Source organism: Oncorhynchus gorbuscha, linkage group LG13, assembly GCF_021184085.1.
Source record: "Oncorhynchus gorbuscha isolate QuinsamMale2020 ecotype Even-year linkage group LG13, OgorEven_v1.0, whole genome shotgun sequence".
In the NCBI taxonomy this organism is placed as follows: Eukaryota; Metazoa; Chordata; class Actinopteri; order Salmoniformes; family Salmonidae; genus Oncorhynchus; species Oncorhynchus gorbuscha.
Window position 1 is genome coordinate 71039416 of NC_060185.1, and position 72089 is coordinate 71111504.

Below are 72089 nucleotides of genomic sequence, written 5' to 3' on the forward strand. Positions count from 1 at the left end.
ATCCGACAGGGCAGGAACGGAAAACAAGGAGAGAAATAGGGACTCTAATCAGGGAAAAGGATCGGGAACAGGTGTGGGAAGACTAAATGATTGATTAGGGGAATAGGAACAGCTGGGAGCAGGAACGGAACGATAGAGAGAAGAGAGAGAGGAAGGGAGAGAGAAAAAGGGGAACGAACCTAAAAAGACCAGCAGGGGGAAAATGAACAGAGGGAAAAGCAAAATGACAAGACAATCTAAGACAAAACATGACAGTACCCCCCACTCACCGAGCGCCTCCTGGCGCACTCGAGGAGGAATCCTGGCGGCAACGGAGGAAATCATCAATGAGTGAACGGTCCAGCACGTCCCGAGACGGAACCCAACTCCTCTCCTCAGGACCGTAACCCTCCCAATCCACTAAGTATTGGTGACCCCGTCCCCGAGAACGCATGTCCATGATCCTACGTACCTTGTAAATAGGTGCGCTCTCGACAAGGACGGGAGGGGGAGGGAAGACGAACGGGAGTGCGAAGAAAGGGCTTGACACAGGAGACATGGAAGACAGGATGGACGCGACGAAGATGTCGCGGAAGAAGCAGTCGCACAGCGACAGGATTGACGACCTGGGAGACACGGAACGGACCAATGAACCGCGGAGTCAACTTACGAGAAGCTGTCGTAAGAGGAAGGTTGCGAGTGGAAAGCCACACTCTCTGGCCGCAACAATACCTAGGACTCTTAATCCTGCGTTTATTGGCGGCTCTCACAGTCTGTGCCCTGTAACGGTAAAGTGCAGACCTCACCCTCCTCCAGGTGCGCTCACAACGTTGGACAAACGCTTGAGCGGAGGGAACGCTGGACTCGGCAAGCTGGGAAGAGAACAGAGGAGGCTGGTAACCCAGACTACTCTGAAACGGAGATAACCCGGTAGCAGACGAAGGAAGCGAGTTGTGAGCGTATTCTGCCCAGGGGAGCTGTTCTGCCCAAGACGCAGGGTTTCTGAAAGAAAGGCTGCGTAGTATGCGACCAATCGTCTGATTGGCCCTCTCTGCTTGACCGTTAGACTGGGGATGAAACCCGGAAGAGAGACTGACGGACGCACCAATCAAACGACAGAACTCCCTCCAAAACTGTGACGTGAATTGCGGGCCTCTGTCTGAAACGGCGTCTAACGGGAGGCCATGAATTCTGAACACATTCTCGATGATGATTTGTGCCGTCTCCTTAGCGGAAGGAAGTTTAGCGAGGGGAATGAAATGTGCCGCCTTAGAGAACCTATCGACAACCGTAAGAATCACAGTCTTCCCCGCAGACAAAGGCAGACCGGTAATGAAGTCTAGGGCGATGTGAGACCATGGTCGAGAAGGAATGGGAGCGGTCTGAGACGACCGGCAGGAGGAGAGTTACCCGACTTAGTCTGCGCGCAGTCCGAACAAGCAGCCACGAAACGGCGCGTGTCACGCTCCTGAGTCGGCCACCAAAAGCGCTGGCGAATAGACGCAAGAGTGCCTCGAACACCGGGATGACCAGCTAACTTGGCAGAGTGAGCCCACTGAAGAACAGCCAGACGAGTGGAAACAGGAACGAAAAGGAGGTTACTAGGACAAGCGCGGGCGACGCAGTGTGCGTGAGTGCTTGCTTAACCTGTCTTTCAATTCCCCAGACTGTCAACCCGACAACACGCCCATAAGGAAGAATCCCCTCGGGATCAGTAGAAGCCACAGAAGAACTAAACAGACGGGATAAGGCATCAGGCTTGGTGTTTTTGCTACCCGGACGGTAAGAAATCACAAACTCGAAACGAGCGAAAAACAACGCCCAACGAGCTTGACGGGCATTAAGTCGTTTGGCAGAACGGATGTACTCAAGGTTCTTATGGTCTGTCCAAACGACAAAGGAACGGTCGCCCCCTCCAACCACTGTCGCCATTCGCCTAGGGCTAAGCGGATGGCGAGCAGTTCGCGGTTACCCACATCATAGTTGCGTTCAGATGGCGACAGGCGATGAGAAAAATAAGCGCAAGGATGAACCTTATCGTCAGACTGGAAGCGCTGGGATAGAATGGCTCCCACGCCTACCTCTGAAGCGTCAACCTCGACAATGAATTGTCTAGTGACGTCAGGAGTAACGAGGATAGGAGCGGACGTAAAACGTTCTTTTAGAAGATCAAAAGCTCCCTGGGCGGAACCGGACCACTTAAAACACGTCTTGACAGAAGTAAGAGCTGTGAGAGGGGCAGCAACTTGACCGAAATTACGAATGAAACGCCGATAGAAATTAGCGAAACCTAAAAAGCGCTGCAACTCGACACGTGACCTTGGAACGGGCCAATCACTGACAGCTTGGACCTTAGCGGAATCCATCTGAATGCCTTCAGCGGAAATAACGGAACCGAGAAAAGTAACGGAGGAGACATGAAAAGAGCACTTCTCAGCCTTCACGTAGAGACAATTCTCTAAAGGGCGCTGTAGAACACGTCGAACGTGCTGAACATGAATCTCTTCTTTGACCACTGCGTGGAGTCCCTCCAGAAAACGAGCGAGCAGCGCCGGCTCGTTCCAGTCACTAGAGGCAGCAAGAGTGCGAAACTCTATAGAATAATCCGTTATGGATCGATCACCTTGGCATAGGGAAGCCAGGGCCCTAGAAGCCTCCCTACCAAAAACTGAACGGTCAAAAACCCGAATCATCTCCTCTTTAAAGTTCTGGTAATTGTTTGAACAATCAGCCCTTGCCTCCCAGATAGCTGTGCCCCACTCTCGAGCCCGGCCAGTAAGGAGTGAAATGACGTAAGCAACCCGAGCTCTCTCGCTAGAGTATGTGTTGGGTTGGAGAGAGAACACAATATCACACTGGGTGAGAAAGAAGCGGCACTCCGTGGGCTGCCCGGAGTAGCAAGGTGGGTTATTAACCCTAGGTTCCGGAGGCTCGGCAGGCCAGGAAGTAACAGGTGGCACGAGACGAAGACTCTGGAACTGTCCAGAGAGGTCGGAAACCTGAGCGGCCAGGTTCTCCACGGCATGGCGAGCAGCAGACAATTCCTGCTCGTGTCTGCCGAGCATGGCTCCTTGGATCTCGACGGCAGTGTTACGAGCATCTGTAGTCGCTGGGTCCATTCTTAGGTCGGATCCTTCTGTTATGCAGGTGAATGAGGACCCAAAAGCGACTTGGCGAAAACAGAGTCTTTAATCCAGTAAAGTAACTTTACAATCAAAAGGCATAATTCTACTCGTAATGACGAGAACAGACTGGAGACTTGATCAAGAACTGCAGGTTGCCTCGGGAAGGCACTTGAACGTAGCGGACTCAGACACCTGCTCACCACGCAGCATCTGAGGGAAACACGACACGACAGGGCGATACATAGACACAGCACGGTGAACAATAGACAAGGATCCGACAGGGCAGGAACGGAAAACAAGGAGAGAAATAGGGACTCTAATCAGGGAAAAGGATCGGGAACAGGTGTGGGAAGACTAAATGATTGATTAGGGGAATAGGAACAGCTGGGAGCAGGAACGGAACGATAGAGAGAAGAGAGAGAGGAAGGGAGAGAGAAAAAGGGGAACGAACCTAAAAAGACCAGCAGGGGGAAAATGAACAGAGGGAAAAGCAAAATGACAAGACAATCTAAGACAAAACATGACATTCGCAAGGCACTGTATATTACAGATATTTTTCACCCCAGATTGCCATTTTGAAGGTCCCATTCTTTATCCTTAAGTTGCAAGGCAAGAAGGTGCAATATGAAGCAGTAACCCATTAACCTACATTCTCAGGCCCTTAAGAGCTGTGTTTTAGATACCTATATACCAACAACCTTTTTACAGGGCAGTAGAGCATCTGCCAACATTTCAGCAAGAGTACAGAATGGCAAAGACACGGACACTCTCTCTACACTATTTTCCCCTAATAAATAACATGCTGCCAACCTAATACACCAAATGTGTTAAACTGTTGATGTCAAATTGAGGCAGAATATATTGGACATATTTACAAACGAGAATTATTGTTACGGCACACAATGATCCCCCTAACCTGTGTCTTGTTCTGAAATTAACCAGTTGGTATTTAACTGGCACAGAGAGGGAAAATTACCCATATTCCGCAGATTGGCTTGAATGCATTGTTGGATACATCTACTGAGCAGTTTGCGCGTGGTATAAACAGCAACATGCAGCTTTACCACAGCTTAAGGGAATGAGCTCATAACACATCAACTCCAGTTGACATTAGAATCGGGTACAGTGCACATTAACAACCACTCCCTTCTCACAAGAGTGCCATGCAAATGTTGCCTGTATAAAGTGAGTAGTACGTTGGAGGTGATTGTGTTTTGTTATTTTCGTGTGAACAGCCAGATGAAACATAGATTCATACTTCTCTGTGGGTGGAGACCCTGCATGGCATACTGTATTAGTGAGAGGTAGGAGGAGACAGAGAGAGGAGATGAGTGTGTATGTGTGTGTGATTACAGGAGAAAGGCTGGGTTCAATATATAGATTTGCTTATCTCTCTCTGTCGTGTCCACTGGGGGCAGCTCTATAAGCATAACTTCCCCAGAGGTTTAAGGGTCAGACGACACTTTTACAAGAAGGGAAGGTGTTTACTTTGAAATTAAAACACTCATTTACTCGGTGTGAACTGCAGGCACAAGCAACACTGTTTTTAATTACAACGTGTTACAACTGCAACACCATTCTTGTCATTCTTTAATCAAATAATCCGTGATCTTAGGCAGTTAGCCTGGTAATTACTGTATTCTGTTCTGAAAACACCCAAATGATCAACCAGTTGGAATACAATGTTTTACACCATAGTGCCTTGAATGATTAATGGTACCTCAAAGGTCATCAGTGATTATAAATTGTCTGGAACATTTTTTACTGTCACTTTTTCCTCTATGCAACATTGTCGTAATAACATTAGGACTATATTAGCATTGTTATACATCTTATGTAAAGAAAGAAAACGGCTGGTTTTAACGCGAACACTTTTAAAAAAACGAATTATTGTTGTTCTTTAAAATGCAGAAAATGTGCGTTTATTTGGCCGTTATAATGGCGGCTTGGGGAGCCAAAACCCCAATTCCCATCAGACTTTGCGTCCATCCTGCGTGTGTGCTCTGTATGCAAGGAGGGATGGAATTTTGGAGAGCGTTTGGAGGAAGAGAATGGTTTGCTGGTTACAGTGCTGTGTTGGATAGCAGGAACCGCCGCTGCTGAAATATAGAATAATGCAAAGACGCGGATGGACGAAGTGGAAGATGGGGATTGGAAATCTATTAAGCAAATCAAATATTGCTTTTAAAGCATAGCATTTGGTTAGACGACAGATGGTTTTACCACGGACACAGAAACCAAAAGAAAAGGGAGATTCAGCAGGAGGTGAGAAGCCGCAGGCTATACGAGACATTTGAAACTGTAACATTGAAAAACGTTATACACATTTGCTTAAAGTTTAAAAAATAGTTGCATTGTATTTTACCAGATTACGGGCAGCATTCAGTTAATTGACGTATTTGCTCTTAATGGGCATGACATTATCTTTACATTGTGTATGTTTTTAGATTGACTAAAGGTGTTCGATTGTATTATATTTTAGAAATGGGTGAGGTTTTTTGTCATACAAAAGACGGTGTAGCCTAACCAGTCTTTGGTCCACGTTTCATCGACACCTATGACAGTTTACCCCTAATAGCGGTTGTGTCTACCTATTCGTAGGTTGTTTTTTTTTGCCGTTGCATTTCGGTAATGAGTTTTTTTTTAAACTACCTCTTGTCATTTCTTTCTAAACATGAAAGCGCTGTAGCAGGCTATAATGGTTACGCGATAAAATGTGTGCCTAGAAAACTGGAGAAAGGTGAATAATAACATTTACCGGACATAATACATGTGTTTTAAAGTGATATACCCATTACTGTTATGCAGAATAGCGCCCACCTGTATGACAGATCTGAATAGAATCCGACACTTTAAGGTTATTGCTTTTAGCCATTATAGGGGATAGGGATAGGGAACATCGATGTAGTAGGAAGAGAAAGGGGGTCCTCTCATTTGGAGTTTTCCCCCGTTCAGGACGGATGTGATTTGTTTGCGACACAGCCACATAGGAAGGAAGAAGGATCCGTGAGTAGGCTAGAGAAACTGAACGAAACCATGCCCAGAGTCCAAGTGTGAGGACCATCAGCAATGTCTTGTTAGTTACTGTGTTATAAACAAACTCCCCATTCAGCAAATGCTATGCATTTTCGAAATGGGAGTGAACTGTGTAGTTGTATTGCTAGATAGAAGTTGAACCTCTAATCTGATTTTTTATTTTTTTTACACCAAACTGTTTATTCCAGGAAAGTGACCAGGCGCTCAATGTTTATGGACAGACCAACGCATCTCTGGCAAATGTAATGGAAACAATATCTCTGCTCCAGTTTCTCTTTGAAATGTATCAAGAGAAACAGATAACTGACTCTCAGGGCTAATCAAGCTGTGGTTGAGTTTGAAAGTGGATGCACTCAAAGCACTGTGCCCTGTCATGCACAACACCATGTTAAAGCAACAAACCTGGAATAATACTGGGCATTCAGTCCAGCCAATGAGAAAGCCATGGAAAAAGTTAGTGGAAAATGTACAGTATAAGCCTCAATTGTGACTCTTTTCTTGCCCCATATATTAAGCGACGTCTCAAAAACTGGTTTTCTTGTCCACAACCATTCTGTGTTTTCTCAGAAGGGAGCCTCAGTTTCACTTTGGCTTTATGACAACGCTAAGGACAGCTGCAATCAACTTGGAAAAGCACATGTGGAGTCAACAAAATGGATATTCAAATTTACAGCTGGCCCACTCTGGGTTGAAAACGTGAGGGCAAGGAAAGCCCTATGAGGAATAGTCGGAATAGCAGTATCTCAAAATGGCCCAAACCAGTTTGCTGCAGGGGAAGCGTTTTTACTGCAGGGACTGGGTCTTCCACAAGATCCAGCACTGCATCCGGGAAAAAACGAATGGCCTGAGTGGTGTGATCACCACTCCAAGCAAGCAGTCCTCTGCCTCCGGTACTGGCGCACCCAACCCCAGCGGCAGTTCCACAGCAGGCTCTGCGAAGGCCACCACCTGGGGGGTGTTGCTGGTGGGGGGGCCTGGGAGTGGGAAGACGGCCCTATGCACAGAGCTTCTGTGGCCCACCTCAGCCCAGGGGGCTCATCGGGGGCTGCAGCAGCAGAATCTGGCCTTCCATTTTTGCCGTGCGGACGACTCGGACACACTCTGCCTTGGCGGCTTCATCCGAGGCCTGGTGGCCCAGATCTGCCAGAGCGGCCTGGTGCCGGATTACAAGGAGAAGGTGCATGAACCAGCGGTGCAGAGCGCCCTGCAGCCCGGGGAGTGTGAGAGAAACCCCACTGAGGCTTTCAAGAGGTAAGTGAAACCTGCTACCCCACCCCCTTCCCTCCTCTCCCTTCCTTGCCTTACCCCACCCCTCCCCTTTTCACTGCTCAAACACTTTCCTTAACCCCAACCTCCTCTCTCCCCCTACCCATTGATGAAGTGTTTGTGTTGTTGTTTTCCCCTTGTGTGGCATGCTGTGGGACTGTCCCAACTAGCCCTTGGTTGAGGAAAGGTCAGTTATTTTAAGTGGCACCAAAGCTCAGGTGGCCAAAGGGAAGAACATATATCTAATACAAGTACAATTGGACATACAGATAACAAAAACTGTTAGACTGGGGCTAACTGCTATGTGTGTATATCACTTGCATGACTTATCTACACGACGTGTTAGCCAGTCTATACTATTACACACATGGGATGGGTTAGCCAGTCTATACTATTACACACATGGGATGAATTAGCCAGTCTATACTATTACATACATGGGATGAATTAGCCAGTCTATACTATTACATACATGGGATGAATTAGCCAGTCTATACTATTACATACATGGGATGAATTAGCCAGTCTATACTATTACACACATGGGATGGGTTAGCCAGTCTATACTATTACACACATGGGATGAATTAGCCAGTCTATACTATTACATACATGGGATGAATTAGCCAGTCTATACTATTACATACATGGGATGAGTTAGCCAGTCTATACTATTACATACATGGGATGGGTCAGCCAGTCTATACTATTACATACATGGGATGAATTAGCCAGTCTATACTATTACATACATGGGATGAATTAGCCAGTCTATACTATTACATACATGGGATGAATTAGCCAGTCTATACTATTACATACATGGGATGAATTAGCCAGTATCTGCAATTCCACAAATGGGATGAATTAGCCAGTCTATACTATTACACACATGGGATGAATTAGCCAGTCTCTGCTATTCCACAAATGGGATGAATTAGCCAGTCTATACTATTACACACATGGGATGAATTAGCCAGTCTATACTATTACACACATGGGATGAATAAGCCAGTCTATACTATTACATACATGGGATGAGTTAGCCAGTCTATACTATTACATACATGGGATGAATTAGCCAGTCTATACTATTACATACATGGGATGAATTAGCCAGTCTATACTATTACATACATGGGATGGATTAGCCAGTCTATACTATTACATACATGGGATGAAATAGCCAGTCTATACTATTACACACATGGGATGAATTAGCCAGTCTCTGCTATTCCACACATGGGATGAATTAGCCAGTCTATACTATTACACACATGGGATGAATTAGCCAGTCTATACTATTTCATACATGGGATGAATTAGCCAGTCTGTACTATTACATACATGGGATGAATTAGCCAGTCTATACTATTACATAGATAGGAAGAATTCGCCAGTCTATACTATTACATAGATGGGATGAATTAGTCAGTCTATACTATTACACACATGGGATGGATTAGCCAGTCTATACTATTACATACATGGGATGAATTAGCCAGTCTATACTATTACACACATGGGATGAATTAGCCAGTCTATACTATGACATACATGGGATGGGTCAGCTAGTCTATACTATTACACACATGGGATGAATTAGCCAGCCTCTGCTATTCCACACATGGGATGAATTAGCCAGTCTATACTATTACACACATGGGATGAATTAGCCAGTCTATACTATTACATACATGGGATGAGTTAGCCAGTCTATACTATTACATACATGGGATGAATTAGCCAGTCTATACTATTACATTCATGGGATGAATTAGCCAGTCTATACTATTACATACATGGGATGGATTAGCCAGTCTATACTATTACATACATGGGATGAATTAGCCAGTCTATACTATTACACACATGGGATGAATTAGCCAGTCTATACTATTACATACATGGGATGAATTAGCCAGTCTATACTATTACACACATGGGATGAATTAGCCAGTCTCTGCTATTCCACACATGGGATGAATTAGCCAGTCTATACTATTACATACATGGGATGAATTAGCCAGTCTATACTATTACATACATGGGATGGATTAGCCAGTCTATACTATTACATACATGGGATGAAATAGCCAGTCTATACTATTACACACATGGGATGAATTAGCCAGTCTCTGCTATTCCACACATGGGATGAATTAGCCAGTCTATACTATTACACACATGGGATGAATTAGCCAGTCTATACTATTTCATACATGGGATGAATTAGCCAGTCTGTACTATTACATACATGGGATGAATTAGCCAGTCTATACTATTACATAGATAGGAAGAATTTGCCAGTCTATACTATTACATAGATGGGATGAATTAGTCAGTCTATACTATTACACACATGGGATGGATTAGCCAGTCTATACTATTACATACATGGGATGAATTAGCCAGTCTATACTATTACACACATGGGATGAATTAGCCAGTCTATACTATGACATACATGGGATGGGTCAGCTAGTCTATACTATTACACACATGGGATGAATTAGCCAGCCTCTGCTATTCCACACATGGGATGAATTAGCCAGTCTATACTATTACACACATGGGATGAATTAGCCAGTCTATACTATTACATACATGGGATGAGTTAGCCAGTCTATACTATTACATACATGGGATGAATTAGCCAGTCTATACTATTACATTCATGGGATGAATTAGCCAGTCTATACTATTACATACATGGGATGGATTAGCCAGTCTATACTATTACATACATGGGATGAATTAGCCAGTCTATACTATTACACACATGGGATGAATTAGCCAGTCTATACTATTACATACATGGGATGAATTAGCCAGTCTATACTATTACACACATGGGATGAATTAGCCAGTCTCTGCTATTCCACACATGGGATGAATTAGCCAGTCTATACTATTACACACATGGGATGAATTAGCCAGTCTATACTATTTCATACATGGGATGAATTAGCCAGTCTATACTATTACATAGATGGGATGAATTAGCCAGTCTATACTATTACACACATGGGATGGATTAGCCAGTCTATACTATTACATACATGGGATGAATTAGCCAGTCTATACTATTACATACATGGGATGCATTAGCCAGTCTATACTATTACATAGATGGGATGGGTTAGCCAGTCTATACTATTAGCCAGTCTGTACTATTACACACATGGGATGGAATGCAGTGTTGAACACACATGCCTCATGCCTGGCCATCTGGTGATGCTTATTGCACCATCTCTACATCACACACTGGGAAAGTAGGTCAAACGTTCAGTGAGGTAAATCATTTTTAAATAGTCAACAGACTCATTGATTTCCCTTGGGTTATACACCTTTCCCAACGGAAGTCAAGGAAGTAGCCCTGTGTCAGTTAGTATAGTAATAAGGCACTATTGATGCCTGGGACTTGACTGTGAACTTTGAGATTGAAGACAGGTTAACATGGGGACATGGACAACCTGTGGAAATACAGAGGTCCATTTCTGGTCAGAGTGCTTCTCACAGACCGCATCACCAACTAATCCTGGCCTAAACCAGGGTATTTCTTCACCGCTTGAGGTTTGGTTCAGACTCGGTGGACAACATACAGAATTCTTATCCAATGAAGATCACAGCCTTTTGTTTGGGGAGTAAATATGAACTCTGAAGAATTTCGTATCACCATCTCAGGTGTAAAAGTGTCGTGGATACTGTTGTACACAAATAATCTCACGGCCCCTTGGCAATCTACTAGATGTTGTCAGGTTGCAGAACGTTGGAATGTGGAAGATCTGTAGCCAAGCCAAGATCCTCCGCTTTATTTTTGGGGACTGGCATTTACAATAGGCAAAGCAAGTAATGGAGAAATATAGAAAAAGTGTATTATTCTTCCAAAATGATGGTTACCCTAATTGACTTTAGGGAGATCATTTCACAGTGGGTGGAAAACACACCTCAGGTGAACGTGTTCCAATAACTAGGCTATATTCTCGATCAATAAATGAAAAAGAGTGCGTTCATTTGTTACATTTTTGTCATTTAACTGATGCTCTTATCCAAATTGACTTACAGGAGCAATTAGGGTTAAGTGTCTTGCTCAAGGGCACGTCGACAGATTTTTCCACCAGTCTTGTTTAGCCTTTGGCCCCCACTCAGGTTTAAAACCTTACCAGCATGTGAATACCAGAGAGTTTAACCAAATTCCTCGTCAAAGCCAAACAGGCGTGTGTATATGTTGATCGTAATCATCGGTTGTGTGTCAATGCAATAAACCTGGTTCAGACGTTGGTTGACATCTCCATCCTATGCACTGCTATCCTCTCCATTCACCATTGTGTGCTTTTCTAGTCACCAGAGTAAGCTATATCTTGAATAGGATATCTTGGATAGGAACAACGGCAACATGAAACCTGTGAGGGAGGGGATCTAACTACAATATGCTTTCCCTCTATTAATGGCCTCTACCATGTTTTGACTAGAGCACTAGCAGTGTAATTAAATGTGGCCTTGTTTGAAACTATCCAACAACAGTCTCTCTCTCCCCAACATGTCTTTTTTCCCTCGGGACAAAAGAGCACATATAAATAGGTGGAATTAACTCAGTCATGTGGGCACTCTAAAAGCTGAAGGCACTGGGAAATGTGCTGAGAGGGGAGATTACTTTTTTGTTTAGGTGAGAGCTTTTGGGGTTTGTTTGTAAGTCTAATTTTCAAACGGGCGTGCAGTTGTTTGAATAACTGCCAGGCAAATCTGTGCGTGGTAGCAAAGGGAGCTTGTAGAGGGTTCATGGCTTGAATCTGAAAACCAGGTTTGAGTTTCTTGTCAGAATTCTGTCTGCGTTCTTGCCTTTATGACCCTTTTGCTTTGAAAGTTGATTGTGGTTTTTCCAAATGTTCTATATGTGCTCCAAATAAAAAACATTGTTAAATACATAGGCCTACAGATAGCATAACAAGCTAATGTTCTAAAGCTTTTTACATGCAAGGACTGAAGGCGATGACAAGTTTGTTGCTAGCCTTTACAAATCACATTGACAGCAATATGCTGCTTTTCGTCTACTGTAGTTGGAGCTTCGGGTGTTATTAACCTCTTGATTCTAGCCATCCTGGATCCGGGATCGTGAATACAGCCTCAAGCTCATTACCATAACGCAACGTTAACTATTCATGAAAATCGCAAATGAAATGAAATAAATATGCTAGCTCTCAAGCTTAGCCTTTTGTTAACAACACTGTCATCTCAGATTTTCAAAATATGCTTTTCAACCATAGCAAAACAAGCATTTGTGTAACAGTATTGATAGCTAGCATAGCATTTAGCGTTAGCATTCAGCGGGCAACATTTTCACAAAAACAAGAAAAGCATTCAAATATAATAATTTACCTTTGAAGAACTTCAGATGTTTTCAATGAGGAGACTCTCAGTTAGATAGCAAATGTTCAGTTTTTCCAAAAAGATGATTTGTTTTGGACAAATCGCTCCATTTTGTTCATCACGTTTAGCTACGAAAAAAACCTGTATCCAGGAGTGTAATTATCCCTGCAGCTCATTAGCATAACACAACATTAACTATTCATGAAAATCGCAAATGCAATGAAATAAATATATTAGCTCTCAAGCTTAGCCTTTTGTTAACAACACTGTCATCTCAGATTTTCAAAATATGCTTTTCAACCATAGCAAAACAAGCATTTGTGTAACAGTATTGATAGCTAGCGTAGCATTTAGCGTTAGCATTCAGCGGGCAACATTTTCACAAAAACAAGAAAAGCATTCAAATAAAATAATTTACCTTTGAAGAACTTCGGATGTTTTCAATGAGGAGACTCTCAGTTGATAGCAAATGTTCAGTTTTCCTGAAAGATTATTTGTGTAGGAGAAATCGCTCCGTTTGGTTCGTCACGTTTGGCTACCAAAAAAAAACTAAATTCAGTCATCAAAACACCAAACTTTATTTCCAAATTAACTCCATAATATCGACTGAAACATGGTAAACATTGTTTAGAATCCATCTTCAAGGTGTTTTTCACATATCTCTTCGATGATATATCGTTCGTGGAAGTCTCCTCTCTCCTCTGAATCACATGGCTGAATGCGTGCAGCTGAAGATTACGCACCAATTTCGACAAAGGACACCGGGCGGACACCTGGTAAATGTAGTCTCTTATGGCCAATCTTCCAATGGTATGCCTACAAACACGTCACAATGCTGCAGACACCTTGGGGAAATGGCAGAACGTGTAGGCTCGTTCAGGGCGCATTCACAGCCATATAAGGAGACAATGGAAAACATCGCATTTTGCTCATTTCCTGTTTGAAGTTTCATCTTGGTTTCGCCTGTAGCATCAGTTCTGTGGCACTCACAGATAATATCTTTGCAGTTTTGGAAACGTCAGAGTGTTTTCTTTCCAAAGCTGTCAATTATATGCATAGTCGAGCATCTTTTCATGACAAAATATCTTGTTTAAAATGGGAACGTTTTTTTATCCATAAATTAAAAGAGCGCCCCCTATATCCAAGAAGTTAATAACATCAACATTCATAAACTCCATAAATGATGGATAGCGATCTGGATGTATTGAAACTCTGCTGACACTTATTTTCATGGTATATGATTGTCCTAACTTCACAATCCTGTGTCATGATCATCTGATGCAATTCACCATAACATCGCTGGTATCCTGAAAATGCATCTCAACTCTGAGTTTATTTGCATGCCACAAACAGGTGCAACTATGTATCTGCCTACCATCGAAATACATCATTATGAAGGCACAGTTCTTGTAAAGTTGGATCAGTACCTGTACTCTGTTTTTGTACTTTGTAGTACTTATTGTACTTTGCAGTACTTATTGTACTGTTGCCTAGAAGGTTGGGGACTGCAGAGGGGCAGTCGGGGGGAAAGAAGAGGATGCTAATCGAAGATGAAAGTGCCGCGCGCCCTTCATGTGGTGCACGGCTGCGGAAGACTCACTGCAGATTAGGCCACGTTTTAAAGGATGCCGCTGTGGCGCGTCAGGCTCAGCCCCAGACAGCCAGAGAGACGGTCTCAGTGGCTGCAGCTATGACTCAGCATTCTGGAGCCAGCCCCTCTGTCCACGTCGCTTTAACTTGGCATACAGGGGCGGTGGGTATGGGAGTGGGTGTTATGACAACAAATAGCCCAAACACGTTCATCGGATCCCCTTTGCGTGTTTGCATGACGAACATATTATATGTTAACTGAGCTGCTGGCTGCACACACTTTCGGAAATGTGGAGGGTCGCTAAGTGATGTGAAATGAAAGCCCCGGCAGATTTTATTTTGTGCTTTCAGAGGATGTCAATTCGGCAATGCCGTGTGGGATATGCCTACTTCTGTCTCGCGCTGACGGGAGTGAATGGGAGGGAAGGAAGTTGCATATGCTTTGTCTGGCACATGATGTTTTCTTGTGTGTCCTCATCAGGATGAAATACAGGAGACCCTCTCATTGCCCCCACAGGCTGCTTCGTCAGACATTTACCATGCTGTGTGTGTACTGTGTAGCGTGTCCCAGAGTCCAATTTTAACATAAGTATATACGTAGGGGTAGGAGGTTAAGAAACTAAGATTTAAAGTGGGCTTTTTTGAACAGAAACCGATCTGGTCTCTCTCTCGTCAGCAGGAAGCAGATTGTGCAGTCAACCTTTCCACCTGTTCTTGGTTATGGTGATACTATTTATCAAAGTGAATCTGCCTCTACCATTAAAGCCCTGGATGCCGTTTTATCACTGGAGACAGTTTCATCACTCATCACTGTATTCTTTACCAAAAGATTGTCTGGACCGCTTTGAAGTCACGTAGATCACATCATTACACTCTTTTTATTTACGAAAGGCCTGCTCCACAAACTTCCGACTCACCTTACATCACTGTTAAGATTTCAAATGAAAAGTGATCAAACCCCTTCACAGGGTTGATTCACTCTGGAGACTCCTTTGACATCTAGGGAGTTAGGTAGATCCGTTGCGTGTGGAATGATATACAATGCACTTTAAAATGGAAGGAATTGGTGCCTCTAGGGCATTTCAGATGGATCTTAGGGAAGTTTTTTTTACTGAAGAATGTGTCTTGTTTTTTTATGATTTTTTTTAGCTTTTTGTGTGTGTTGTCCTGTATAATAACGTCTAGTTCAGTGTGTATATGAATGTGTAGTTTCACGTGTTTATTGTATTTTGATGTGTATTGTGGTGCTATACAGGGATCATCTGGAAAAGATGCATTGGGTGTCAGCATTGACTCCCTGTCAAAATAAAGGTTTAATCAAATTTGAAAAGAAAATTGGTCTGGGAGTTGGCAGGAGGAAATTTCAGATCCCACTGACATTGATGAATCACTGGCAGCCTGGCCGAGAATGCACACCTTACCACTAAGAAACGTATATCATTTCAGGGGTTAGTGTAGGGAATAAACCTGTTTGTGATCAATCAACTATCTTAAAAAACTTAAAAGCACCACATTTAAATACATTTTCTGGTTATGCCAAATTGGACTCATGTTTAGTTTTTTTTTGCTTCGTTTGAAATAGATGAATTCCAAAGCACAAAGGATGTTGTTTTTGTGTAGGTTATTGAATTGTATAGGCTAACCACTCCTGTCTTTACCTTGTATTGCATGAACTGTCTCTAGAGTACTGTTTACGACAGCTCTAGACCTCTCCCTTTTCTAAGAGGTCTGCAGAAAATAGATTTTGCAACATCCATCAACTCATTACCAGATTCCCGCTTTTGTCTGTCTGTAAGCCAACTAATTTGCTGTTTTCACCTTGACTCAAGTTACTGCTAACTTGTAGCCACCTAGTTTGCCATTTTCACCTTGAGTCAAGTTACTGCTAAGTTGTAGTAGCCATTTATACATACATTTAGTCTTCCTTCTAGAGAAAAACACTTTGTCTAAAAGCCCACATTCAGTAAACCCAGTCAACCAATCCATGACTCCTTGCTACTGCAGGGAGGAGGGGGGAATCCCATGGAGATATGAATTGTGGGCAGAATAGCTTTATGCCAACAAAAAAAAGATCTTGATAAACTGTGCAGTTTATCAGAAAATGTCAGAAATGGTTTTGTACTTGCAGAGACTTGTGGGTTGTGGAGATGCAGTTGTTTGAGCGTTAGAACTGTTTGGACTTTGTTCTGCAGCACCAGTAGACATGTCTGAGATCCCCATTGCTTTATACTCTAAATGCGTTGCTGTACTTTCTTGACTCCTCTTTGACAAAATGCTAGTATTGTTCATTCCAGCATAGTTACCAATTCACCTCTGTATACATACAAGGTGAAAAGTCCTTCATTTGTTTATGAAGCATTCAGCTGAAGTCTCCTAGAGAGCAATAGTAATGGTGTCTTTTTGTAGACACTAACGGAGGCTAACTCCGCCATGGCTCGTTGGCCAAAGCCTATGGGGGAAATAAAACATTTTTGGAGGGGTAAACGTAGAAACTAAGGTCTGCGGTAAACACAGGCTTAGGAGATTTGTGACCAAATACTTATTTTCCACCATAATTTCCTACAATGTGATTATCTGGATTTTTTTTCTTCTCATTTTGTCTGTCATAGTTGAAGTGTACCTATGATGAAAATTACAGGCCTCTCATCTTTTTAAGTGGGAGAACTTGCACAAATGGTGTCTGACTAAATACTTTTTTGCTCCACTGTATATGAACTCATCGGTCCCGAGAATGGACTTCCAGAAACCTTCAGGTTTCTCCAGGTGGTCTCTGACAAAGTTCAAATGGGCCGTTTGGTTCTTTTTTGACAGCAGAGGCTTTTTCCTAGAAACCCTCCCATGAATAGCATTTCGGTTCAGTGTTCTTATTGTTGAAGCACAGTTACCGGAGATGCAGCAAGGGAGGTCTGCAAATCTCTAGATGTTATGTTTGGGTTGGCTTTTACCTGATTTACTATTGTTCTTGAGGCTCTTGGGGATATTTTGGAAGGGTGTCCACTTCTAGGCTGAGTTGCTGTCACTGTAAATGCTCTCCATTTTCCATTTGTAAAAAGTGGACTGGTGGAGCTGAAATCTTTTTGAGATGATTTTATAGCCTTCCCTAGACTGATGTGACCTCACTACCCTCGTCCTGATGTCCTCTGAATTATGCTTTCCTCTCGGCATGGTGTGCTTTGCATTCACCTGGATGGGTCACGCCAAACTGACCAGGTTTCTTATCTATATTTATCAGAGTCTCGCCCAAACTCTTTCCTAATGTTCTCTCCTTTGATTGGTTCATTATTTACCCACCTGATTCTACTTACCTACTTGATTTAACCAATGTATCTTGGGGTTCACTTATTTTTTGCACCTACACTAATGATTTTTTAATTGAGTTTTTCTACTACATGCATGATTTCCTCTCCACCAGAGTTTCCCAAACTTGGTCCTCGGGATCCCACGGGGTGCACGTTTTTGTTTTTGACCTAGAACTACACAGCTGATTCACTAATCATCAAGCTTTGATCATTTGAATCAGCGGTGTAGTGTTAGCGCTAAAACCAAAACGTGAACCACTTGGGGGTCCTGAGGATCGAGTTTGGGAAACGCTGCTCTACACTAACTTATGGTATTGGTAAATATAAACCTCTTATGTCAGATCAAAAAGACTGGTTATGATTAAATTAAGGTTTCATGGTTAAAAATATATATATATATAGCAGCGCTGTGTGTGTATATATATAGATATATATTAGATCATTAGAATGCATTCAGCCAAAAGCCACAAAACACAGCTGAATGGATTTCTGCAAATAAGTAAACACCACGGGAGTCCTCTTACATTTGGGAACTTTACAGTCCTATTGATTAGTCCACATTTCTTGCTAACTAACCAACCTGCATCTCTAGCTGTAGCCACAGAAGAAAAATTCAGCCACTCGTCCAACGACATGACATTCCCCAGCAGCTAACAGTATCTAGCTGAAGTTAGACGCAGTGTTTTTTGCTCGCTAATGAGAGAGTTCCATCAGTGGATAACGTGGCTAATCGGCTAGTTTATGACTGACTTGAGATCATTGCCCTTGCTAGTTGAATTGTATTCACATTAGTTGGTTTTCTTTCCAAAATATTGAGTCATTGAAACTGAATCCCGAATGGCTGGAGGCAGCATACAATGTACCAGGCCAGCTGTGATTTACAACCTGATAGCAATATTTGTTGAACTACCAAAAAAAATGTATTGTGGTGAATTATGAGTCATGCATTGTACCGCATCCATCTATTCTGCAAACAATGCCCAACTCTAAGCCATGGAATGCTGAGTCAAATAGAACCTAATTTTAAAACCCTCATAAAATTGGTTTTGTAGCATAAACTGGGAATTGTATATTTTGGGCTGATGTGATTGTCTGTTTGTTTCATATCTACAAAGTAGTTAAAATGCTGTCAGTTCCACTTTATGGTATAAATTAATAACATGCATTTTCCAAATTCGGGGCTGGTTGCTTTTTCTCTGTCTATCCCCCTGATGGGGCATGAGTCAACTGTTGTCATACAGTCTTTTTCTGCTTGTAACGGCGTTCGTCTGTTGAAGGAAGAGAGTCGGACCGAAATGCAGCGTGTTTGTTACTCATGATCTTTAATGAAGAAAACGAAACGATACATGAAATAACTCAATACAAAAACAACAAACGGAACGTGAAACCTATTACAGCCTATCTGGTGAAACTACACAAAGACAGGAATAATCACCCACGAAATACAAAGCGAAACTATGGCTCCCTAAATACGGTTCCCAATCAGAGACAACAAGGATCACCTGACTCTGATTGAGAATCGCCTCAGGCAGCCAAGCCTATACAACACCCCTAAACAGCCGTGATCCCAAATACTACAAACCCCAATACGAAAAACAACATATAAACCCATGTCACACCCTGGCCTACCCAAACATATAACAAAAACACAAAATACAATGACCAAGGCGTGACACTGCTAAGCTCTCCTGACTCTGCAAAGAAGCTGAGCAGGCTAAATGGACTCTCTAAAGGAAGAAATTCAGGTGCCCCCGTTCAAATGGATTCTCCTAATGAAAAGTCGTTCGTTTTCCACTGTGGCACTGTATAACGCTAGTAGCTATTGCTTTTCAATGGGGTCTCTGCAGTGAGTCGTTGACTCACCTGCAGCTCTACTCCATTAATAGAATGGTGTCATGGCCGGACATGTATATTGGACTAGAGCCAGTCTCCCTGCGCCATTGCATGACGGGGGAAATTTCAGGCTCAGCGCCCACTCCATAAAAGCGACTCAGTAAATTTGTAAGACGCGGGCACGGTGCCCAGTGCTGACTGTCGGCCCAGACATCTTCACTAAACATCACAGTGAAATCCACTTTGCACAATGTGGCCGGGCCGTGGAAGATGGGGGACCGCAGCGTAACAGATGGCGGGTGCATTAGGCTCGTTTCACGTTCTCTTTCTTTCCAAAATGATAATGGGCCTCAGCTATTGGCATATTTTGAGGGTGTAATACAAAAGCCCCAAATAGTTGGTGTTAAGGTCTGAGGGACAGGATGCGTCACAAATACACTCATCATAGGCTGAGGTACTTAGGAAGGGAGTCTGGCACTCATCCCATTGTTGTGTTCATTTCAGGCCCCTGACCCCTTCCTGCAGGAAAGTCAGTTGTCAACAGTTCTGAAAGCAGTTGATTTTTAGAGAAAGAATGGCTCTTTGTCTCGTAACAAGGCCTGCATTGCTGTCGCTGTGAATTTGTTCGTCTCTGCAGTAGTTTGGAGCACACAAACTCTGCAGATGGACATTCCTCTTGGCTGGTTTCCCTGCCTGTACTGCAGATTCGATGTGGGGCTGCAGTCGTCAGAAAGAGCGATCAGCCATTTTTCTCTGAGATGGTGCGATGTAATGATGGAGCTTGAAGGTTGATGACTGCGCATTACCCTCCCTTTCTTGCACTTGAGAAAATGAGCTGCTGGAAAATAGAGGATTGGAGGGCAGGTTTGGCTGAGAAAGTGTTTGCTGAGCCGTTGGAATTGCATTCTGACTTAAAGTAACATTTAAAACACTCTAATTTGGGGATCAGCGAGGGCATGCATAACTACGGGCTGTTTTAGCGGTGGTGGGAATTTACAACAGCAAAATAACAGTTTCAACACAGGAATCAGGTTGGGTTAGCAGCTCTGTACACAGGCACTAAAGTCTTGCCAGCACAAACATGTGGTTGGAAAATAACGGGAACAAATACAGGGCTGACATCATGGCATTTATGCACACAGTCATACTAGGCATTATCATTCCAGCAAATGGGATCTTCACTTTTCCCTTTGGCTTGCACGCTTATGTTATGTCGATACAGCATTTAAACCCTTTGGGTTTGTGAGTATAGCTGAGTGTTGGTTGTTTAATGCTGTACATTATTCACAGTGCATCCAGGCTGTTTTAATGGGTGTGTGTGTGTGTAGGCTCAAACACTGACAGGGATTTTTAACGACTCTCAAATAATTTCCCTGACTTTTTAAGACAGTTGTCGTCCATGAAAGCATGGCTTGTCTTCATTTGATTCATGTGGACCTGCTCGGTCTGTTTTCAATTGAAATTCAGTTATTTTCTCTCACATTTTCTCTCAGCAGACAGCTAATCTAGAGGATTGAGTCTATATGCAGTGTTGTACAGTCTATATGCAGTGTAATACAGTCTATATGCAGTGTTATACAGTCTATATGCAGTGTTATACAGTCTATATGCAGTGTTGTACAGTCTATATGCAGTGTTGTACAGTCTATATGCAGTGTAATACAGTCTATATGCAGTGTTATACAGTCTATATGCAGTGTTATACAGTTTATATGCAGTGTAATACAGTCTATATGCAGTGTTGTACAGTCTATATGCAGTGTAATACAGTCTATATGCAGTGTTATACAGTCTATATGCAGTGTTATACAGTCTATATGCAGTGTAATACAGTCTATGTGCAGTGTTGTACAGTCTATATGCAGTGTAATACAGTCTATATGCAGTGTTGTACAGTCTATATGCAGTGTAATACAGTCTATATGCAGTGTAATACAGTCTATATGCAGTGTTATACAGTCTATATGCAGTGTAATACAGTCTATATGCAGTGTAATACAGTCTATATGCAGTGTAATACAGTCTATATGCAGTGTAATACAGTCTATATGCAGTGTAATACAGTCTATATGCAGTGTTATACAGTCTATATGCAGTGATGTCTGTACTGCAGATTTCAATTCCCTAAGGGGTTTCAGTTTTAGAGATTGCATTTGCACTGTGAAGGCAGGTCAAGGGCCTGAAAGTTAAACTGTTGATTGAGAGAAAGTTTCTAAGATACAATCAAACGTTTGATACAGACTGACATTAAATCAATTTTTGATGTAGGTGGACTTTCATCCTCACCTTTCCTCAACAGTATCAACTTGCTGTGGGAAGCGTTAGGTGCGAAGAGAGATTTCTAAATCTGTCCTCTTCTATTTTGCCCTACAGGTGTGTTCTCCTCCCACTCTTGAGCGCCAAGCCGCCTCAGCAGGCCCTCTTCCTCCTGGTAGACTCTATTGACGAAGGCTGTCAGCTGGGTGAGGGGGAACAGAGGTCTTCAGGTTCAGGCACCCCCAGAACCATCGCTGAGCTTCTGGCCAGCCACCATGAGTTCTTCCCACCCTGGCTCCTCCTCATCTGCTCAGCACGCCGACAGAACAGGGCCATCACCAAACTGTTCACAGGTCTGAGTAAATTTGTTCGGGTACCTTTCGGGTTGGGTGATAGGGTTCTCATCAGGTTTTGAAATACTTTGTTTTTTATTTCTTTTGGGATCCATATGGTGAGGCTTATATACAGCAGTTGGTATATGTTGTTTCGTATATTCACGAAATGAGTCATTTTCCACCAAATGGAAACATGTATCGCAGAACACATTTTAGTTCCCTTTAGACAACACACATGGCCACACAAACAAACAATTCACGGGAATGTGGCATCTTGTATTGACACTAGTCTGCCACTTGTGGCTCCTTGAAGAATAAAACTTCCTCTTAACTGCTTTTGTTTGCATACATTAAGCATATGTTTCTCCGGAGATATATGGATTTCCTTTGGGTTTTCTGTAAGGTAATCATAGTAAAAGCCTTTTCAGTTACATTTAAACTCTTACTGAGCAGGTTATGCCATTTTCTTCTGGAGTACAGATTATTCCACTCCGTGTCGTGATAAATGTCAGCCTTTTCGGCAACTATTAAACAAAGCACATGTCATGCTGTGCTTCCAGCCACGTCGGCTCAGCGAATGCTAATTCCGTATAGATTTTAACATCGTGAAATGCTAAAAAGATTAGGTCCTGCCACAGAACGCTTAAATATCACGGTGTCTTGCGAAAACGACTACTGCTCTCTGTGCCATGACAAGCCGAACTAGCGGCCATTATCGAGCTGTCAGAATAACAGCCCACTATTGGGTGATGAGCAGAGAGGCTGGCATAACATTAATCGAACCAGTAAGAGAGTGTGGGTGTAATACCCGCCGCAGAGCCTGCACTGTTGTGTCCCCTTCAGCTCTCCAAACACAATATGTGGGAGATTCGGATGCCCTCCTGTTGCTGCTTGAAACATCATGTAAAACCCCATTTAAAACAGCCCTGTTTATTCTGTGCTCTATTCAGAAAGTGGTTGCCAAATGCAATTAAGGTTTCTTGCTGAATATAATTCCTATGCTATGCTAGTTTAGGTATTACTGGCTGTGGGCAGGGTTAACGCAGGGAAGCTGGCAGTTTTGAACAAGACGATGTACTGATTCATATTCTGCCACATAACTGCAAATGTTAATAAGATGGGCAAACAACTCAAGAAATGTCTAGAGAGATTCAATCGTATTTACATGCGCTGTATGAAAACACATTTCTTTCTTGAGCACAGTCAAGGACTTTTGGAATCGTGAAAGGATAGGGTTCTGGACGCCTGCCCGAAAGCTCTTCTATGGCACTGTTTTGTTTTGTACGTCGACAACATGAGCAGGAATTTGAGAGAGGATTCTTAAATCAATATTTTGACCCTTGCGTGGACCAGCCATGCCAATTCCGATGGACATGAAATAGATATGAAATTGAAATGTAAGCGTTGCATCGAGATAATCAAACGTAATAGTTGCTGGAGGGTCTGCAGAGGCATTCAGTTCCCATTACACCAGTGACCTGGCCCCCCTGCCTAACAGTATTGATCTAACCGAACACAGCGGCCGATTAATCATAGCTCTGCCATGTCTCCTTTCCGTACTGTCCTTAGCCCACAGAACACACAGATGGCATTGCACACATTGACGTGAGTGGAATGCTTTGTCTGATTTGCATACTATTTTAAACGTTTCCGTTATTCCATTCATCATGAGCGGAAAGGTATCAGACATTTGTGATTTTGCCCCCAACCGTAGATCCGTATTTGTGGATTTCATGAGACATCAATTGTTGGGGATGGAATTACTGCTGGTATATGCCACCAATGTAAATCCCTGATGATAATCCTCGTCAGGAAGTTGCTTCCTGATGATTAATAGTGATATTAATGATTACTGGTATTTTTACTTACAGTTGTTTTGATATGGTTCCATTGAGCAATCCGATAAACAACAGTTATCTCTTGTGTTTTCTGTTTGACTCCCGCCCTCTCGATCCCTTTAGTTGTCACTATGATAAGGGCCAAGCCCATGTCATAGCCTTCTGTCACTTTAAACGCCCCACGGAATCATAAAAACAGCGAGATACGTTTTACAGACGGAAAATGAACATGTCACACATGTGTTTTGAAATGCTGCTAGCTGTTGTAACAGTCACAGGATCAGAAGTCTACACACCCGATAAAGTGGCTTGTGCTTCTGAGTAATAGGTTTAGCATTCACAGAAAGCAAAACTCAAGAGTTTCTTGACGTGGTCAAGCCATTCATTTTGGTTTAGTCTGTGTTCATTGTTCTGTGTTTTCCACCCCATCAGCAACCGTTCAGCTCTGCAGCCTCCCACACACATGCACGCTTTCTTGATCGCCCATTAGACACACCCACTTATTTTAACCGCTGTGCGAATACTCACAATTCCCATAGAGCTTGATGAAAATAGACCACAAGACTTACAGAGTATCAAATTGAGTCGAAGCGTACACTAAAAATAGTCCTCTGTATTGTTTACGAGGCCAGTTTGTGTTGGCAGAGTACTGCCAGAGTGCACCGTCACGCTCTCTGTAAAGCGACCGCATGCGCCTATTGAAAATAGCACTTCTGTCCTGAGCGGAGGAGGTGTTTGTAGCCCAATACACGCTGTTTTGTGGTTGTGGGAACTTTGTGGTCACATGAATATAGTGAAGATTGAGTTTGGAGAATAACTTCTGACCAAAAGGTCATTGGGTAGGCCACCATTCAGCTCCAATGGTCCTGGAGAATATTTTGGATGGTATCCCTAAAAATGTTGCCATGGAATTTGACTCATGTATCTCAAAATATATATATATATATTTTTTTCTCTCTCTCTCTCTCTCTCTCTCTCTCTCTCTCTCTCTCTCTCTCTCTCTCTCTCTCTCTCTCTCTCTCTCTCTCTCTCTCTCTCTCTCTCTCTCTCTCTCTCTCTCTCTCTCTCTCTCTCTCTCTCTCTCTCTCTCTCTCTCTCTTTGTCTTGAAGGTTAACATAATCAGGATTTAAGCTGAAAGAGCTTCTTCCCGGACTGTCTGATTACCTTACTATGTTTGCCGTGCACTCTTTGTAAACAGCGGACAGTGAAACAATGTAGTCTTGACTGAAAATGACTGACTAATCATGTGAAAACTCATTGGGAATGCATGATGAAGCCCTGTCTTGTTTCCCTGTCAGAGTACAGTAGAACGGTAGTGATGGATACCATCTGTCCAATAAAGTTTTCAGTGGAGTATTGGCTGACACACACAGTATGGTGTTCTCTTTTTGGCCATGTATAGCAACAGGATTTTAAGACGTACATATTTCAGTTTTTCACCCAGGAATGGTGGCTGGAAGCCTAAACCCTTCCAGGGGACATTCTTCTGCCCTCCATAGGGAAATAATGGTTCACTTGTTCATTACTTTATCGAGACAACATTTATCCATTGGGCACAAATCACTCCCATAACTCATGTCTACCACATATATACCTGTTACTCCCCCCATGCTTGTGTGTCACCATTTATGCTGCGTCCGTTCTCTGAAACGGTGGTTTTATCAGCAGCTTTTGTTTCCTTCTTACGTCTCTTCAGAGAGAGACTGTAGTCCACCCTAGTGAGGAGCTATAGTCCACCCTAGTGAGGAGCTGTAGTCCACCCTAGTGAGGAACTGTAGTCCACCCTAGTGAGGAGCTGTAGTCCACCCTAGTGAGGAGCTGTAGTCCACTCTAGTGAGGAGCTGTAGTTCACCCTAGTGAGGAGCTGTAGTCCACCCTAGTGAGGAGCTGTTGTCCACCCTAGTGAGGAGCTGTAGTCCACCCTAGTGAGGAGCTGTTGTCCACCCTACTGAGGAGCTGTAGTCCACCCTAGTGAGGAGCTGTAGTCCACCCTAGTGAGGAGCTGTTGTCCACCCTACTGAGGAGCTGTAGTCCACCCTAGTGAGGAGCTGTAGTCCACCCTAGTGAGGAGCTGTAGTCCACCCTAGTGAGGAGCTTTAGTCCACCCTAGTGAGGAGCTGTAGTCCACCCTAGTGAGGAGCTGTAGTCCACCCTAGTGAGGAGCTGTAGTCCACCCTAGTGAGGAGTTGTAGTCCACCCTGAGTGAGGAGCTGTAGTCCACCCTAGTGAGGAGCTGTAGTCCACCCTAGTGAGGAGCTTTAGTCCACCCTAGTGAGGAGCTGTAGTCCACCCTAGTGAGGAGCTGTAGTCCACCCTAGTGAGGAGCTGTAGTCCACCCTAGTGAGGAGCTGTAGTCCACCCTAGTGAGGAGCTGTAGTCCACCCTAGTGAGGAGCTGTAGTCCACCCTGTAGTGAGGAGCTTTAGTCCACCCTAGTGAGGAGCTGTAGTCCACCCTAGTGAGGAGCTGTAGTCCACCCTAGTGAGGAGCTGTAGTCCACCCTAGTGAGGAGCTGTAGTCCACCCTAGTGAGGAGCTGTAGTCCACCTAGTGAGGAGCTGTAGTCCACCCTAGTGAGGAGCTGTAGTCCACCCTAGTGAGGAGCTGTAGTCCACCCTAGTGAGGAGCTGTAGTCCACCCTAGTGAGGAGCTGTAGTCCACCCTAGTGAGGAGCTGTAGTCCACCCTAGTGAGGAGCTGTAGTCCACCCTGTAGTCCACCTAGAGGAGCTGTAGTCCACCCTAGTGAGGAGCTGTAGTCCACCCTAGTGAGGAGCTGTAGTCCACCCTAGTGAGGAGCTGTAGTCCACCCTAGTGAGGAGCTGTAGTCCACCCTAGTGAGGAGCTGTAGTCCACCCTAGTGAGGAGCTGTTAGTCCACCCTAGTGAGGAGCTGTAGTCCACCCTAGTGAGGAGCTGTAGTCCACCCTAGTGAGGAGCTGTAGTCCACCCTAGTGAGGAGCTGTAGTCCACCCTAGTGAGGAGCTGTAGTCCACCCTAGTGAGGAGCGTGTGAGCTGTAGTCCACCCTAGTGAGGAGCTGTACCCTAGTGAGGAGCTGTAGTCCACCCTAGTGAGGAGCTGTAGTCCACCCTAGTGGGGAGCTGTAGTCCACCCTAGTGAGGAGCTGTAGTCCACCCTAGTGAGGAGCTGTAGTCCACCCTAGTGAGGAGCTGTAGTCCACCCTAGTGAGGAGCTGTAGTCCACCCTAGTGAGGAGCTGTAGTCCACCCTAGTGAGGAGCTGTAGTCCACCCTAGTGAGGAGCTGTAGTCCACCCTAGTGAGGAGCTGTAGTCCACCCTAGTGAGGAGCTGTAGTCCACCCTAGTGAGGAGCTGTAGTCCACCCTAGTGAGGAGCTGTAGTCCACCCTAGTGAGGAGCTGTAGTCCACCCTAGTGAGGAGCTGTAGTCCACCCTAGTGAGGAGCTGTAGTCCACCCTAGTGAGGAGCTGTAGTCCACCTAGTGAGGAGCTGTAGTCCACCCTAGTGAGGAGCTGTAGTCCACCCTAGTGAGGAGCTGTTGTCCACCCTAGTGAGGAGCTAGTGACGGGGTAGTCCACCTAGTGAGGAGCTGTAGTTCACCCTAGTCCACCCTAGTGAGGAGCTGTTGTCCACCCTACTGAGGAGCTGTAGTCCACCCTAGTGAGGAGCTGTAGTCCACCCTAGTGAGGAGCTGTTGTCCACCCTACTGAGGAGCTGTAGTCCACCCTAGTGAGGAGCTGTAGTCCACCCTAGTGAGGAGCTGTAGTCCACCCTAGTGAGGAGCTGTAGTCCACCCTAGTGAGGAGCTGTAGTCCACCCTAGTGAGGAGCTGTAGTCCACCCTAGTGAGGAGCTGTAGTCCACCCTAGTGAGGAGCTGTAGTCCACCTTAGTGAGGAGCTGTAGTTCACCCTAGTGAGGAGCTGTAGTCCACCCTAGTGAGGAGCTGTTGTCCACCCTAGTGAGGAGCTGTAGTCCACCCTAGTGAGGAGCTGTTGTCCACCCTACTGAGGAGCTGTAGTCCACCCTAGTGAGGAGCTGTAGTCCACCCTAGTGAGGAGCTGTTGTCCACCCTACTGAGGAGCTGTAGTCCACCCTAGTGAGGAGGCTGTAGTCCACCCTAGTGAGGAGCTGTAGTCCACCCTAGTGAGGAGCTGTAGTCCACCCTAGTGAGGAGCTGTAGTCCACCCTAGTGAGGAGCTGTAGTCCACCCTAGTGAGGAGCTGTAGTCCACCCTAGTGAGGAGCTGTAGTCCACCCTAGTGAGGAGCTGTTGTCCACCCTAGTGAGGAGCTGTAGTCCACCCTAGTGAGGAGCTGTTGTCCACCCTGAGGAGCTGTGAGGAGCTGTAGTCCAGGAGCTGTAGTCCCTAGTGAGGAGCTGTAGTCCACCCTAGTGAGGAGCTGTTGTCCACCCTAGTGAGGAGCTGTAGTCCACCCTAGTGAGGAGCTGTAGTCCACCCTAGTGAGGAGCTGTAGTCCACCCTAGTGAGGAGCTGTAGTCCACCCTAGTGAGGAGCTGTAGTCCACCCTAGTGAGGAGCTGTAGTCCACCCTAGTGAGGAGCTGTAGTCCACCCTAGTGAGGAGCTGTAGTCCACCCTAGTGAGGAGCTGTAGTCCACCCTAGTGAGGAGCTGTAGTCCACCTTAGTGAGGAGCTGTAGTCCACCCTAGTGAGGAGCTGTAGTCCACCCTAGTGAGGAGCTGTAGTCCACCCTAGTGAGGAGCTGTAGTCCACCCTAGTGAGGAGCTGTAGTCCACCCTACTGAGGAGCTGTAGTCCACCCTAGTGAGGAGCTGTAGTCCACCCTAGTGAGGAGCTGTTGTCCACCCTACTGAGGAGCTGTAGTCCACCCTAGTGAGGAGGAGCTGTAGTCCACCCTAGTGAGGAGCTGTAGTCCACCCTAGTGAGGAGCTGTAGTCCACCCTAGTGAGGAGCTGTAGTCCACCCTAGTGAGGAGCTGTAGTCCACCCTAGTGAGGAGCTGTAGTCCACCCTAGTGAGGAGCTGTAGTCCACCCTAGTGAGGAGCTGTAGTCCACCCTAGTGAGGAGCTGTAGTCCACCCTAGTGAGGAGCTGTAGTCCACCCTAGTGAGGAGCTGTAGTCCACCCTAGTGAGGAGCTGTAGTCCACCCTAGTGAGGAGCTGTAGTCCACCCTAGTGAGGAGCTGTAGTCCACCCTAGTGAGGAGCTGTAGTCCACCCTAGTGAGGAGCTGTAGTCCACCCTAGTGAGGAGCTGTAGTCCACCCTAGTGAGGAGCTGTAGTCCACCCTAGTGAGGAGTCTGTAGTCCACCCTAGTGAGGAGCTGTAGTCCACCCTAGTGAGGAGCTGTAGTCCACCCTAGTGAGGAGCTGTAGTCCACCCTAGTGAGGAGCTGTAGTCCACCCTAGTGAGGAGCTGTATTCCACCCTAGTGAGGAGCTGTAGTCCACCCTAGTGAGGAGCTGTAGTCCACCCTAGTGAGGAGCTGTAGTCCACCCTAGTGAGGAGCTGTAGTCCACCCTAGTGAGGAGCTAGTGAGGAGCTGTAGTCCACCCTAGTGAGGAGCTGTAGTCCACCCTGGTGAGGAGCTGTAGTCCACCCTAGTGAGGAGCTGTAGTCCACCCTAGTGAGGAGCTGTAGTCCACCCTAGTGAGGAGCTGTAGTCCACCCTAGTGAGGAGCTGTAGTCCACCCTAGTGAGGAGCTGTAGTCCACCCTAGTGAGGAGCTGTTGTCCACCCTAGTGAGGAGCTGTAGTCCACCCTAGTGAGGAGCTGTAGTCCACCCTAGTGAGGAGCTGTAGTCCACCCTAGTGAGGAGCTGTAGTCCACCCTAGTGAGGAGCTGTAGTCCACCCTAGTGAGGAGCTGTAGTCCACCCTAGTGAGGAGCTGTAGTCCACCCTAGTGAGGAGCTGTAGTCCACCCTAGTGAGGAGCTGTAGTCCACCCTAGTGAGGAGCTGTAGTCCACCCTAGTGAGGAGCTGTAGTCCACCCTAGTGAGGAGCTGTAGTCCACCCTAGTGAGGAGCTGTAGTCCACCCTAGTGAGGAGCTGTAGTCCACCCTAGTGAGGAGCTTTAGTCCACCCTAGTGAGGAGCTGTAGTCCACCCTAGTGAGGAGCTGTAGTCCACCCTAGTGAGGAGCTTTAGTCCACCCTAGTGAGGAGCTGTAGTCCACCCTAGTGAGGAGCTGTAGTCCACCCTAGTGAGGAGCTGTAGTCCACCCTAGTGAGGAGCTGTAGTCCACCCTAGTGAGGAGCTGTAGTCCACCCTAGTGAGGAGCTGTAGTCCACCCTAGTGAGGAGCTGTAGTCCACCCTAGTGAGGAGCTGTAGTCCACCCTAGTGAGGAGCTGTAGTCCACCCTAGTGAGGAGCTGTAGTCCACCCTAGTGAGGAGCTGTAGTCCACCCTAGTGAGGAGCTGTAGTCCACCCTAGTGAGGAGCTGTAGTCCACCCTAGTGAGGAGCTGTAGTCCACCCTAGTGAGGAGCTGTAGTCCACCCTAGTGAGGAGCTGTAGTCCACCCTAGTGAGGAGCTGTAGTCCACCCTAGTGAGGAGCTGTAGTCCACCCTAGTGAGGAGCTGTAGTCCACCCTAGTGAGGAGCTGTAGTCCACCCTAGTGAGGAGCTGTAGTCCACCCTAGTGAGGAGCTGTAGTCCACCCTAGTGAGGAGCTGTAGTCCACCCTAGTGAGGAGCTGTAGTCCACCCTAGTGAGGAGCTGTAGTCCACCCTAGTGAGGAGCTGTAGTCCACCCTAGTGAGGAGCTGTAGTCCACCCTAGTGAGGAGCTGTAGTCCACCCTAGTGAGGAGCTGTAGTCCACCCTAGTGAGGAGCTGTAGTCCACCCTAGTGAGGAGCTGTAGTCCACCCTAGTGAGGAGCTGTAGTCCACCCTAGTGAGGAGCTGTAGTCCACCCTAGTGAGGAGCTTTAGTCCACCCTAGTGAGGAGCTGTAGTCCACCCTAGTGAGGAGCTGTAGTCCACCCTAGTGAGGAGCTGTAGTCCACCCTAGTGAGGAGCTGTAGTCCACCCTAGTGAGGAGCTGTAGTCCACCCTAGTGAGGAGCTGTAGTCCACCTAGTGAGGAGCTGTAGTCCACCCTAGTGAGGAGCTGTAGTCCACCTTAGTGAGGAGCTGTAGTCCACCCTAGTGAGGAGCTGTAGTCCACCTTAGTGAGGAGCTGTAGTCCACCCTAGTGAGGAGCTGTAGTCCACCCTAGTGAGGAGCTGTAGTCCACCCTAGTGAGGAGTTGTAGTCCACCCTAGTGAGGAGCTGTAGTCCCCGAATAGCAACACTGCAGAAACTATTACACTCAACGGAACGACTTGATTAGTGTAGTGTCAACAACGCAGCCACTGCCAGCTAGCCTACTTCAGCAGTACTGTATCATTTTAATCATTTTAGTCAATAAGATTCTTCCACCCTAGTACGAGCTTAACTTTCTGAACATTCGAGACGTGTAGTCCACTTGTCATTCCAATCTCCTTTGCATTAGCGTAGCCTCTTCTGTAGCCTGTCAACTATGTGTCGGTTTATCCCTGTTCTCTCCTCTCTGCACAGACCATACAAACGCTCCTCACCGCGTGGCCGCGGCCACCCTACTTTGGTGGTCCCAGCGAGGAGCTCGACCCACGTGGAGTTCCAGGTCTCCGGTAGCCTCTGGAACTGCCAATCTGCGGTCAACAAGGCAGAGTTCATCTCAGCCTATGCCTCCCTCCAGTCCCTCGACTTCTTGGCCCTGACGGAAACATGGATCACCACAGACAACACTGCTACTCCTACTGCTCTCTCCACCCGTCCGCCCACGTGTTCTCGCACACCCCGAGAGCGTCTGGTCAGCGGGGTGGTGGCACCGGGATCCTCATCTCTCCCAAGTGGTCATTCTCTCTTTCTCCCCTACCCATCTGTCTATCGCCTCCTTTGAATTCCATGCTGTCACAGTTACTAGCCCTTTCAAGCTTAACATCCTTATCATTTATCGCCCACCAGGTTCCCTCGGAGAGTTCATCAATGAGCTTGATGCCTTGATAAGCTCCTTTCCTGAGGACGGCTCACCTCTCACAGTTCTGGGCGACTTTAACCTCCCCACGTCTACCTTTGACTCTTTCCTCTCTGCCTCCTTCTTTCCACTCCTCTCCTCTTTTGACCTCACCCTCTCACCTTCCCCCCTACTCACAAGGCAGGCAATACGCTCGACCTCATCTTTACTAGATGCTGTTCTTCCACTAACCTCATTGCAACTCCCCCAAGTCTCCGACCACTGCCTTGTATCCTTTTCCCTCTCGCTCTCATCCAACACCTCCCACACTGCCCCTACTGAGGATGGTATCGCGCCGTCCCAACCTTCGCTCTCTCTCCCCCGCTACTCTCTCCTCTTCCATCCTATCATCTCTTCCCTCCGCCCAAACCTTCTCCCACCTATCTCCTGATTCTGCCTCCTCAACCCTCCTCTCCTCCCTCTCTGCATCCCTTGACTCTCTATGTCCCCTATCCTCCAGGCCGGCTCGGTCCTCCCCTCCCGCTCCGTGGCTCGATGACTCATTGCGAGCTCACAGAACAGGGCTCCGGGCAGCCGAGCGGAAATGGAGGAAAACTCGCCTCCCTAGTGCGGACCTGGCATCCTTTCACTCCCTCCTCTCTACATTTTCCTCCTCTGTCTCTGCTGCTAAAGCCACTTTCTACCACGCTAAATTCCAAGCTGCTGCCTCTAACCCTAGGAAGCTCTTTGCCACCTTCTCCTCTCTCCTGAATCCTCCGCCCCCTCCCCCCTCCTCCCTCTCTGCAGATGACTTCGTCAACCATTTTGAAAAGAAGGTCGACGACATCCGATCCTCGTTTGCTAAGTCAAACGACACTGCTGGTTCTGCTCACACTGCCCTACCCTGTGCTCTGACCTCTTTCTCCCTCTCTCTCCAGATGAAATCTCGTCGTCTTGTGACGGCCGGTCCGCCCAACAACCTGCCCGCTTGACCCTATCCCCTCCTCTCTTCTCCAGACCATTTCCGGAGACCTTCTCCCTTACCTCACCTCGCTCATCAACTCATCCCTGACCGTTGGCTACGTCCCTTCCGTCTTCAAGAGAGCGAGAGTTGCACCCTTCTGAAAAAACCTACACTGATCCCTCCGATGTCAACAATTACAGACCAGTATCCCTTCTTTCTTTTCTCTCCAAAACTCTTGAACGTGCTGTCCTTGGCTCAGCTCTCCCGCTATCTCTCTCTGAATGACCTTCTTGATCCAAATCAGTCAGGTTTCAAGACTAGTCATTCAACTGAGACTGCTCTCCTCTGTATCACGGAGGCGCTCCGCACTGCTAAAGCTAACTCTCTCTCCTCTGCTCTCATCCTTCTAGATCTATCGGCTGCCTTCGATACTGTGAACCATCAGATCCTCCTCTCCACCCTCTCCGAGTTGGGCATCTCCGGCGCGGCCCACGCTTGGATTGCGTCCTACCTGACAGGTCGCTCCTACCAGGTGGCGTGGCGAGAATCTGTCTCCTCACCACGCGCTCTCACCACTGGTGTCCCCCAGGGCTCTGTTCTTGGCCCTCTCCTATTCTCGCTATACACCAAGTCACTTGGCTCTGTCATAACCTCACATGGTCTCTCTTATCATTGCTATGCAGACGACACACAATTAATCTTCTCCTTTCCCCCTTCTGATGACCAGGTGGCGAATCGCATCTCTGCATGTCTGGCAGACATATCAGTGTGGATGACGGATCACCACCTCAAGCTGAACCTCGGCAAGACGGAGCTGCTCTTCCTCCCGGGGAAGGACTGCCCGTTCCATGATCTCGCCATCACGGTTGACAACTCCATTGTGTCCTCCTCCCAGAGCGCCAAGAACCTTGGCGTGATCCTGGACAACACCCTGTCGTTCTCAACTAACATCAAGGCGGTGGCCCGTTCCTGTAGGTTCATGCTCTACAACATCCGCAGAGTACGACCCTGCCTCACACAGGAAGCGGCGCAGGTCCTAATCCAGGCACTTGTCATCTCCCGTCTGGATTACTGCAACTCGCTGTTGGCTGGGCTCCCTGCCTGTGCCATTAAACCCCTTCAACTCATCCAGAACGCCGCAGCCCGTCTGGTGTTCAACCTTCCCAAGTTCTCTCACGTCACCCCGCTCCTCCGTTCTCTCCACTGGCTTCCAGTTGAAGCTCGCATCCGCTACAAGACCATGGTGCTTGCCTACGGAGCTGTGAGGGGAACGGCACCTCACTACCTCCAGGCTCTGATCAGGCCCTACACCCAAACAAGGGCACTGCGTTCATCCACCTCTGGCCTGCTCGCCTCCCTACCACTGAGGAAGTACAGCTCCCGCTCAGCCCAGTCAAAACTGTTCGCTGCCCTGGCCCCCCAATGGTGGAACAAACTCCCTCACGACGCCAGGACAGCGGAGTCAATCACCACCTTCCGGAGACACCTGAAACCCCACCTCTTTAAGGAATACCTAGGATAGGTTAAGTAATCCCTCTCACCCCACCCCCCTAAGTTTTAGATGCACTATTGTTAAGTGACTGTCCCACTGGATGTCATAAGGTGAATGCACCAATTTGTAAGTCGCTCTGGATAAGAGCGTCTGCTAAATGACTTAAATGTAAATGTAAATGTAGTCCACCCTAGTGAGGAGCTGTAGTCCACCCTAGTGAGGAGCTGTAGTCCACCCTAGTGAGGAGCTGTAGTCCACCCTAGTGAGGAGCTGTAGTCCACCCTAGTGAGGAGCTGTAGTCCACCCTAGTGAGGAGCTGTACCTTCTCTGCTCCGGCTCTGAATGGACCATTCTTTTCACCAAAGCCAGGTGACAGGCCTGATTTACCACCACTGACCAGAAATGAAATAGCAGGCCTCTCCTGCCCCCACCATAGCTCTCAGACCAGCCCTTGTCTGCAGACCCAAGCTTGGTTACGAGGGGCCGCAGAGCATAGGGCCCCTCCGAAAGAAAGTCAAAGCACTCAAACGTCTCCATCCCGGGAGTTGTTTTCTTCTTTTTGGTGCAAATGGAGAGGCCTCACTATATTCTGGCCAGCTGACAACACAAATATCGCTGTAAAGCATCGAGGACTGTTTATTTATTCTACACCAGGAGTGGAATGCTCCCCAAAGAGGGATGAAGATGGTGTTTGGATGACCTATCATTGACCAGCAGGCTCCACTGTCATGATATATTGTCATAGATGTAGGAAGCGTGGACGTAGTACGGGTGACGTAAAATCATTAGAAATGGGAGGGATGTCAGTGGAAGTGACCATTCAAATAACTTTGTGCTAGATATGTGGACCGCTTATTTGTCAGGAAGGTATTGCTTACAGAATGCACAGCCTCAACGGACTAAAATATCCTTAAAATCATTGTATTTGGTTGTTCTATGGTTATCGTCATAGTTGCCGTTGACTTCATAGTTGCTGAGTTGGTGTTTACAGATTGTGCATCAGGTTTGTATTCCTGTACGCTGGTTAGTCTCTGGGTCTGGGTGTTGAGCTCTACTTGGCTGTGCTGAAGACAACCCTAATCCCCCCCGAATGCTGTATTTACCACGAGCAGTCTGACAGCCAAGCAAATTACAGGTCTTCTGTGTCTGTGTATCTATGAGACCTTTGGTGTTGCACCGCAGAAACATGACTCAAGACATGGTTGAAGAACTCTGTCTCTTTTGCCTTCTAGGTGATGGCCTTCTGGAATGCAGCATGGCCCTGCCAACAATCCCCGGTTTCATAGAACAAAATTAGTATTCTCTTTAGGTTTCTGTATAGGCATGTCGGTTCTCGTTTCGATACAGGGATCTTTAATTAGGTCTTAATTTGATTTGAGGAAAATAAATGCCCTATAATTTCTGGCAAGCCAACGGTTCGCCTTGCAACGGGGGGGTAAAGCGTGCTAAAGACAGGGTGGTATGCCAGACTGACTCCGGCTCTCATGCCAAGAATAACTTTGCAAGTACCTGGGTTTTACAGCGAGCTCTGTGAACATCCCATGGGCTGAGTGTTACATCTGGTGCGTGGACATGGCTGAACAAAATGGTTCCAGACTCCCTGCTGCACACCGATAGCCGATAGAGGTTGATTTGAAGTGACGACAAATAAAACACGATTGGCATCCAAGGCCGGACACGTTACTCTGTGCCGAAAATCTGTGCCGAAAATCGTAAAGACTGGGTCAAAAAGGGCGGAAGATAGCTCGGCGGTTAAGAGAATTGGGCCAGTAACCGACAGGTCGCTGGGGCGAATCCCCGAGCCGACTGGGTGAAAAATGTGTTTATATGTGCCCTTGAGCAAGGCACTTAACCCTAAATTGCTCCGGTAAGTCACTCTAGGCAAGAGAGTCTGCGCTAATGACAATAAATGTCAAAGAATATCTATTAATTAGGTCATTAAGAGTTGAACCATGGCAAGATGCAACCAAAACAATACTGTTCTTTTTAGTAACTATTTTTTGCTGGTTAGGTCATGTGGTCAGGATAAATGGCAGGCTCTAGTTGTGAAACATAGTATCACCATCAGTTTAATGCAGGTTTTCAAAATGTCATCTGGAGGAAAAGGCTAGTCATTGGTGCAGCTGCATGCAAAAAGGAGGCTTCATGTCAATCCAGCTGTAGATATAGTGACCCGTTGTGGGTCGAAGACTGAGCTGAGCAAAGCCCCCCAGGTGTGCTGCCTTATGAATTCATCTCATACCACTATCCTGTAGTATCTCTGGCATTACAACACAGCGTTTCATTGGCTGGATATTTCCCCCTAATCAGTCTGCAGGCTCTGCAGTGTTTCACATAAATCATCTTTGATAGATGTATTCCTGCAGCGTGTGATGCGTTTTCATGCAGGTGGCTTGATGGGACCATTAGATTGTAGACTGTAATACTAGGCTGTACTAAATGGCCCGAAGTGTATACCTTTCAGTGTTCCCCAGTCCACTCAGTTACCACAACAGGTCTAACTGGAAGGTCTCCTCTCCCGTTTTGAAATTCAGGAGAGGACACGTTCGGACAAGACCCATTCAAGCTTGTGCCGCCAGGATTACTCTCTGCAAATGAATTGTTTGAATGTTTATGTAGTTGTTTCCAGTGGCACGTTTAATTCTGCTTCTCATGTCAGGATGCCGCGTAAGGACATAAATGGCACAGAAATCATTGACATAGTAATGTTTCTCCCAACAAATATACTTGAGTACAGTTACAGTTTTCATTTCTTACTTATTTTAAATGAATACCAACTTCCATCTATATTTCATTTCTCAATAACAAATAGACTATGGCATCTTTTCCGCAGTTCACTAACATTTACCTAATGTAATCAGCGTTCGAGCGTGCAGCAAACATTTTTCAAAATGAAATGGCAACTGAAGCTTTTAAGACTTATTTTTCTACAGACGGTTTGAGCAGAGTCTCGTCCCACATACTTGTGTTTGGGAGGCTGCCATTTTCGGTGTCGGAGCCAAGACCTCTGCAGCTGTTGGACGGGCGTTTGTCGAGTTGGGGGGGGGGGGGTTACGGCAGGCTAGAGCAGAGGAGCTAGGGTTTCTGTTTACCTTTTGGATCTTATGACTTAATATGGTGGTTCGCGAAGAATGTGACAAATTTGAGACGCTGTCGGTCAGAACCAGGTTCATGGGTCAGAACCTGTAACCACCCCCCACTCCATACACAACACCCTACCTCATTTGTCATCTGACAACGGTTCCTCATTTTGTATTGGACTGTGTCTCTCGTGGCTACTATCCAGTTCTGTAACGAGCAGCAGCTGGCTCAGAGGCCTGTACTCGGCGCTGCATCCCTGGCCTGATGAATGCGCCAGTTGTTGGTTGGCTAGCTGTCCCTCTCTGTTCAGACCCCTGCCATCCATGCTCGTACTGTTGCAGCCCCCCAGTTACAATTGACTGTGGTCCAGTTGACCTGGAAAAGTTTCAAGGTCTTGGCATCATGTCCTTGCCTGCAGTTAAAAGAAAACACGCTTCTTGAAAGGCCTGCGCAACATGAGTCATGCAGACCTCTGATAGCAGTTAATTGTGTAGCTAGTGACTACATCTGCTACTGCGATGAGCCGAAGTTGTTGCCTCAACTTTCTCTTGTGTTTATCTGTGCCACACGAGGAGAGCAATGATATTGCCACGACTGCACAGCAGAGTTTCAGGCCATATGAAGTGATGTCCGTGATGACTCAAGTGGGAATTGTAGGTCAGATTCCTCCATTTATAGTCATTTAATGAAAAGACCTCTGGTGTGTTCAGACAGGGGGCCCATGCTTGTTCATTTCTTTCTTTTCCTTTCTCTGGGTCTCTGGAAATGTTTTTAGGGATAATGCTCTATTTCAAGATGGCTGTGGTTAACTTGCTCTCTCTCTTTTCCTCCTCTGACTTTTCCACATCATCAGTGTTCATAATGTACATATGAACAACCGTGTAGGAACTGGGGGAGGACAGTAGTCTCTAAACTGTAGGAGAGAAGGAGTGCATTCGTTGTTCATCATTGCCCCGAGAGATAAATAACTGCTACAAGTTGCTATGCAGTGTCGTCTGATTCACCGATCCTCTGATGGCGGGTTACATGTGTCTAAATCAAACACTGAGATAACCTTTTAAAAGACAGCATGCTGAGGCAAAAGCTCCCGGCTGGCTAAAATGGACTTTTAGGTCATCAGTCGTAGATATCGTTCAGTCCCCCCTCTTAATGGCCTCTTCCTCCTCTCGGGCGGTGGGTTTCCTGTCTCCGATCCCGAATGCTTAGCGGAGAATGAGACTGAGGTGGAGCAGGAGGCCACAGGGCCTGGAAGAGGCAGTGGAAAATACTCTGTTGCTAAAAACATTGACTGACACACAGAGGCTTTGGGTCATTGGGTTCTAAGTAATATTATGGTGATCCTACTGTACTCTGTTATTAGTGACTACATTATGTAGGACAGATTAGCTGCATTGTTTTTTGTCGTTTCTGTTATAGCATGGAATGGTGTTATACCACAGATAGCCGTTTGTAATTATTAGGAATAGCATTTTATAATGTAGAACGTAATTAACCCTGACTTGCATGAAACGTTTTACATTCCTCAAGGATCGGTTTATTGCACATGTATGAGTACTGTCAGGTTCATGTGTCGAAAGCTACAATGACAATGATTAGAAGGGTGTGCCTCGTGTACCTACAGGTGTGGTTCCACTGCCTCTGTGTTGGATAAGGTTTCATAGTCTTATTAATGGAGGGCACAATGCCACAGGCTTTGTGATACTTGTGCACAGACCATCAAACCAACCCAGTTTGTAGTATTAATGGAGGGCACAATACCACAGGCTTTGTGATACTTGTGCACAGACCATCAAACCAACCCAGTTTGTAGTATTAATGGAGGCCACAATGCCACAGGCTTTGTGATACTTGTGCACAGACCATCAAACCAACCCAGTTTGTAGTATTAATGGAGGGCACAATGCCACAGGCTTTGTGATACTTGTGCACAGACAATCAAACCAACCCAGTTTGTAGTATTAATGGAGGGCACAATGCCACAGGCTTTGTGATACTTGTGCACAGACCATCAAACCAACCCAGTTTGTAGTATTAATAGGGCTTTGTGATACTTGTGCACAGACAATCAAACCAACCCAGTTTGTAGTATTAATGGAGGGCACAATGCCACAGGCTTTGTGATACTTGTGCACAGACCATCAAACCAACCCAGTTTGTAGTATTAATGGCACTGATTGATTCTGAGCATGTTGATTGTGTCTAAACGATGTAATTAGTCTCTGTCTAGAATCCTCTCAGATCCTTACTTTGCAATGTTTGTTTTATTTATTAAGGTACCTTCATTTAATTAACCCGGTTACCCTAACCCAGGCAGCAGGAAACGAGCCCATTTCTTCAGGAAACATTTAGAAGTGGCTTGTTTTTGATGATCTAGGCAATTAGATAAAAGAAAGGATTTTAACACCTGTTTCCCACAGCAGGAGGCTAGTTTAGAATTGAGAAATATGTCAACATTGAACGAGTCTCTTGTTTCCCCAGAAGGCCTAAGACCATGGGAACAGTAAATACATCTATGCGGAAATGCTTCCCCTGCCCTTGGGTGTGTAGCCTGAGCTAACTGCTTCAACATGAAGGAAGTTTCCCTCTACATGTCTGTTAGCCGTCTGGCATGGAGCTCATTTTCCCTATCTGGGAAAGGATTGCTACTGCACATTAGTGGGGTCATTCATTAAGACCCATGGTGATTTCTTTCTAAAGGTCTGGTCTGTGCATGTAGTCTGTTAATGAGTGAAGCAGTAGAGTTGTCTTATGGCCATTGGTGTACTATAAAATGGAATTGTCTCCCAGATGTTACCTACTTTGTGGCTTTTCTCTCAAATATATTACAGTACAGGTCTCAATGCATGTTTCTGAGGTATGTGAGGAGAGGTCATTTTAATTAATTAGTTGGGCCCTGAGCTTTAATGAATTAGTTGGGCCCTGAGCTTTAAGGATTTTGATGTGTATTGTATAAGAGAGTCGTATTTGCATACTTTATTTTCCAAAACTACTTACACTGAACAAAAATATAAATGCAACATGTAAAGTGTTGGTCCCATGTTTTATGAGCTGAAATAGAAGATCCCAGAAAGGTTCCATACGCACAGCAATCGTATTTCTCTCAAATTTTGTGCACAAATTCATTTACATCCCTGTTAGTGAGCATTTCTTCTTTGCCAAGATAATCCATCGACCTGACAGGTGTGGCATATCAAGAAGCTAGTTAAAAAGCATGATCATTACACAGGTCCCTTGTGCTGGGGACAATAAAAGGCCACTCTAAAATGTGCAGTTTTGTCACACAACACAATGCCACAGATGTCTCAAGTTTTGAGGGACTGTGCAATTGGCATGCTGACTGCAGGAATGTCCACCAGAGATGTTGCAGAGAATTGAATGTTACTTTCTCTACCATAAGCCACCTCCAACATTGTTTTAGAGAATGTGACAGTGCGTCCAACCGGCCTCACAACTGCGCACCACATGAATGGCGTTGTGTGGGAGAGCCGTTTGCTGATGTCAGCATTGGGAACAGAGTGCCCCATGGCGGCGATGAGGTTTTGTTATGGACAGACATAAGCTATGAACACGATGGCAATTTGAATTCACAGAGCTACCGTGACGAGATCCTGAGGCCCATTGTTGTGCCATTCTTCCACCGCCATCACCTCATGTTTCAGTATGATTTCTGCCAATATCCAGCAACTTTTTACAGCCATTGAAGAGGTCTGGGGCAGCATTCCACAGGCCACAATCAACAGCCTGATCACTCTATGCGAAGGAGATGTGTAGCGCTGCATGATGCAAATGGTGGTCACACCAGAAACTGACTCGTTTTCTGATCCAAGCCCCTACTTTTTTAAGGTATCTGTGGCCAACACAAATACCTTTAAAAATATATATATATATCTGTATTCCCTGTCATGTGAAATCCATAGATTAGGGGCTAATGAACTTTTGACTGATTTCCTTATGAATTGCAAGTCAGTAAAATCTTTGAAATTGTTGCATGTTGCGTTTTATATTATTGTGCAGTATATTTTACAATATTATTGATATGTCTTTGGTTAAATGTATTGGACTGATAATGTATTGTGTTTTTTAGGATTATCAAAGGCCTTATGCATCAAATACCCCTTTAGAGCGTCAATTACAGCAGCTTTGTTTTCCATAGTCCTTCACAAAAGATCTGCCATATCGATGCTGAACTGATTACTCTGCCAGAGACCAGGGTCATGCTCTCAATTCCTTTGAAAGGTTTTACTTTAACAACATGGCTTTGCCACTAATTAGTCTCTGCTTTAGGAAATGGAAGCTTGATGTAATATAATTTTTCAAAGGTAAAAGATCAATGGGAAAATGGAGTGACTATATTCTGAAGGTCAGACGTCTTTCTGAGAATTTAAGGTCACCATGGGAAAATGTATTACTTATCTTCGTATGAGTGCTGAAATTCAGTGTAAAGACTAATTATACCCGCTCTTTATTACTCTGATACACTGTAACACTACCATATTAATATTGGAAATGTGTGGGAAGAAGTTGGCAGAAATAAAAGTTTGTGGTAAACTAATAGGTTTTTTTTCTCTATTTTCTAGGATTCCGTAAAATCAGCCTGGATGACCTCCGTAAAGCCTACATCGTCAAGGACGTGCAGCAGTACATCCTCCACAGACTCGACCAGGAGGAGGCCCTTCGCCAGCATCTTACCAAGGAGACGGCCGAAATGCTCAACCAGCTGCACATCAAAAGCAGTGGCTGCTTCCTGTACCTGGAACGAGTGCTGGACGGGGTGGTGGAGAACTTCATCATGCTGCGAGAGATCCGTGACATTCCCGGCACCCTCAATGGCCTCTACTTGTGGCTCTGCCAAAGGCTGTTTGTCCGGAAGCAGTTTGCCAAAGTCCAGCCCATCCTCAACGTGATCCTCGCCACCTGCAGGCCGCTTACTGTCAAGGAGCTTTACTATGCTGTCTGGACCAAAAACATGGCCCTCACCATGGAGGACTTTCAGAAGAAGTTGGACATCCTCTCCAAGTTGTTGATCGATGGCCTCAGAAGTACTAAGATCCTCTTTCACTACAGTTTTGCAGAGTGGCTCCTGGACGTTAAGCATTGTACCCAAAAGTACTTGTGTAATGAAGCAGAGGGACATAGAATGATGGCAATGAGTTACACTTGCAGGGCCAAGCAGCTCAAACCGCTGGAGGTGCAGGAGTTTGCCATGCATCTGATCAAATCCAACCTGCAGATAGAGCCTTTCAACCTGGCTCTTTGGATGGTGTGGAATGGCACACCGACTAAAGACTCTCTTTCCACCTCCATACCTAAAGAACAGGAGGTGCTGCAGCTTCTGGTCAAAGCTGGGGCTCATGTCAACAACGAGGACGACCATGCCTCTTGCATAGTGCAGCAGGCACTGGAGAGAGAGGATTCCATTCGGACATTGCTAGACAATGGGGCCTCTGTGAACCAATGTGATTCCAGTGGCAGAACTTTGCTGGCCAATGCTGCGTACAGTGGAAACCTGGATGTGGTGAACTTTCTCATATCCAGAAGAGCCAACATGGAGCTGGTGGACAGCCATGGACAAACAGCACTTACTCTTGCTGCAAGACAAGGGCATACTAAGGTGGTCAACTGCCTCATTGGCTGTGAGGCAAACATCAATCACACAGACCACGATGGGTGGACCGCCCTTAGGTCTGCAGCCTGGGGTGGACATTCGGAGGTGGTGTCTGCTCTCCTCTACGCCGGTGCCAAAGTTGACTGTGCTGATGCCGACAGCAGAACCGCCTTGAGAGCCGCAGCTTGGGGAGGCCATGAAGACATCGTGCTGAACCTCCTCCAACACGGGGCAGAAGTCAACAAAGCAGACAATGAAGGAAGGACGGCTCTCATTGCAGCGGCATACATGGGGCACAGAGAAATCGTAGAGCACCTCTTGGAACACGGGGCAGAGGTGAACCATGAAGATGCGGACGGAAGGACAGCCCTCTCAGTTGCTGCTCTCTGTGTGCCTGCCAGTAAAGGTCATGCCTCTGTCGTAAGCCTCCTCATTGACAGGGGTGCAGAGGTGGACCACTGCGACAAAGACTGCATGACCCCCCTCCTTGTGGCTGCCTATGAAGGACATGTGGACGTAGTTGATCTGCTGCTGGAAGGTGGAGCTGACGTGGATCACACTGACAACAATGGCCGAACGCCTCTTCTTGCAGCAGCATCCATGGGCCATGCCTCTGTTGTCAATACCCTGCTTTTCTGGGGTGCAGCTGTAGACAGCATCGACAGTGAAGGAAGGACTGTTCTGAGCATAGCGTCCGCTCAAGGGAATGTAGAGGTGGTCCGAACTCTGCTGGACAGAGGGCTAGATGAAAATCACAGAGATGACTCAGGCTGGACCCCATTGCACATGGCCTCATTCGAGGGTCACCGGCAAGTATGCGATGCCCTCATTGAGCAAGGTGCCCGATGCACAGAGGTGGATAATGATGGTCGAATACCCCTGATATTGTCTGCGCAAGAGGGCCACTATGACTCTGTCCACATTCTTCTGGACAACAAGTCTTGCATCGACCAGAGAGGTTACGATGGGAGGAATTCTCTCAGGGCAGCTGCACTGGAAGGCCACAGGGATATTGTTGAACTGTTGCTGAGTCATGGTGCTGATATAGATTATAAAGACGCAGACGGACGCCCAACATTATACATATTGGCACTTGAGAATCAGCTAGCAATGGCGGAGTACTTCCTGGAAAATGGGGCCAATGTGGAAGTCAGCGACACAGAGGGAAGGACGGCCCTCCATGTGTCCTGCTGGCAAGGGCATGTAGAAATGGTCAGGATGCTGATCAACTATCATGCCGACGTGAACTCTTGTGACAACGAGAAGCGATCGGCCCTCCAGTCAGCGGCTTGGCAAGGCCACGCAAACGTTGTGCAGTTCTTGATTGACAATGGCACTCACGTGGATAATACGTGTAATCAGGGGGCAACAGCGCTTGGCATTGCTGCCCAAGAGGGGCACAGAGATGTAGTGCAGATCCTTCTGGAGCATGGCGCTGACCCCAACCACGCAGACCAGTTTGGACGCACAGCCATGCGTGTGGCTGCAAAAGGGGGGCATTCAATGATCATCAAACTTCTTGAGAAGTATGGGGCCTCGAGTCTTAATGGCTGTAGTCCTTCTCCAGTACACACTATGGAACAGAAAATCCCACTCTCTGTGTCTGGGAAAATGCACTCCCTCACAATAAAATCCAACAGCTCTGGCAGCACAGGAGCTGGAGATATGCAGTCATCGGGACGTGGTTTACAGAACGGTCCTGTCCACGCCTTCAGCTCCCCTTCGGAATCTCCTGACTCTACCGTGGACAGACAGAAGTTGTCTCTCTCAAATAATTCCCTCAAGAGTTCTAAGAACTCCTCACTGAGAACCACCTCATCCACAGCGACTGCACAGACGGTGCCGATAGATAGTTTCCACGGAATGACCTTCACAGAGCAAATCCAGCAACACTCTCTGCCTCGCAGTCGGAGCCGACAATCCATTGTCTCACCTTCCTCCACCACCAAGTCCATTGGACATCAGCAGGGCTCTCTGAGTGAATTCGACTGGGCTCAGGTTAAGCCAGGTCTCAAGTCGACCAAAGGGAGTAAGACCGAAAATACCACATGCAACAGCAAAGGGGGGTCTGGAGACAAGAAAAGGCTCAAGAGCATTGGCTCAACCCAGGGTCAGGTGTTAGAATATGAGATGACCCAGTTTGATAAGAGGATTGCGCTCAACAAGTCTGTAGCGAGCATTGCGGTGAAAGATCCTCATTGCAAGATCATGGTTGGTGGCTCCACCCAGCCAGAAGTGGGACTGACCCAAGAGCAGTTATTCATCCAACAGCAGAGCATTGCAGAGAAGAAGCGAAATGGCATTATGACAAACCCCAACTACCATCTTCAGGGCAATCAGGTTTTCCTCGGGAGGGTTTCTGTCCATAGGACTGTACAGAATAGAGGGCACCAGGACGTTCTGGAGAACTACCCCATAGGGGAGACTGAATTAAGCCTTAAGCAAGTCTTGAAACTGCAGATAGAAGGATCTGACCCTGGGTTTAACTACAAAAAGGAGACTCCATTATAGCTGGTAAGGGTTTAAACTAATCTGATGTCATGCTTTTTTCCTAAGCTAGAGTTCTTCTGGTGTTCAACAGTTGTTTTATTAATGATTTAATAAGTAGATGATCAATTCAGACGGGCTTTATTTTCAGTATGGTTTCAAATGGTTTCATTACATCTTGAAGATAGAAGATCTAGTTAACAACATGCAGGGATGGGATGAAGGCTGAAGATCAGAATCCCCGTGTACTAGTATACATGTCTGTATATTACTTGTATGATTGATTGCCACGTTGTTGATACAGTATGTTGTTATTAAAATACAATCTAATGACTCACTCACCACTACTGGAAGCACTGTATGGAAATGTCCTGTCAATATTCTATTATCATTAGTAGACTTGAACATGACTGATGCATTTCAAAGAATGTCCTTTTCTGGCCAAGAAGACTACGATGTTTTCCAACTCAGCACTAAACCCAAATCATTTTCATTGCCGTTTCAGATGTCTTGACGGCAATATCGTCGTGCAGACATCGGAGGGAATGTGCCAAAGCAACTATGTTCATCCGCATACGAACCGATTGAATTGTTTTCCACTCTCAAGTGGAACACCTCAGAAAACCTAAGGGAAGAATGTTGATCGCTGCACAAGGCTTACATGAACTGATACTTCAATGTGCCTACATCTGTTACAGTCTTCTCAGTGTAATCATGCACACTATCATTTAATTTAATGTATTGATATTTATGCAGTGTATGCACTTTTTAAAAAGAGAATGACAAACATGCATTTGTTCAGTCTCCCGTTTATGCTCATGTGGTTCAAACTAATTGTTCAAAAGGATCATATATATATTTTGTGTGTGTTGTTTTGTCCTGGAATCATACACACCAACAGCAATTTACCACTGAGTTCATCGTCACATCAGATCAGAGGGACATCAAGATAATCGATGACATGGGATAATGTTGCACGCGTTGATACTCTGTCTTTCTGAAAACCCCAAATAATCGGTGTTAACTTTGTTCAGTGTGCTAAGCATATACTATATATAAAAAGGTATGTGGACACCCCTTCAAATGAGTGGATTCTGCTATTTCAGACACACCTGTTGCTGAGGGGTATAAAATCGAGCACGCAGAAATGCAATCTCCATAGACAAACATTGTCAGTAGAATGGCCTTACTGAAGAGCACAGTGACTTTCAACATGGCACAGTCATATGATGCCACCTTTCCAACAAGTCAGTTCCTCTGGGTTTGGTGGATGCCAGGAGAGCACTACCTGCCCCAATACATAATGTCAACTATAGTTTGGTGGAGGAGGAATAATGGTCTGTGGCTGTTTTTCATGTGGTGGCAGGTAGCCTAGTGTTTAGAGTGTTGGACTTGTAACCAAAAGGTTGCTAGATCAAATCCCAGAGCTGACAAGGTAAAAATCTGTTGTTCTGCCCCTGAACAAGGCAGTTAACCCAGGCTGTCATTGAAAATAAGAATTTGTTCTTAACTGACTTGCCTCATTAAATAGAAAACAGTTCAGGCTAGGCCCCTTAGTTCCAGTTAAGGGAAATCTTAATGCTGTGACATTCTAGACAATTCTGTGCTTCCTACCTGTTAAAGCATGTCAATGCAAAGTGAGGTCCATACAGAAATTGTTTTTCAAGATCAGTGTGGAAGAACTTGACTGGCCTGCACAGAGCCCTGACCTCAGCACCTTTGGGATGAATTGGAATGCCGACTGCGAGCCAGGCCTAAATGCCCGGCCTCACTAATGCTCTTGTGGCTGAATGGAAGCAAGTCCCACAGCAATGTTCCAACATCTAGTGGAAAGCCTTCCCAGAAGAGGGGGAGGCTGTTATAGCGGCAAAGGGAGGACCAACTCCATATTAATGCCTATGATTTTGGAATGAAATGTTTGATGAGCAGGTGTCCACATACTTCTGGTCATGTAGACTATGCTGTGTGTAATATGATAATAGTTAAGGCAATTTGCTATACAAGTATAATCAAGCATATTTATTTAGGAAAAAGCCACTTTCATTTGTATTGTAAGCTCTATCATGGTGCTGTGTTCAAAAAAATTCCTGCAGTTATTTTGGACTCCATTTTGGTCGTCTAAATTCTATTTTCTTTGCTATGTGTATTGTAGTACTGCAGATACAGTACCTAAAGGGGGAGAGTTCGATGAAAATGTTAAACCAATGTGATTTCATTTTGTCCCTGTGGGACTTTGAATTTGTTTTTGTGTGCATTTAAATTGATTAAAATAACCGTTAGTATACTGTCGACTACAGAGTTTGGTGCTGAATGCAAATGTCTCAAGCTTAAGCCGGGGTGAATGCATTCGTTGACAGAATTCTATATATAACCCGCAATGCAAGAAACTAAATTCAAGCTTTGTTTCCCCTATTGTAGTGTGGCTATGTTTTGATAATTGCAGTATATTTTGGGGCAAGACACAAAAAAGGCTTAAGGTTCACTTGTCACGACTTCACCTAGTAGTAGACTTCAATAATATGATGTTTTTTAGGCATTGTTTGAAATGTATGCCTATCATGCCAAAGTTGAAACAGCTTCTTTTTTTTTTCTCCGCCCGAGCGGCTGCAGATCAGTTGCCCCAGCTCTGGCTCCCCTGGCAAGGGAGGGTCCTGGAGATGGTGCTTTCGGATTGGAAACATGTGTTTCTAATGGACTATGTGGAACCTGTGTGAGCATTGGCGTGTCATATTTTTTTGCAGGGCTTTTCACAATGTTCACAGTGAGCAATTTTGTGCCAAGAGAGAGAGAGAAAAAAATGGACCGCTGTCGCATGCACAAACACATACGGTATAAAGCCCAAGTCACAGCCCTCCGCTCTCCAGTACAGCATGAAGGTGTGCTACAGTATGAAGGTAGAAAGGAAACATTTTAGGATCAATTCTGGACGAGTATTCAAACTTGTTTCGCCATCTATCAAACTGTCATTACTTGTCTTGCCTGTGTTGTCTGTAATATTGTTTCGAATTGACCCTAAACAATTTGATTGTAAATAGCTTACCGTGTACATTGAACTTTTCATTCAAAAAGCGTATTTCCTGTACTCTGTTAAGCCGAATTTTCTGATGTATATTAAAGTGCTTAATAAAACATATTTGCTTTACTGCTGGAAGTTAGACTCTCTTATTGTTCCATTATTGTAATTGAATAACCGCCACATTCTCAATGAATCCTTTTAACCACTGTACCAGACTCTTAACAGAGATGCATACTATGCCAAGTCTGTTCCCTATTAGATAACCTTACGTGTCGAAGGCCATTACATCCATCCCTGAGCATTGAGCAACCGTTTCTTCTCTTGTCAAATAATTGCCTGGTTTGGCATTGTTGCCTGCCTTAATGCGCTGAATCTCGTGAGGCCTACATATACACACAGATTGACTTGATTACTGTATCCTCTCGAGAAGTATGTCACGTTCTGGGATAGTCATTTCCCAATGAGCCTTGTGTCAATTGTGTTATCTATATATAATACATGGCTTTCTACTGTTTACTTCAGCGACGACACATAGGGCAGCAGTATGACACAACATACAAAGGTAATCTGTTGATTCATTGGATAATGTCTTTTACTGACAAATTGACACTGAAATGTATCCAACTCACATTTTTCGACGAGTCTCCGTAGTGGATATCTGACTCAAATTAAAGATTGTATTGCAACCATAATTATTTACGGCCAACTTATCCAAGCATAGATGAAGTCAAATAAAAGCCTGAGTCAGTAGCCCCCAGTGGGGTGGACATTTGGTCATAATGCAGAAGGTAGATAAAGAATAGGGTCTGATTTTCCTGTTATTAAAGCTATATAGCCACAGGCTACACTGTCAATCTTTCCCCACCATGCAGTTGATGGCGGAGGGCCGAACCAGGACATTGCATGCATCGCAGCACTTGGATCAAACTGAAGTGGAACAGAGGGCTGTGCCAGGCTCCATCACAGCTCTGGTTCACTCAGTTCACCACAGAGGAAGAGATGATAGGAAGACATGAGGGGTCTGATCACAGGGATGGTATCGTATGTTACACGGGCGATTAAATGTTTAATCTACTTCCAAATAGTTAAAGTGTTGATATTATGCTTGATTATGAAGCAGATTGAAGCAAACATTTGTAATCAAATCAGTTATTAGCAGTTTCTTTTTTATAAGTTGCCGATCATAATGGTTATTTCTCTTTTCTGTTGTCATGCTTTTGACAGTAAGTCACTTCGATCGTTGCACCCTTTTCATCCAGGCATTGACTGAACAGGAAAATGGTGTTATTTTGTGGTTTCGAATATACAAATCTAATTACTATAGGTTTAGTTGTTGTGGGTTGGGGGGTGGAGTTGTGCCTTCGATGCAATTTCCAGCTATTCTGTAATACAGAAATGAGCCCGTCAAAACAAAGAGACTAATCTTGCTCTAGGGACTTCAGAGCTTCCAACCACAAACAAGGGCGACATGGTCTTTGATATCTCCACCCTGCCAGTAATAAAGAAGTTCTGTTGTAGGTCCTCACATATAGAATGTGTTAAGGGGATTCAACCAGGGTGTTAATGAGCAAATCAGATGATGATGACATCATCAGGAGTGTCCATGGTTGATTCTTTCTCTTGGACTTTCTCATGTCCACATCTGTTTCTCCTCCTTGTGGATTCTCACAATACAACCTCTGAACAGAGCCCAATTGTTTTCCGTAGACCAATTTAAAGTAATATTGCATTCAAATTACTTGGTAAATGGACGCATCTGGCATGTTTTGATGCCAGTCTGTTCACGAGTGATCTTTAGACTAGTGATGGGACAATATGCTGCTGTGGTGTTTCAAAACAAACACATTTAGTGGATGAGCTGGATTGGAGTAAGGAAGTATACTGTACATCCTGTCAGCAAAGACAGTGTAGGAGCTGGTGAGGAGCAGTAAAGTAGGGTCCATGGAGAAATCTCTCAATGGGAAATATAAGTCCACTCATTCATTTATTTTACGACAAAAGTGCCGTGAGGCATAACACTTTATCCGTCTGGTTCGCAAATTGAAATCGCCAGAGGTTCCCATTGCTAGGGTTTTCTTAATAATCATAAATATTTAGAATTTTGCTGAACGTTCCTGCAATGAGATAATAATTTAGTGGAGGAAAAGGTTATGATTTGCGTATGCTGGGTGGAGATTTATTATGTTGCAGATGGAGGTGGCAAATGAACTTCAGAGTCGCATTAAATACATGCCCTGCTGCATATCTCATTACCTGGGGATCTGGCGCTGAATTATACGTTGGGGAAAGGGAATGTTTCTCTTCATATGAGGCAATGTTTTAAGGAAAAGGACGTGACTGAACAGAGAGTAAAAGAAGACGTTCAACGACCATTTGTTAAGACTGAAATCATAAAAGCAATGTGGAAAGTAGAATTGTGTTCTGAGATGATACCCTTCAGAGGAATGAATGAATTGGCCCTCGTGAGTAACAGAGCACAAAATAAACTGTTTCCAAGCGATACTTTTTAGATGTGTTTTTGCCACTTGCTGAAGTGACCAAAGGCAGCATCGAACCAAATATGACTCTATTTTGAAGGCAGGTGCCTCAAGGCAGATAATGCTAATATTTCACATAAAATAATAACAGTATATGCATATTCCGTATGCCTTTGTTGCTTAAGGTTACCTAATCCCTATGATCTATCAAGAAAAGTGGATAAAAAGCCTTAAAGGACTCTCCAAAGAAAATCTGCTCTCTTTGATGCTCGAAGCGATGGCCCAGTATGTACACAGGTGTCCTAGTTTCACTGTAGTCTGAATAACCCTCATGACTGAACATTCATATCTGGCATTTCTTCACCATAGTTTTAGAATATGTGTTGTCACTGAGGAGACATTTCTTTTGAAAGGCTGGCCTTTAGTATGTGAATCGCCCATATACTGTACCTTTGTACCACACAGACGTAATTTCTCATTACAGATGAAGCCAAGGGAAATAAACAGCAGTTGATTACAGCCTAACCATCCCAGTGGCCAAGACAGACGACTACATTAAACTGCTGTTTGCAGCATTTGATGCTGTAGCTTGTGATATCTTCTCTTTTTCATGTCTGTGGGACACAAGGGAACTGGAATCTTGCAGAGACAGCTGGGAATAATCATCAACAGATTTGCCTTCCCCCTTTCAGCTATAAACATTGTGCACAACGGAATGAGATTGAATCTCTATCAAATAGACCATTCGGCTATCAAACCGCAAAACTGAGGAATACGAAAGCACGCGCATTTATGCATATTGATAAACTACATGAACATCTTATTGCGTTTGAGCGATTATAGTAGGGAGTTGATGAATTTTAGCAGTGGAGACTTTCTTCAGCAAATAATCCTCCCTGACTGTTGCTTGGTTCAGCTCAGGACACCAGTGCTCTTCTCTTCTCTGCTCTACTTTCCACTGCGTCGAGCGAATACAAATATTAGGTGTCGAAGGGCCCTGGGACAAATGGCGAATTGTGGAGAAGAAACAAAAAACTGTTACTGTGTATGAAGGAACTGAGAATGAGTATGGAAGGAGCCTGGAAATCAACATAGTGAAATGACAAGCAAGGCTAGATGTGAGTGCCAGGTGAGTGCCAGACGATAGCTTGAACTCCAGAGGGCGTTGTTGAATATTGTTGAATACAGTGTGGAGAAAGGGTTTGAAGACACCGGGGGAACACGAGATGGTTAGCTGCTGGACACCAGTAAGAGTTACTTTAACCAAACAACTATGGCCATGACTCCAGGGCTAAGGCAAACTGGCAAGGCAGAGCGGGATAACTCGTGGGCAGCCTGACATGTTGCCTTACCGACTGATCATTCCGTGAATGCGTTAACTTCCATCGAAATCATTGACCGACCCTTTGTGTGGTCGAGTGACCCTCAAAGTTAACCGCAATTCAGCACAATCAGTGCATGACCTTCCGACTCAGTACTCCCCAGATGCGCATTCTCACTGGCCTCATGGCCCTTCACGTACCCCTGAACCCCTATTCCAGGTCAGTACCTTTGACTCCTCGTAAAGGGGCCCCTTTCTGCTGCTCTGGCCAGTCAAGCAGCACATAGAGTCTGAACTCATTAACCACAGAAGCTGGGATGTGGAAGAGGTAAGGGCTCTCAAGTGGTCTGTCATTTATTTGACCTACTGACTATGTGCCACAAATACCATTTGAATATTTGCAGTGCACATAAATACATTCATTACATTTTTTACAAGTCAGTAATGAACAAATTCTTATTTACAATGGCGGCCTACACCGGCCAAACCTGGACAATGCTGGGCCAATTGTCCGCAGCCCTATGAGACTCTCAATCACGGCCGGGTTGTGATAAAGCCTGAATTCGAACCAGGGTGTCTGTAGTGACAACTCTAGCACTGAGATGCATTCCTTAGACCGCTGCGCCACTTGGGAACCCAAACATATAGCCTTGGGTTGTAGTTACTATAACCTAGAAAGCGCCTCTATGGCTAGGTCTGTGTATTTTTCTTGATAGCCATGTGAAACAATCTATTTTCGGCCCTTGGGTCATGTCTGAAACTTCTGTAAAAACATATCATTTCACACTGGAATGAGTAACTGAGACAAATATGTCGGGTATGACGTGTCAAGCATCTGCTATTGTGGGCTATATGGGGTTTAGAAGGGATAGTTTATTGGTCGCGTACACATATTTGCAGATGGTATGGCAGGTGCAGTGAAATGTGGTTCTAGCTCCAACAGTGCAGTAATAATACCTGGCAATACAAAACAATACACACAAATCCAAAAAGTAAAAAGATCGAAATTAACACACACCCCACCCACCGAGTGTACAAAATATTAGGAACACTATCCTAATATTGAGTTGCAGAACAGCCTCAATTCGTCGTGCATCAACTCTACAAGGTGTCCAAAGTGTTCCACAGGGATGCTGGTCCATGTTGACTCCAATGCTTCCCAGAGTTGTGTTAAGTTGTCTGGATGTCCTTTGGGTGGTGGACCATTCTTGAGTGTGAAAAACCCAGCAACATTGCAGTTCTTGAGACACTCAAGAACTGCAACATCTGGCACCTACTATCATACCCCGTTCAAAGGCACATAAATATTTTGTCTTGCCCATTCACCCTCTGAATGGCACATATACACAATCCATGTCTCAGTTGTCTCAAGGCTTAAAAATCTTTCTTTAACCTGTCTCCTCCCATTCACCTACACTTATTGAAGAGGATTTAACAGATGACATCAATAAGGGAGTTTAGCTTTCACATGGTCAGTCTATGTCATGGAAAATGCAGGTGTTCCTAATGTTTTTAACACTGTGTGGTTTGTGTGTGTGTGTGTGTGTGTGTGTGTGTGTGTGTGTGTGTGTGTGTGTGTGTGTGTGTGTGTGTGTGTGTGTGTGTGTGTGTGTGTGTGTGTGTGTGTGTGTGTGTGTGTGTGTGTGTGTGTGTGTGTGTGTGTGTGTGTGTGTGTGTGTGTGTGTGTATATAGATATATTTGTACCATTTTCTACATTGTAGAATAATAGTGAAGACATCAAACCTAGGAAATAACACATGGAATCATATAGTAACCGAAAAAGTGTGAAACAGATCAAAATATAGTTTTCTGTTTGCGATTCTTCAAAGTATCACTTTTTGCCTTGATGACAGCCTTGCACATTCATGGCATTCTCTCAACCAGCTTCACAAAATAGTCACCTGGAATACATTTCAATTAACAGGTGTGCCTTGTTAAAAGTTAATTTGTGGAATTTCCTTCCTTCTTAATGCGTTTGAGCCAATCAGTTGTGTTGTGACGAGGTAGGGGTGGTATATAGAACATAGCCCTATTTGCTAAAATACCAAGTCCATGGCAAGAACAGCTCAAATAAGCAAAGAGAAATGACAGTCCATTATTACTTTAAGACATGAAGGTCAGTCAATACAGGACATTTAAATCTGGGAGCGAGGCATCGTGTCTGTTATGTGGCTGGATTTCCATTTATAAGCAATGATTGTCTGGAGTCCTTGCCACATACATCTCGTGTCTGAGCCATTTAATTTTGACTCCACTTTGTCCCTGTACTGTCGTTTTGTCTCTGATTGCCTTATTGAGGTCATAGCTGGTCTGTTTGTACATGTCTATGTTCCCAGTCACCTTGCCATGTTTAAATGTGGTGGTTCGCGCGTTCAGTTCTGCATGAATGCTGTCATCTATCCACAGCTTTTGGTTTGGATAAGTTCTAATCATCACAGTGAGAACGACATTCTCTATGCACTTCCTGATGAACCCAGTCACCGAGTCGGTGTATACGTCATATTATTCTCAGAGGCGACCCGGAACATTTCCCAATCCACGTGATCAAAACAATCTTGAATCATAGATTCCAATTGGTCAGACCAACATTGAACAGTCCTTGCCATGGGTGCTTCCTGTTTAAGTTTCTGTTTATAGGTGGGGAGGAGCAGAATGGAGGTGTGATCTGATTTGCCGCAAGGGAGGTCGAGGGATGGCATTGTAGCCGTACCGGAAGGGAGAGTAGTATCTATCCAGGGTACATGATGCGTGTGTAGCTCAGTTGATGTGTTGATAGAATTTCGGTAGAGTTTTCCTCAGATTTCCTGAGAACCGTCAAGGTGTCTGCTTGGGAGTGGGGGATATACATGACTGTGATGATGACTGAAAAGTCTCTTTGGGGTAATGTGGTCGGAATTTGATGGTGAGGTATTCCAGACCGGGAGAACAAAATGACTTGATTTCCTGTACGTTACCACATGGGTTGTTAATCATGAAAAAAAACCTCTGCCTTTTTTCCCCGGAGAGTTCATTCTTCCTGTCCGTGCGATGGATAGACAACTCTGCTGGCTGATGGACGGGGACAATATATCCAGAGAGCCATGATTCTGTAAAACAGTCCCTGATGGCACTCTAGAAGGAGATCCTCGCCCTGAGCTTGTCTACTTTATTGTCCAGGGACTGAACGTTAGCGAGTACGTTCAGTCGATGGTATGCACGCCGCCTGAGTCTGACTATGGCCCCACTTCTTACTTTTCTCCGGGCGTCAGTGTTTTGATGCTGCCCCCGGGATGAATAGAGTTGCCGCATGAAGTTCAAACAAAGGATCCAGGTCAGGGAAGTTGAATTTCTGGCAGTGACCTCTATTCTAATGCCCAAAGGTAATTTTTTGTCTGTGTCTAACACTATAAGAAACAGTCTGAGCAAATAATGTACGAAATGACACACACACAAAAATGAAACACTACAAAGTTGGCTAGGAGCTAGAAATAGGGTGACCGTGTCTGTTGGTGCCATCTTGTCCTCACACACACGATGAAGAATTAATGTCGTTACAGCCAAAACTCACAGGAGCGTTGAAATTCCATTAATGTACTGTGGTGTTTGAGGGGGTGAAACAGTACAGGTCCAATGCTCCTTCACTTTGACAAAATGTACAATCCATCATGCAAATGGAGAGACTCAAGAGGTGAATGTTAGTTAGTAGTCCATAAAGAAGTCCTCTTCTTCATCTTCTTCTTCTTCTTCTTCTACATTTATTATTTGCACTGGACAAAAGGCAAATGTATATGCTTTGTCCTCTGGAGTTACGATTACCCATGGTTACAAAGGTGATTGATATACACCAGCCATTTCACTACAAACCAGTTATCTTCTAAAGAAATGGGACAATTACGGAGGCTTGAACATAATGCATTGCAGGACCTACATAATGATGGATTGCCTCTGAGTTCAAAGGATGTGTAGGCTCTACATGACCAAGTTTCACGTTTTAATGTCACGTACAGCAGAATATGTCCAGCTGAATTCATTACCTTGCCTTATACGAGAATCACTCAAAGCCCAAGACCAAGGCTGCAACAGATTAACATATAAATGGAACTACAGGCAAGCTCTTGCCCCTCATTTCCTATCTGTTTATTTAGACTTTCTGTGAGGTCAGTGGGATTTCAATGAGAGATGGGTGTCTTGTGAAATGGATTTACCACACAAGAGGAGACAATGTGGGTGGAAATGTTTTCTTCCCTTTTCCATCCCATAATGCATCCACTTTGTCAAGGTATCTTTGACACAAGTTCTCCACTACACTTTTGTGTGACAAAAAAGCCTAGGTACATAGTACATTCAATGAATGGCCTCTCTGTTTGGTATGTTGAATGGGTATTTCACATAGAAAGTATTGCATAAGCGGCAATAGTTACATAACACCACTCCAGTGGAGAATAATCATTCAAAAGCCACACTAATTATGGAGTGTTGCAAAGACAGCTTCTGAGCACCACAAACCTGAGAGCGTTCCTCAATCATTCTCTGCTAAGGGTTTTCTCCTAGCTTTATTTCAGCCCTCAAACATGCACTAAATTAAACTAAACCAACACATGTAGCACTGTAATTTCATGTTACGCTAGCTTTGTTATTTTGAGAGGTGCAGCTAGTTTTTATGCATGTGTGTGGGTTTGCTGTGTTTACCGCATTTGACAGAAATGATATATGTACAATAACACAATATTTCTGTCTTGTAATATGGTATTTGCGAGTGATGGAGGGATGATTTCATAAAATTGCCAATTTTCAGAGAGGGTTGATTTGAAGAAGGGCATTTGATTGTCCTAACTGCAGAATGTGTTCAACAGGTTTGACTACATTGTTAATAACTACCTTGAATATGTGCTGTACTGCATAAGAGACAAACACATAACAAAAGTGGGCTTTTATGAAAGCATGTGTTAACAGCACACTTTATTGCATTGAAACAGGGAACAGAACAGGAAGAGAGAGAAACCTGTGTGCAGGCCAGCGCTGATTGGCTGAGTCATTGGTAGATGCTACCACCCTCAGAGTGCAGACCACCCCCTCACATGCCCATTAGAGTGATATGCCGTTTTCACTCATCAACGCCCCTGCAACAAATTACTGCTCAGGCACACAGAAAGTGACTGAACGGTGAAAGAATGGGAATTTTTAACGAGGCATGGGTCAATTCTCAATCTACTTGTGTACCTTGGTTTTGTTCTTCTTTGGCTCATCATTTTGACTTTGGCCTCCAAAGATGTATTCTGTTTTTCAAGATGTTGCTCATTAAATCTAAGCCGTTGGCCTTTTGGTGGAAATATGCATATTTAGACAGTTTCTTCCAAACTGCGTTTGGATGACCCAAGGTGTGCAGAGCTGTTTTCTTAACCTTTCTATCAATTTACCGAACAGCAACCGCATTAAGATGGGTGTATTGTGTATATATTCAAATCGGTAGGTGGCAATGGTCTTTCTTCACGAAACCAAGAATTTAGTATCTTGATTTTTTCTGTTGTAGGAAATAAGTATATACACCCTGCTATCTAACTTTGGACCTGAATGGCACCCAACATCCTCTTCATAAATACACATGTACAGATGAATGAGTTGTACTGTGTATCTCAGGGTCAGTTTACAAGCTGTCAATGACGTCAGCTCCAGTAAATCTGATTCAATATTTTTTTTTATAGAAACATGCTACTCGGCTTCCTGTAATCATACTAATGTTTAACATGCACTTGACATAAAAAAAACAAGCTCCATTAAATTAAATGTAACTCAACTTTTTCCCTACGTTTGGTCATGACACATTTCACCTGCCTGACCTGACACAACAAGAAGTGGAAACCGCCAACGGCAGGAGGAAATGAGATGACTCTAACAATAAGCCAAACATCCCACAACCTTGGTGTCCACAATGAAATTCAATTCAGCGTGTCATGGCCTTGTTCTGCTCAGGAAGCTATTATAAGATGGCTGCCTTGGAGCCTTTTCAGACTGGCACATCTTTGTACAGACACACCATCGAATGTCAAATATTCTATGAACTTTTGTTGTCTATTTGAATCGTCATCCGGTTATATAAGCTTGGCGGAGTTCTTTAGAGTTAAGAGTAGAAGATTATTAAGAAGTTGTACTGTTAAGGTGAAGTGTGTACACTTAGTCTACGCATTCACACTTTTCCAATTAACCGACGTGGGAAACCAAGATGGAACCTCCGATTCTTTTAAACTCCCGAGTCATTGATTTGTAAAATTTCTCAACAGAGCATTCTTAATTTGTATGCAGACATCAAACATTCAGTAACCATTTTTCTTTCAGCAGGGAGATCAAAATGAACGGAGTGGATGCAGTTTGCGATAGCCTTTAATTGGAGGAATAGCAATAAACGGAGTGATTCAAGGCCTGCAATCACTTTGTAATCCGAAAGAGTTCTAGAGCATGCAGGACCAATTTGTAATCCGAAAGAGTTCTAGAGCATGCAGGACCAATTTGTAATCCGAAAGAGTTCTAGAGCATGCAGGACCAATTTGTAATCCGAAAGAGTTCTAGAGCATGCAGGACCAATTTGTAATCCGAAAGAGTTCTAGAGCATGCAGGACCAATTTGTAATCCGAAAGAGTTCTAGAGCATGCAGGACCAATTTGTAATCCGAAAGAGTTCTAGAGCATGCAGGACCAATTTGTAATCCGAAAGAGTTCTAGAGCATGCAGGACCAATTTGTAATCCGAAAGAGTTCTAGAGCATGCAGGACCAATTTGTAATCCGAAAGAGTTCTAGAGCATGCAGGACCACTTTGTAATCCGAAAGAGTTCTAGAGCATGCAGGACCACTTTGTAATCCGAAAGAGTTCTAGAGCATGCAGGACCAATTTGTAATCCGAAAGAGTTCTAGAGCATGCAGGACCAATTTGTAAACCGAAAGAGTTCAAGTGCATGCAGGACCAATTTGACCCATGCAGCAGACGGACACGCATTGTCAGTAGGGTAACTATTGTCCCATATCGTCAGAAACTATCCAATAAATGTGATCGCAATTACACAGTGTAACTGGCAAAAATAATATAACTGCTACGTGTTGATGAGGATCATAAAGATCATACTGTAGTATATGGGTACGCGTTATCTAGTGCTGAACCATTTTAACCAACTTAGGTTCAGTTATTTGAATTCTACTTCGTTCTGTTTTTTTCTTCTTCTGTGAGCTCAATGTGCACATTGGGCAGTTTCACTAGAGATAAATCAGATCAAGCCCGGACTACGCGATGTAGGCCTGTTGTTTTCAACAGGCCAACATTCTACATAGTTTAGAGCCGAAAATGTGTCAATGAACTGCAATGACCATAATCCATTGCTTGCCTACTTGTCCGATCTGTGTTTCTTTTAAGACTGCTATTTAAAAGGGACAGAAGAATGCTCGATGAGAGGGATAGAGAGCAGTTGCTGCACGAGTTATCTCTACCTGAAAATACATGATCCAAATGATTGATAGTTGGTATTCAGCAGTCATAAAAGTATGCCTTACTTTGAACTACTAAAATAGTGATTTTTTCAGACAGCATAGGAAGCAGCTCTATAGTGATGAGATGGTGACTTTGAATTAAATAATAAAGTCATCAAATAAAGCAAATGTAATATACACAACTGAAACATATTACTAAAGTAAAGTAATGTGAATAAATGATGGTTAATTAGTGATAAACAGTAATGGGCAGTCACTGCCATCATGGGACTTATATTAATTGTTTTATTCTGTGTTACAGCATTCAGCCCACAAAATGCGTAGTGCATTTAATCCTTAAAAAATATATTTGAAACTGAAATCTGTGATTATTTTCTAACAGTCAAAAATCACTAATCGCTCAGCACTAGTATTATCATAAAAGCCATAAAGTCTATGAAGACTCATATGTTTAGATTGATATTGATGGTAATTCTAGGGCTATAAACAGATGATTTTACCCCTATCACTGTAAAAGTAATCAATCTCTAAAAAAGGCTTTCCAACCTACCACAATCCATCCCTTCAAGGTGATTACTGCTCTGGATTGACAGGCCTTGACATATGACACTGTATAGATAAGGAATCAATGAGTGCGGGGGAATGGGTCTCAAACTCTCAATATCCACAGCCCTGTCCACCATATTGGTCTCCTCACCAGTCTCCTCAGATCTGTGATTACTTCGAGAAGGAACAAGGAAAGCAACAGAAGAGCTACAGTGCAGGACAAACATATGCCTTTTCTCAAAACTCGCTGCACTTCTCAGCTGCAACCCATTGATTGTCTAAGTCCACGCAATCTGCCAGGGAATTCTCTCTAATTCACCTGTCCATATGGATTATCATCACATAACTGGGAATTGGGTTCAGCAGTGGTACACACATCACAGGCCGTCCTCGTCCTGTCTTCTGCAATGTTTGTGCAATTACAATTCTCCTGATGATGATTATTAAGTCATTTAGCAGACCTCTTATTGAGGGGCAGCTAACAATGCATGAAATGAATGAGAATGTGGCGCCTGACATCTGCCAGGGGATTACACGTGGGCCTTTTCCTGTGTGCAAACAATGACACCAGATTCTGGTCATTGCTATGGTGAAGAATAGCGCTGCTACCTGCGACTGTTACGAATGCATATTATGCATAGGATGGTTCATTCAGATGATTCTGCAGCTAGATAGGCTCTAGGCCATGTTGTTTAGCATGATAACTGCTATGCCTGTGCAAGCTATAGCTCTTTAATATATTTCTACGTCTTTAAATCGATGAAACAATCCTTTTGACTTCACACTATTCATATCGGTATTGCATGTGAAAGACTTAAGCCCTCCCTATGTAAACAACCTTAGCAAAGACGCTGGATATCATTGAAGGATAGCATCCAAACCCCCCTTCCATAACAGTGAAGACCAAGGCCCAAGACCCAGTGTGAGAGTGGCAGTAACTCATCAGGGGGAGTCTCCTTCCTCTCTCTGATCATCATGGAGGACTAATGGAGTGGAAGGGTCCACAGGTGCAGCCAAATAGGGGTGTGCCGTCACAATGGTGCCCTCTGATCAATTATGGCTGGCTGCTGCTCGGCAACCATACATATTTCATGACCGTCAATGGGTGTTGGCACTAGGCAGCCTACCCTCTCCTGTCCCTCACCCAAACCCAGCCCAAGCCTTTTCTTTCATGGACAGATGAAAGGGAGGCTTGACTTGTTGGCGCTGCGTGTCAATTAGCTACCATTATGGAGGGAGTTACCAAAGCAAGGTGCCAGCTGGTGCTAGCTAGTTCTTCCCTAGGCTATGGGGGTTCTCTTGCTAGCTATCTTCTTGGTCTTGTCTTTGTGAGTCTGTGTGTGTAGGGTGTAGGGTATGTATATGTTGAGTGTATGTGCATTAACATGCTATGGGCCTGTACTAACATTTCGATCAATGGGAGATCTAACAAGCTTCACTAACATTGTATGGTTAAGATGGATGTGCTAAATTATTTTTTCTGTTTTTCGCAACTAAAGGAAGCACTTGTTTTCCCACTTTGAATAGGATTATGATAAATCAGATTAACGTTTACAATCCGTATCTATGAATATGATGATTGGCAGCTATGCTATACTCCTTTCATATCAACATATCAATGTTACAATATACAAAAATATTATTTATTTTCTCTCCATGTCAAAGTGAATGTTGGAGAATAGACGCACACAATTCCATGCATTGAGTAGCACACTGGCCACTTTCTTTGTCCCTAAATCACTTTACTGTACCTCAGTGGCAGGAAACAATTAACTCAATGAACGCTCCAATCGCTCTGTTGTGATTGGTCCAAGTTTCCATGGTGGAGGTCAGTCTATTTCCATTTTGAGCTTGGAAAAAGAGGATCCTCCATTGAAGAAACATAAGCCTTTTTTTCTTCTTGTGCCTCATGGGAATTATGTCTGATTCACTGCAGAAGCCTTTTTGGTTCAAGGGGGGCATTGACACTGCAATTATGGTGGTGGTGGTGGTGGGGGGGGGGGGGGTGTTGGAGGCACTTGGATGGAAGCCTATTTGAAAATGCTCTGTGGTGATATTCCGGCTCCGCCCAGTCTCTCTTTTTTTTAAGGGATGCTAGACATCTATTTCTGGGGTTAGATACAGAACAGTGATAGCAAATGGTTTGCTGAGACACACAGAGCAAAAATAATTTCAAGAAAGTCAACATGTCAATATGTCATGACCCTTAAAGTGTAATGTCATGGCAGCTTAACTCTATTCTACATCTGTAACTTGAAAAGGACAAAACTGGTTGATTAAAAAATATATAATATATAATATAATTTTTAAAATGTTGATTGACATCCAGCCTATATTGGGCCGATGGGTCGTTCCATGTCATTTCAGCAAGCCAATTGGATATGAAGCGCGAAAATGCTAATATGTGTACCATTGAATTACATTGGGTTTGTGCCACAAATGCTAAACATTTGAAACAGTTGATGGCTTCTGACCAGTTCTTTGGATTCCTTAGTCATTGTTCGAAAAAGGTTTGGTCCAAATTGGATGTTAGATACTATAATTATTTAATATTATATGAACCCTATAAATAAAAATGGCAAATTTGGGTGTATTCAATTAGCTTAATTTCTCAGAGATCAAAAAATAATTCAACAAAATAATATTCCGGAATGCTCACCATATCTGTTTCGAACTACAGAAACGATTTCAGAACAATTTGAGATGGTTGGTGTTGAAATATTCTGCTTTTTGAGACGGAACAACCCCAATACGAATTCTACTTTTGAAGCACATGTTGTGCCCTAGAAACAAATATGCAAGACTGAGAAGACATTAGTTTATTAAAAAAGCTAAAATGTTGATAAGAATACCTGTTATTGAAATTACAAAGTAATTTGTGGAATATTAGGTTTCTAACATTGTGCAAATGCACTATTTTCCCATTGAGATGCATTATATTGAAAGTTGTACACAGTTTCTTTAAAAATGTCAGATCAGTGTGAATGACATGCAAGAGATCCATCTGTTCTTAAGGGAGTCTAGTGCATGAAATCTGTAAATGTCAACCTCCTGAACAGAATGTAAAGGTCATAATATAGGCCTACAGTCATATAATTTTAACTTGGATCACTTTTGTCGCTGATACATTTCTAATTTGTAGTATATTTAAGGTTTAAAAAGGCTTCTAAAATGTTTAATTCCACTTTAAAATATCAGACTTGATTTGCCTTAACAAAAGATGTATCAACCCCTCCAAAAATTGTCCATTAATTATAATCCACATTACCTGATGCTGCAGAATTATTTTCCTGCAGTAGCAAATTGGCTCAAATTAAGATCCCACATCTGTATCCTCCTCTGTTCTCTAACATACACTATATACAGTGCATTCGGGAAGTATTCAGACCCCTTGACCTTTTCCACATTTTATTACGTTACAGTCTTATTCTAAAATTGATTAAATTAAATAAAAATCCTCATTAATCTACTACACACAATACCCCATAATGACAAAACAAAAAAAGGCTTCGATTTTTTTGCAAATGTATTAAAATAAAAAACAGAAATGACTTATTTACATTCAGACCCTTTGCTATGAGACTCGAAATTGAGCTCAGGTACATCCTGTTTAAATTGATCATCCTTGATGTTTCTACAACTTCATTAGAGTCCACCTGTGGTAAATTCAATTGATTGGACAAGATTTGGAAAGGCAAACACCTGTCTATATAAGGTCCCACAGTTGACAGTGCATATCTGAGCAAAAACCAAGCCACGGGGTCGAAGGAATTGTCTGTAGAGCTTTGTGTCGAGGCACAGATCTGGAGAAGGGTACCAAAAAATGTCTGCAGAATTGAAGGTCTCCAAGAACACATTGGTCTCCATCATTCTTAAATGGAAGAAGTTTGGAACCACCAAGACTCTTCTTAGAGCTGGCCGCCTGGCCAAACTGAGCAATCGGGGAAGGAGGGCCTTGGTCAGGGAGGTGAGCAAGAACCTGATGGTCACACTGACAGAGCTGTAGGGTTCCTCTGTGGAGATGGGAGAACCTTCCAGAAGAACAACTGTCTCTGCAGCACTCCACCAATCAGGCATTTATGGTAAAGACTCTCAGACCATGAGAAAGACGATTCTCTGGTCTGATGAAACCAACTCTTTGGACTGAATGCAAAGCGTCACTTTGGGGGAAACCTGGCACCATGCCTACAATGAAGCATAGTTGTGGCAGCATTATACTGCCGGGATGTTTTTCAGCAGCAGGGACTGGGAGACTAGTCAGGATCGGGGGAAAGATAAACAGAGAAAAGTACAGAGAGATCCTTGATGAAAACCCGCTCCGGAGCATTCAGGACCTCAGACTGGGGCGAAGGTTCACCTTCCAAAAGGACAATGACCCTAACCACACAGCCAAGACGACGCAGGAGTGGCTTCGGGACAAGTCTCTGAATGTCCTTGAGTGGCCCAGCCAGAGCTTAGACTTGAACCTGATCGAACATCTCTGGAGAGGCCTGAAAATAACTGCAGCGACACTCCATCCAACCTGATAGCACTTAAGATCTGCAGAGAAGAAATGGGAGAAACTCCCCAAACAAGCTAAGGTTGTAGCGATATATCCAAGACGACTCGAGGCTGTAATCGCCACCAAAGGTGCTTCAACAAAGTACTGAGTAAATGTGATAGTTTTATAATTTTTTTAATTAATTTGCTAAAATTTCTAAAATCTGTTTTTGCTTTGTCATAAAAAGGGTATTGTGTGTAAATTGATGAGTAAAAAATACTAATTAATCCATTCCAAATGCACTCTATACAAAAGAATTTGGACACCCCTTCAAATTTGTGGATTTGGCTATTTCAGCCACACCCGTTGCCGACAGGTGTATACAATTGAGCACACAGTTCTCCATAAACAAACATTGGCAGTAGAATGGCTTTACTGAAGAGCTCAGTGACTTTCAACATGGCACAGTCACAGGATGCCAACTTTCCAACAAGTCAGTTCTTTAAATTTCTGCACTGCTAGAGCTGCCCTGGTCAACTGTTAAGTGCTGTTATTGTGAAGTGGAAACATCTAGGCACAACAACGGCTCAGCCACGAAGTGGTAGGCCACAAAAGCTCTCAGAATGGGACTGCTGAGTAGAGCATAAAAATAATCTGTTCTTGGTAGCAACACTCACTACCTAGACCATTCCATGACTGAACATCCGCACGCAATTCTAAGCTCACCATGCTCAATGCCAAGCGTCGGCTGGAGTGGTATAAAGCTTGCCACCATTGGTCACTGGAGCAGTGGAAACTCACTCTGGAGTGATGAATCACACTTCACCATCTGGCAGTCCGTCGGACAAATCTGGGTTTGGCGGATGCCAGGAGAACGATACCTACCCCAATGCATAGTGTCAACTGGTGGAGGAGGAATAATGGTCTGGGGCTGTTTTTCATGGTTCGGGCTAGGCCACTTAGTTCCAGTGAAGGGAAATCTTAACGCTACAGCATACAATGATATTCTAGACGATTCTGTGCTTCCAACTTTGTGGCAACAGTTTGGGGAAAGTCCTTTCCTGTTTCAGCATGACAATACCCCCTTTAACAATGTGAGGTCCTTACAGAAATTGTTTGTAAAGATCGGTGTGGAACAACTTGACTGGCCTGCACAGAGCCCTGACCTCAACCCCATCAAAGACCTTTGGGATGAATTGAAATGCCAACTGCGAGCCAGGCCTAATTGCCAAACATCAATGCCCAACCTCACTAATGCTCATGGCTGAATGGAATCAAGTCCCCACAGCAATGTTTCAACATCTAGTGGAAATCCTTCCCAGAAGAGGGGAGGCTGTTATAGCAGCAAAGGGGGAACCAACCCCATATTATTTTAGATTTTGGAACGAGATGCCCAACGAGCACATGTCCACATACTTTTGGTCACATAGTAAATATTGATAGTGTTTTATTTCGCATATAGTATATTACTGTAATGTTATGCCGAAAGAGGGATGAATATAAAGTATACAATAGGCTTCTAAAGATGTAGTCATCAACTGATTTATACTGAGACCAAGCCAACAACAACACAAGGGGTGTCCAGGACTGGAGAAACTACGAAGGCTCAATTAACTTATGAATGCTGACCGAACATTCTACACCCATTCGTCAGATGTAACACTTGGGCTACTTTTCACACGCTACAGCTAACAGAGTGGTCTTCATCGTTTCTACACTCTCATAGACACTGACTGTGGTGCTAGGTCCTGATATTTCGGATGACACTTAAAAAAGTTCACTCTAGCAACTATTCGCTGTGTTTTGAGACACTGGGGTAATTCAAATCAAATTATATTAGCTACATGCGCCGAATTCAACAGGTGTAGACCATACAGTGAAATGCTGACTTACAAGCCTCTAACCAACAGCGCAGATTCAAGAAATACGGATAAGAATAAGAGACAAAAGTAAGTAATTAAATTAAAGAGCAGCAGTAAAAAAAATATATATATATATATATATATATATACAGGGGTTGCCGGGTACAGAGTCAATGTGCTGGGGCACCGGTTAGTTGAGGTAGTATGTATATATAGGTAAAGTTAATTAAAGTGACTATGCATTGATGACAAAAGAGCGCGGCAGTGGTGTGGAGAGTAGAGGGGGGGGCAATGCAAATAGTCTGGGTAGCCATTTGACTAGATCTTCAGAAGTCTTATGGCTTGGCGGTAGAAGCTGTTTAGAAGCCTCTTGGACCTAGACTTGGCGCTCCGGTGCCGCTTGCCGTGGGGTAGCAGAGAGAACAGGGCGGCAGGTAGCCTAATGGTTAGTACGTTAGACTAGTAACCGATAGGTTACAAGATTGAATCCCGAGGAGAAAAGGTAAGAATTTGTCATTCTGCCCCTGAACATGGCAGTTAACCCACTGTTCCTAAGCTGTCATTGAAAATAAGAATTTGTTCTTAACTGACTTGCCTAGTTAAATAAAGGTAAACCCCCCAAAAAAAGTCTATGACTAGGGTGGCTGGAGTCTTCGACCATTTTTAGGGCCTTCCTCTGACACCACCTGGTATAGAGGTCCTGGATGGCAGGAAGCTTGGCCCCAGTGATGTACTGGGCCGTTCGCACTACCCTCTGTCGTGCCTTGCGGTCGGAAGCCGAGCAGTTGCTATACCAGACCGTGATGCAACCAGTCAGGATGGTCTTGATGGTGCAGCTGTAGAACCCTTTGAGGATCTGAGGACCCATGCCAAATCTTTTCAGTCTCCTGAGGGGGAATAGGTTTTGTCGTGCCCGCTTCACGGCTGTCTTGGTGTGCTTGGACCATGTTAGTTTGTTGGTGATGTGGACACTCACAACCTGCTCAACTGCAGCCTTGTTGATGAGAATGGGGGCGTGCTTGGTCCTTTTTTTCCTGTAGTCCACAATCATCTCCTTTGTCTTGATCAAAAGAGATGAGGAAGAGGTTGTTGTCCTGGCACCACGCGGCCAGGTCTCTGACCTCCTCCCTATAGGCTTTCTCGTTGTTGTCGGTGATCAGGCCTACCACTATTGTGTCATCGGGAAATTTGATGATGGTGTTGGAGTCGTGCAGTCATGATTGAACAGGGAGTACAGGAGGGGACTGAGCACGCACCCCTGAGCGGCCCCTTTGTTCAGGATCAGCATGGCGGGTGTGTTGTTACCTACCCTTACCACCTGGAAGTCCAGGATCCAGTTGCAGAAGGAGGTGTTTAGTCCCAGGGTCCTTAGTTTATTGATGAGCTTTGAGGGCACTATGGTGTTGAACACTGAGCTGCAGTCAATGAATAGCATTCTCACATAGCTGTTTCTTTAGTCCAGGTGGGAAAGGGCAGTGTGGAGTGCAATAGAGACTGCATCATGTGTGGATCTGTTGGGGCGGTATGCAAATTGGAGTGGGTCTGGGGTTTCTAGGATTATGGTGTTGATGATTATAAATTACCATTTATAATTGGCCAAAGGTTCAGTAAAAAATAGTTACTACAGGTGTCAGAAGTTCTTATCTTAGAAACAGTAGATAGCAATGTATATTACAGTATATAACACCATTAAGTTACCACGTTGTCAATCTACAGTATGAGTCGTTAATGGCTGCTAATGCTTGCTACAGGACTTGATCATTAGCTTGGAAAAATAAATAGAGGGATCTAATACTGTATATTTCAGACAAAATCTATGACATTTTTTACCTAAATGACATCATATTCCCTCTATGACAGGCCCATAGAGCACCGTAGGGCTCTGGTCAAAAGAAGTGCACTATATTTGGGAATATGGTGGCCTTTGAGACACATCCTTTGTTGAAAACGACAGCCAGCTTGGTTTGGGCAATGAGAGGAAGTCTTCATCTAATCAAGAGAGGGAGGATTTGGGATAGCTTTCATGTGAGGTAATGAGGAAGCCTGATGTGTTCAAGGATCCTTGATTAAGTGCTATATTTAAAAGTAATTTCTCAGAAGGACATTGTCATAATACTGTTCAAGCAATACAGCTGTATCTTCCTCGTTATCATTGGAATTCGGGGTTTATTCACTGGTTTGTTTCCCTCAGGAATAATCTACTGTGTGCGAATTAGTTTTAGAAATATGCTTTATAAAATTAAAGGTTGTTGTTTAGCCACTGCTTTGGTAAGGAATGCAGAAAATGCCTGAAACAGTTGATGGGAAAATGACTGTGTTAATCTAGTTTTAACAGAACATGTAAACTCACTAACAGCTGGCACACTGGGCATCCTCCACTGACTGGCCTCCACACATGTAGCTGTGAGTGAGTGAGTTAGTGAGTGTTTTAGGAGTTAGGGTTCAGTTTAAGGGTTAGGGAAAAGGAGATTTTGAATTTTGAAAATAAATTGTACGTATGCTCTGTAGGATTGTGGTCTTGTATACGCAATCACTAGCAGCAATTGTTTTTCCACAACCATTGGCCACCTACGCCTTCTCCTTATACCAATGCGGTTAAAGAGCTAATCCAAAACAATAACAATTCTTAAATCCGATTTACAAGAGGAGCTGCATTACAGTAATATTAAGAACCCTTTCACACATACCATTAGCTCACTGTACTGCTGTTATACTGCTGTTATACTCAAAGGAACAGTCCCGCTAGGAAGACTGTAGAGCAGTGTTTCCCAAACCAATCCTCAGGGACCTCCAGCCGTTTCACATTTTGTTCGATTCCAGCACCAGCACACCTGATGATGTAAATGAACCAGCACCAGCACATCTGATTATGTAAATGAACCAGTACCAGCATATCTGATGATGTAAATGATCCAGCACCAGCACACCTGATGATGTAAATGAACCAGCACCAGCACACCTGATGATGTAAATGATCCAGCACCAGCACACCTGATGATGTAAATGAACCAGCACCAGCACACCTGATGATGTAAATGATCCAGCACCAGCACACCTGATGATGTAAATGAACCAGCACCAGCACATCTGATGATGTAAATGATCCAGCACCAGCACACCTGATGATGTAAATGAACCAGCACCAGCACACCTGATGATGTAAATGATCCAGCACCAGCACATCTGATGATGTAAATGATCCAGCGCCATCACATCTGATGACGTAAATGAACCAGCACATCTGATGATGTAAATGATGTCGCACCAGCACGTCTGATGATGTAAATGATGTCGCACCAGCACGTCTGATGATGTAAATGAACCAGCACCAGCACGTCTGATGATGTAAATGAACCAGCACCAGCACGTCTGATGATGTAAATGAACCAGCACCAGCACGTCGAATGATGTAAATGAACCAGCACCAGCACATCTGATGACGTAAATGAACCAGCGCCAGCACATCTGATGATGTAAATGGTGTCGCACCAGCACGTCTGATGATGTAAATGAACCAGCACCAGCACATCTGATGATGTAAATGAACCAGTACCAGCACATCTGATGATGTAAATGATCCAGCACAAGCACATCTGATGATGTAAATGATCCAGCACCAACACATCTGATGATGTAAATTAACCAGCACCAACACATCCGATGATGTAAATGATCCAGCGCCAGCACATCTGATGATGTAAATGATCCAGCGCCAGCACATCTGATGATGTAAATTAACCAGCACCAGCACATCTGATGATGTAAATGATCCAGCGCCAGCACATCTGATGATGTAAATTAACCAGCACCAACACATCTGATGATGTAATTGCTCCAGGTTATAAAAGGTACAATAATGCATGGTGGATGGTGGCTTCTGTCCATTTCCATTAGGCTGTTGTTCATGGTTGGCGGAATAACTTGGTTGGTCTTTTGGCCACTTTAGTATATCATTATCTGTCAGGCAATGTGCCTCAGGGAACCGACTGAAAGTCTTACTTAGTCACTTAGTTGTGTTGCAGTGAAATTTCCCTACTGTGCCGCTAACGCCGGGACTGAGAGTGAATTTGCTGCGGGCGTCTCTTTAATGCAGCCTTATCGTGGGGAAGAAATGCTGCTTGTTGAGACCAGAGTTAGGGCCAGAGGAAATTAGAGAGAGAGAGAGACAAAGAAAGAGAGAGAAAGACACAGAACAGTGAGGGAGAGAGAGTGAAAGATAGAGGAGGTAGACAGCGATAGAGGCAGAGTTTGAAGTATTTACAAAGATAGAAAGAAAGAGACTCAAGAGGGGAAAAAAGGAGAACGAGCAGTAGCACTGCACTGCTGGAGCAGAGGATCAGGGCTCCACAGCCCTTGCAGGCGTTCACAGTGTCCCTGAGGAGAATGATTTACTGACCCAGTCACAGGCTCAGGCCCAGCAGTAGATTAGACAGACTCTGCACACAGTCAAACCATCAATACTGTGTAGGACAAAGGAGTGACCCGTTACCACTTGAGCGACTGGGGACACCTCCTCGGTAATTGATGACTTGTGTTACACATTTATTTCTCGAGGCCACAGTGCAATGTGAAAGCAAAATGATGTGCCAGTCAGAAGAATACTAAACAGCATAACTTAGCATCATTGAGATAACCCTTCACTACTGGCCATGGAAATGGATACTGGATACTGGTTTTTCATATTTGATGTATTTTTACGACGATTATTACTCAAGTAGAAATGTATCAACATTAGTAATATATTGATAACCTGTTTCGCATTATACCTGAGTCTCTCTAGCTTGAATCATCTATCTGCAGCCTTTGAGTTCTGCCTTGTCACGTGTGTAAATAAAACTATATGTTTTCTGAACAAAATGGTAACAGAAACTAGAGACATAATTGGAAATACACAATAGACACCACACTGGAGACCGCAACACAAGGATGACTCATTCTGTTGTTGTGCTTGATTTCCTGTGTGCCATTCAACTGACAGTAAGTAGTCATAACCAAGCTACATTTGTAACATGTTGGGAACAGTCCTCCAAAGACCAAATAACCAATAAAAGACCACATCATTATGTTATGGAGGACAAATTCAATACCAGTCAAATGAATATTGCTGTCGACACAGCTTACTCACCGCTAACTTTAAAATGAAGTGGCAAAAAAACTGCTGAGCAAGGGGAACATCGAGTCTCTTTAGGATACAGGTTCGAATAACGCAGGTGGGCAACAAGAATATAGCTCTTTAATCGTTTTCTGAAAAGGAACAGGAAGACGTTCATACAGTATATAGTTTCACATGAATTCAGTCTCCATAATGATGCAGGAGTAGAAATACAGTGCATTCAGAAAGTTAAAAAAATAAAATAATTTAAGACCACTTGACTTTTTCCACAATTTGTTACATTACAGCCTCATTCTAAAATTGATTAAATTGTTTTTTTCCCCCCTCATCAAATCTACA

The 72089-nt window shown here is 44.4% G+C and overlaps 1 protein-coding gene across 1 annotated transcript; it reads left to right on the forward strand.

The window, feature by feature from the left end:
- Positions 1 to 5142: 5142 nt before the first annotated feature.
- LOC123993471 (ankyrin repeat domain-containing protein 50-like) lies at positions 5143 to 46667 on the forward strand. Its single transcript, XM_046295647.1, has 5 exons — positions 5143 to 5369; positions 6329 to 7391; positions 21872 to 22107; positions 41968 to 45509; positions 45988 to 46667. The coding sequence occupies exons 2-4, from the start codon at positions 6889 to 6891 to the stop codon at positions 45504 to 45506; spliced, it is 4278 nt and encodes a 1425-aa protein (XP_046151603.1). The 5' UTR covers positions 5143 to 5369; positions 6329 to 6888; the 3' UTR covers positions 45507 to 45509; positions 45988 to 46667.
- Positions 46668 to 72089: the final 25422 nt, after the last annotated feature.

Bases quoted from the DNA above. Each gene is read 5' to 3' on its own strand.
- LOC123993471 (XM_046295647.1), top strand. From the start codon at position 6,889: ATGGCCCAAACCAGTTTGCTGCAGGGGAAGCGTTTTTACTGCAGGGAC. The intron at 7,392-21,871 runs GTAAGTGAAACC...TTTGCCCTACAG, and splicing joins CCCACTGAGGCTTTCAAGAG to GTGTGTTCTCCTCCCACTCT. The intron at 22,108-41,967 runs GTCTGAGTAAAT...TCTATTTTCTAG, and splicing joins CATCACCAAACTGTTCACAG to GATTCCGTAAAATCAGCCTG.